Source organism: Engystomops pustulosus, chromosome 10 (assembly GCF_040894005.1).
Source record: "Engystomops pustulosus chromosome 10, aEngPut4.maternal, whole genome shotgun sequence".
NCBI lineage: Eukaryota > Metazoa > Chordata > Amphibia > Anura > Leptodactylidae > Engystomops > Engystomops pustulosus.
Window position 1 is genome coordinate 15,073,901 of NC_092420.1, and position 72,089 is coordinate 15,145,989.

At 45.2% G+C, this 72,089-nt stretch overlaps 1 protein-coding gene across 3 annotated transcripts; it reads left to right on the plus strand.

The window, feature by feature from the left end:
• The first annotated feature begins 271 nt into the window (after nt 1-271).
• On the plus strand, nt 272-26,219 carry EOGT (EGF domain specific O-linked N-acetylglucosamine transferase). Of its 3 annotated transcripts, none has more exons than XM_072127221.1 (16): nt 272-381; nt 1,692-1,895; nt 2,220-2,320; nt 4,770-4,878; nt 5,226-5,320; nt 6,770-6,874; nt 9,741-9,847; nt 10,944-11,047; nt 17,083-17,175; nt 18,151-18,222; nt 18,344-18,430; nt 19,722-19,790; nt 20,578-20,639; nt 20,751-20,870; nt 22,577-22,679; nt 24,796-26,218. In XM_072127221.1, exons 2-16 carry the CDS (start codon nt 1,701-1,703, stop codon nt 24,940-24,942), a joined length of 1,569 nt encoding a protein of 522 aa, XP_071983322.1. In that variant the 5' UTR covers nt 272-381; nt 1,692-1,700; the 3' UTR covers nt 24,943-26,218. The 3 variants fall into 3 exon arrangements, with proteins under 3 accessions (XP_071983322.1, XP_071983324.1, XP_071983323.1); XM_072127222.1 differs by lacking the exon at nt 272-381 and adding an exon at nt 666-687 and having other exon boundaries at nt 24,796-26,219; XM_072127223.1 differs by lacking the exon at nt 19,722-19,790 and having other exon boundaries at nt 24,796-26,219.
• The last annotated feature ends 45,870 nt before the right edge of the window (nt 26,220-72,089 follow it).

The window sequence follows — 72,089 nt, forward strand, 5'->3', positions numbered from 1 at the left end:
AATACCTGGCGCTGCTCCTTATAGTACCTGTGACTACACCACTGTATATCAGCCTCTGCACCACTGAATACCTGGCGCTGCTCCTTATAGTACCTGAGACTACACTACTGTATATCAGCCTCTGCAACCACTGAATACATGGGACTGCACCAGGTAAAGCACCTGAGGACATGGGATTCCACTACTGTATATCAGGCTCTCTCCTTCCTCCTTGTGAGGAGCCGGTCCCCTCCATGTGTCAGTACAATGCGGCCTCCTCCACCTCCTCATGGCTGCGGCCTCCTCCTGCTCCGCCCCGGGCTTCCGGCCCGTCCCCTCCTGCTGCACAGAGAGCCGGGGACCGAGGGCTGATGCGGCCGCACTCTGAGCAGCTGGACCCGGGTAAGAGGAGGAGGAGGGCGGCAGCCATGACACTGCATGGACCTTGCGCTGAAAAGTGTGACTGAACTACAACTCCCAGCATGCATTGCCAGCGCACAGGGATGCCGGGAGCCGTAGATTGCTCACAGCAGCACAGGTTACGCGCTGCAGAGCAACCAATCAGAGCGCGGCTCTAATGTGTCTTTGGCCCGTTACGATTTTAAAGCAGTGACCTGATTGGTTGACTGCTCCAATTTTGCAGCAGTTTTGTTAAATCCAGTTCTAAAGCTTCTCTCCCCATCCTGTGGTGACACTACAAGTCCCAGAGTGTGCATAAGGCTAGGGGCTAAAGGATCGTTTTTTAATATTCAATATTTGGAGAATTCTATATTTTGCAGAATATTCCTTTAACAATATTGAACGTATTAAAATGATAATCAGTCTTTTGCGTAGAAACTCTGCCATGTTATTAAGTACAGACGTCTGTACGCCGCAGTGATGGAATGGCGGATGTGGTTGTATCATAAGATGATGGTGCTCCTATTCATTTCAATGGTTGGAGTGTAATACTGTATTCCTCCTGTAGTGGACGCTGTAGGGAGTACATCTCAGGACACAGACCCACGACAATCACCTGATCGCCCCCCAGGACCCTTCTCTGGAAGAATTTGACGACCCCCAAAAAGGGGAATTCTAGTTTTATTGCAGAACACTATACTAATGGATTTAAAGGGGTTGTCCAGGCGACAATTTGTTCATAGTGGAGTCCATTGTACCCCAAATGAATCAAAAGAATGGGGTCCATTGTACCGCAAATGGACAGAGCAGTTGCTCACACATATACTTGCGTCTATGACACTGATGGAAGTAGCGAGGTACTGCAGTCTCCTATGTCCATCAGCGCACATGTGCAACCAGCTACTCTATTAATTTGGGGTACAATGGACCCCCATTCTTGTGAATTGTGCAGGTTGCATCACTGTGACCCCTACCAATCAGTAAATTATCTCCTATCATGTGGATAGGGGGATATGGTAACCTGTTGTGACTGGAGAAGCCCTTTAAGTGACTAGACCAGTAAGTTAAGAAAGAGTAGAGAAGTTACCCTTGCTGTGGAGGACTAGTACTATGTGATACCTTATGTTTCATGTGGGGGTGCTGCAGGGAAATTGAATACTCGCTGCCAGTTTCTTCATTCGGATCGTCGTCGATCTTTGATTGTCCCTGGGAACTTGCCCATAAATCCCTTGTGTGTTTTTTTACTTTATTTTTATTTTTTTTTAATTTTTCTTGATTTCTTTCTTTTTTTTTTCTCCTTGTTTTATCTCCAGAGCGTTGTCATGGTGTATCCAGTCCTCGGATTATTACTACACCTCGCAGCTCAAAGTCCGACCATCTATGCAGAACAGAACATCTCTTCCCCTTCTGATGACTTCCAGAAGATTAATCTTCCCCCCGAGCACTTACCCTACTACCTGCACAATCACCAGGATGTGGCCCGATCCTGCAGGCAGGACCAGCGCTGCCCCTATAGGGTAAGTGATACAAAACCTCCACTTAGGGGGTTCAAATATTGATATTATTATGGATTTTACGTTACTGCTTCCGGAAAATCATTTTGAGACCCTGTAAAAAATCTCTTTAAGTTTAAGCTTCTGTTGAAGGTTTCAATGCCTAAAAGTGGTTTTCCTGGATAGTGATATTGATGTGCTCTATGTTCTCTCTATGCAAACATACATAGAATATATAGGGGTAATGTGTAGACAAGGAGGCACCAGTAGAGCTTAGCCTGTGATTTTTCCAGTAAAGCTGGATTTTGAGTTATTTAGTGATGGTAACAACTGTTTTTGTATATATAGGAATACCTGACACAACCAGATTCCTGCTGGGGCTACGAGAAGTCATGCAGGAAGGAGCGGCGCTTCAGCTACCCCCACTGCGACAAGGTCGACCCCGGTTGGTAAGTGCTTGTTCTAAACCGTAAGACATTGTATAATAGCTTATGATTGGCCGCAATACCAGACACAGCCTGTGAGCAGTAGTGGTGTTGTTTCTGGAAGAAAGCAATCAGATTTGGAAATATATGATGGGGCACAGTAGGGATGTAGGAGGAGATATATGATGGGGAACAGTAGAGATGTAGGTGGAGATATATGATGGGGCACAGTAGAGATGTAAGAGGAGATATATGATGGGGCACAGTAGAGATGTAGGTGGAGATATATGATGGGGCACAGTAGAGATATATGATGGGGCACAGTTGAGATGTAGGTATAGATATATGATGGGGCACAGTAGAGATGTAGGAGGAGATATATGATGGGGCACAGTAGAGATGTAGGTGGAGATATATGATGGGGCACAGTAGAGATGTAGGAGGAGATATATGATGGGGCACAGTAGAGATGTAAGAGGAGATATATGATGGAGCACAGTAGAGATGTAGGAGGAGATATATGATGGGGCGCAGTAGAGATGTAGGTGGATATATATAATGGGGCACAGTAGAGATGTAGGTGGAGATATATGATGGGGCACAGTAGAGATATATGATGGAGCACAGTAGAGATGTAAGAGGAGATATATGATGGGGCGCAGTAGAGATGTAGGTGGATATATATAATGGGGCACAGTAGAGATGTAGGTGGAGATATATGATGGGGCACAGTATAGATATATGATGGGGCACAGTAGAGATGTAGGAGGAGATATATGATGGGGCACAGTAGAGATGTAGGTGGAGATATATGATGGGGCACAGTAGAGATGTAGGAGGAGATATATGATGGGGCACAGTAGAGATGTAAGAGGAGATATATGATGGAGCACAGTAGAGATGTAAGAGGAGATATATGATGGGGCGCAGTAGAGATGTAGGTGGATATATATAATGGGGCACAGTTGAGATGTAGGAGAAGATATATGATGGGGCACAGTAGAGATGCAGGTGGAGATATATGATGGGGCAAAGTAGGGATGTAGGAGGAGATATATGATGGGGCACAGTAGAGATGTAGATGGAGCTATATGATGGGGCACAGTAGAGATGTAGATGGAGATATATGATGGGGCACAGTAGAGATGTAGGAGGAGATATATGATGGGGCACAGTAGAGATGCAGGTGGAGATATATGATGGGGCAAAGTAGAGATGTAGATGGAGCTATATGATGGGGCACAGTAGAGATGTAGGTGGAGATATATGATGGGGCACAGTAGAGATGTAGGTGGAGATATATGATGGGGCACAGTAGAGATGTAGGTATAGATATATGATGGGGCACAGTAAAGATGTAGGTATAGATATATGATGGGGCACAGTAGAGATGTCGGTATAGATATATGATGGGGCACAGTAAAGATGTAGGTGGAGATATATGATGGGGCACAGTAGAGATGTAGGTGGAGATATATGATGGGGCACAGTAGAGATGTAGGAGGAGATATATAATGGGGCACAGTAGAGATGTAGGTGGAGATATATGATGGGGCACAGTAGAGATGTAGGAGGAGATGTATGATGGGGCACAGTAGAGATGTAGGAGGAGAGATATATGATGGGGCACAGTAGAGATGTAAGAGGAGATATATGATGGGGCACAGTAGAGATGTAGGTGGAGATATATGATGGGGCACAGTAGAGATGTAGGAGGAGATGTATGATGGGGCACAGTAGAGATGTAGGTGGAGATATATGATGGGGCACAGTAGAGATGTAGGAGGAGATATATGATGGGGCACAGTAGAGATGTAGGTGGAGATATATATCATGGGGCACAGTAGAGATGTAGGAGGAGATATATGATGGGGCACAGTAGAGATGTAGGAGGTGATATATGGTGGGGCACAGTAGAGATGTAGGTGGAGATATATATCATGGGGCACAGTAGAGATGTAGGTGGAGATATATGATGGGGCACAGTAGAGATGTAGGTGGAGATATATGATGGGGCACAGTAGAGATGTAGGTGGAGATATATATCATGGGGCACAGTAGAGATGTAGGTGGAGATATATGATGGGGCACAGTAGAGATGTAGGAGGAGATATATGATGGGGCACAGTAGAGCTGTAGGAGGAGATATATGATGGGGCACAGTAGAGATGTAGGAGGAGATATATGATGGGGCACAGTAGAGATGTAGGAGGAGATATATGATGGGGCACAGTAGAGATGTAGGAGGAGATATATGACGGGGCACAGTAGAGATGTAGGTGGGGATATATGATGGGGCACAGTAGAGATGTAGGTGGGGATATATGATGGGGCACAGTAGAGATGTAGGTGGAGATATATGATGGGGCACAGTAGAAATACAGATGCAGACATCTTGGCACGTTACAAATATGTAACACAAACTGATGATTCCGGCCGTTACTTCATGGTTCTTGTGATATTTTTCCCCCAGGGCAAGGAACTTGGAGGGCGCCCAAGAAGTATTTTGGAGACAGGCTGACTTTGGTTATGTGATGGAGCGGCTGGCTGAAGAACAAGTCCTCTGTCATCCACGTGAGCAGGTCTCTATTCCCATGTGCACTGCTCCCTCTCACTGTGAAAGGGATTTTCCCACAAAAGACAATTCTGTACTATCTATGGATTAGATTACAGATGTTCAGGCTCCATTCACTGCTGTGACAAGTCCCTGAGGCCCCGCGTTGGTGAATGACGTGTAGGTTGAAGATGTCCACCTGTGATTCATTTTCTATGGGAATATCAGTCCCCTGTAACCCGGGGTACTCGGTGATGAGTCTGAACCACGTATAAAAAGCCCCAGAACTTTGGTCCACACATGGGCTTTGTCTTCATCACTCACCATCATGTGTATGACCCACCACAGAGTCCTGACTTGTCTTTCTCCTTACAGGGGGATTCGCTTTTGGCCTGTTCCAGTCACCTCCAGCACTGCAGAGCCACCAATCTGTATCTGGACTTAAGAAATACTAAACGATCACAAGACAGGTCTGTATCGCTGCATAAAAACCTTGTGCTCCGGTATGTAATCCTAATAAGAAATGGTTCTACTCAATGGGGCAAATTTACTTACCCGGTCCGTTCGTGATCCAGCGGCGCGTTCTCTGCGCTGGATTCGGGTCCAGCCTGGATTCATTAAGGCAGTTCCTCCGACGTCCACCAGGTGGCGCTGCTGCGCTGAATAGCATCGGAACGCTCTCAAATACACCCGTCTATCCTGGATGAAGGTAAGTGCAAGCTCCGCGACACTTTCGGTTTTTTCCGAATCCGCCGGGTTTTCGTTTGGTCACGCCCCCGATTTCTGTCGCGTGCATGCCAGCGCTGATGCGCCAAAATCCGATCGCGTGCGCCAAAATCCCGGGGCAATACAGGGAAAATCGGCGCAAATCGGAAATATTCGGGTAACATGTCGGGAAACCGCGAATCGGGCCCTTAGTAAATGACCCCCATTATCTACTGGTGAGAACACCTCAAAAAGTTGTCTTTGGTTTTTGAGGATCTTACATTACCATAAGAATCATATTGATTTGAAATAATAAATGTGTAATGCTTCATTTACCCTCTGGGGGCACTGCAGGCAGATTGAACACTTGCTGCCAGGTTCTGTCTTTGATTACAGCTAACTGGTTAGGACAGACTTACGGTTTTTGGGGGGACATTTTACCATTAAAGACATTTGTCCATCATCTGCAAGAAAATGGATAAGTGTCAAATTTTGACAAGAATGATAATTATTAATGGACTGTGTTTATTGTCTGCTCCCTGACCTTTGCCTGTTTGTCACTTATGCTTGCTTGCTGCCTGCCCTGACCTTTGACTGTTCTGTGAATTGGGCTTATATCACCGTTCCATGAGATTTATGTTCTTTGCAGAAGCGGTGACAAAGCTTCTTAGGTCTTTTCACATACCTGCATGAGATGCTACAGGCCTGCATTGATGCCTTGAGGAGTACTGAGTTCCTTAAAGGAAATCTACCACCAGGATGAAGGCTTGGAAACCAAGCACACTGACATACTGGTGTGTGACCCCTCAGGCAGAAGATGCTCTTCTTGTAGCTTTGTTTGCCTTTGTTTTTAAGAAAAAGAGGTTTTAAAAATTATGCAGATGAGCCTTCGGGGCTCCAAGCTCCATTGACATCTATGGAGTCTGGAGCCCCGGAGGCTCATTTGCATAATTGTTTTTCTTGTAAAAACAAGGTCCTAATAAGCTAAAAGGGCACACACCAGTATGTCAATGTGCTTGGTTTACAATCCTTCATCCTGGTGGTAGATTTCCTTTAAAGGGGTTGTCCAACTTACTCATGTCCTGCTGCTTCTACAATTATCATACTACAGATGTTGTTAGCAGTTGTCCTGGCATAAAAATAAAGGAAAAATTGTCTAAATCAAGAGTAGAGCGTATCAATGTTACTAATGCAATGTTTTTACTCCTTTCCAGATTTAAAGAAGACTTTATACAGGAAGGTGAGATCGGCGGCCATTGTGATCTTGACTCAAAGTTGCTGCTTTCTCAAGGTGATCGCAAGAGCCCCCTACAGTCCTGGTATGTGTTATTATAAGCATTTCCTATACTTAGGATTGCGGACTGGCATAGTTGTGATCCAAGAGATCCCCGCCCCCCATTGATTTCAAGGAGAAGCCCTCTAAACTGCAGTAGCTGCACCGTGCCAGTAGGAGCTCTCCAAAGCACAGCGCCAACTTCATTCTAGTGGATAAATCTCAACTTGTGATGACTTATCCAAGTTTATACATTACTTGCTTATATTAAAAAAAACTCTTTAAATGGTAACTGAGCCTTTAATGGACATTCCAGAAATCCCTTGTCTATAGGGTGGATATATTCTAAGGTGTGTAGCAGTTTCCCCCACTGCAGGCTTCATCTTCACTTCTCAGTTGTCCCAGAGCTGGTGACTGGAGACTAGCTGCTATGCTGTCTCCCATGCACTGCACACTGAGATTATGTTCAGTATCGCTGCCTCTGTGGAGGACATTATAGAGACAAAATAGATTTTGATAAAATAAATCTCTTGGGGTTAGCTAGAAACCTCTTACTAGCTGCTCTATGTGCTTATCCTATTCCCTTTAGCTCCCCCTCTCCATATACTTCTGTGTACTGCCTTTTACATTGATTCCTCTGTTAGCTGCAGTCCGTCTTGGAAGACCAAGACAGATTTAGTAAGGGGATTGATGGAGAAGATGGGGGGGTCCATCTCACCGCTCCCTCGCCGCGCTGTTAGATTCATGGAGCCGCGCATGACCGTTCTGCTCCATTAATCTCTATAGAGCTGGCGGAAATTGCCGAGCGCAGCGCTCACTGATCTCCGTCAGCTCCATATAGATTAACGGTCATGTACGGCCATCTGCTCCATTAATCTGAGGGGGGCGATTCACGATCTGGTGGAACTTTCCTTAGTGGGAAAACCCCTTTAAAAAAAGATTCTTGTAATTAGAGCCCAGCAATATAAATCACAGCCGGACAGACGTAATTAATATATCCACACGTCTTATGGACAGAAATCGATGGCAGCGTTTGGCGTTTGGCTTAAGCGGGCATTGATTATTTGGATTGCCAACTGCTAAATCACCTTTTAGGCGAAAACGAATATTTAGGACAAGAATTATTTTCCCTGATACAAAGCAGGAAGTACCGGATCCCTGCGGAATCCTGCAAACCGCTTTATCCTAGGATTTCCATCAGCAGCATTGAAAATCTCATCCCTGGAGTCGTCTTGTAGGAAGTTCTTCTTGATGACACTTGGGTTTCCTATTAGTCGCCGATGCTGGTCTTGGCCGGCAGCCATGATGATTCCTAGAGGGACACATTAGCTGATTTCAAAGAGACGCATAAGAGGCCAATTTTTCTGCTTGTTTTTTCTTTGTTTATGTAATAACAAACCATAAATTGGTCATTTATACTTCAACACAGGTTACGTAGATGAATATGAAAGACTTCTATATTGGAGAAAAATTCTTCTTTCTCCACTAGTCAGGCTCTTTTCCACCTCCTCCCTCATAAACTATGAAATCCGTTCCGATTCCGTCTTGCTAAAGCAACGCAGACTGCAATCAGATTTTATAGTAGTCTACGGAGAGGAGAGGGGTTAGGAGTGAGCGGGATGTGGGTGCGATAGAACAGACAAAGATCAAGAACATTATATGATTTTTCCCATCCAACACACTTGTCCTCCCATCCTCCTCTGCTTTACTGAAGATAACCGTGATATCGGATTGCTCAGAGGTCTATGGAGAGGGCGGGGAGTTTTTTGTGTTTCTTTTGTTTTTATTTTTGGTTTTTTTCTTATGATATGCCTTGAAGGATTTTCTCAATGCTGTGTGTGAGTTTTCTGTGTTTTGTAAATGGAAAACTGGAGTTGGAGCTTTGGTGCATGCGCGGGCCGTGCCACCACGTGCACAGGGGCTACTCTTATAGCCTAATTAGGCAAAAAAACATTACGAAGTATTAAAACTCAGAGGTCAGGCTTTTGAAAAAAATAAAAAGGGATTAGGGATTAGTCACATTTAGGGAATCTACTGTTAGGATCTACTAAATTAGAGGATTCCCGATGATTTCCTTTAGGGTGCTGTCACACGTTGCGTTCTTGGGGCATTTTCAAACACAAAAAAACCTCATGTGTTTTAAAAGAACTGACCAAGAATGCACCATGTGACCACACAGAAAAGAAATTTACCATCGGGAATCTAGTTTCTGAAGTAATCCCCATGGTAGATTCCCCCTCCCAGCAGCAGCTGCATTCCATATTTTCCTAATTCTGGGATGCAGCCTTTGCAGAAATAAACTTTAATCCGTACTCTTGTGTCTATGGCAGACATTGAGCTCTGTACCGCTGCCGTCAATGAGCCTGCTGCTGCGGAGCTTTGCGCATGTACAGTAGCTCCTATTCGTCTGACGGCAGCAGAAAAGTAGCTGCTGCGCTTGCGCAGACCTCAACTGCTGTCGGAGAAGCGCCAGAAGAACGCATGCAGAGCGGGTAGGCCGGATCTGCGTTGGAGGCGGGGAGTAGCCTGCGCCCCCGGAGCTCTATGAGGCTACTCCACGCCCCCAGTAGCCTCTGAAATTAATTTACATAACCAATGATTAAAGTTTATTTCTGCAAAGGCTGCACCCCAGAATAAGGAAGTAACGGATTGCAGCTGTATGTTGGATGGATGAGGGTGCAGGTGTGAAGATTCTGGTATTATTAAAGGGAACCTGTCAGGAGAAATTGTCCTTATAAAACCGCTACCACTACCAGAAGGTGTTACTCTGCTTCACGACAATTGTTAATTAGGTCAATTTCGGATGACAGGTTCCCTTTAAGCTACTATACAATATAAGGTTCAGTTTCTGATCTACGTGATTGAACTTGCTGTGAAATATTTGGAATATCTCTGATTTCTTGTGATTCCAGGTTTGCAGAGCTGCAGGCGTACAGCTCCCTGAGGTTCAGGCCCATAGAAGATGGACAATGTGATGTAATTGTTGAGAAGCCTACGTACATCATGAAGCTGGATGCAGGTAATGTGTACATGAGTCCCATGAGAAGTTGCTCAGCTTACAGTACATCGCTGCTGCATTCAGCTCTGCCGGTCTCCGGTTTCCTCCCACACTCTAAAAAAACATACTGGTAGGCTGATTAGATTGTGAGCCCCATGGGGACCGGGGCCGATTGGCAAGCTCTGTGCAGCGCTGTGTAATCTGTGTGCGCTATATAAATAAAGAATTACAGTATTATTATTATTATCATCATCATCAAATCAAGCTTGATAAACCAGGGACTCGTAGACAATCAGGCCTCATTCCTTTTAAAATCTACTTGAAAAATTATGCTAGACATAAGGGCTCCTAGTAGTTGTTACCAGAGCCAATGGGGGTCATTTACTAAGGGCCCGATTTGCGTTTTCCCGACGTGTTACCCGAATATTTCCGATTTGCACCGATTGTACCTGAATTGCCCCGGGTTTTTGGTGCACGCGATCGGAATTTGGCGCATCGGCGCCGGTATGCACGCGACGGAAATCGGGGGGCGTGGCCGAACGAAAACCCGATGTATTCGGAAAAACCGCCGCATTTAAAAAAAAAATTGTGTCGCGAAAATTTCACTCACCTTCATCCTGGATAGGCCGGTGTATTTCGAGGCATTCCAGCGGACTTCAGCGCAGCAGCGCCACCTGGTGGACGGCGGAGGAACTGCTTTGATGAATCCCGGCTGGACCCGAATCCAGTGCAGAGAACGCGCCGCTGGATCGCGAACGGACCGGGTAAGTAAATCTGCCCCAATGTGTTCTGTAGCTTCACAGGATGTTACACTGTGCAGGAACATCCCCTCACTCCTTTCCACTGTGTGAAATTACAGCAGGCAGAGGACACAGCAGAGCGGGGAGAGGGAGAAAGTGTAACAAATGTGTAGCTTATGCAGCTACAGCACGGAGGGGCTTTGGTAACGCCCTCAGAGACCTTGTGGCTCCTTTTAAAAGTTGATTTTAGAGGGAAGGAGGTCATGGATAACAAATATAAGAAGATTACCACAGTCCCGGTGCCTGGATCTATGGGTAATGTCCCTGGTTTATCAGGATGGATTTTGATTTCTTTTCATTTCTGTTCCTTGTTGCAGGAGTGAACATGTATCACCACTTCTGCGATTTTGTTAATCTCTACATCACACAACATATGAACAACTCCTTCAGCACCGACGTCCATATCGTCATGTGGGACACAGTAAGTTCTTTCTTACATTCTGTAATGAAATCCTCTGCCTATATGGAGTTTAACCAAGGCAAGAGTTAAAAAGTTGCAGCATAAATTTACATACTGAGGATTTTAAATCACTTTGTATATACAGTGTGCAAATCCTCCCCTCGTATCCTCACCCTGAAGGGGTCCAACTGCTGGGGATAAGAAAGGGGGATTGCACATTTTTAGGGTCTGACCATCGCAATCAATATAAGAGCGATCCCATTCTCACTAACTGAATGAAGCGACAGGTCACATATGCATTTTGCCTCTCCATTCAATAATATGGGACTGTTGGATGAGTCCAGCACTCACAATCACTGGCTATAAGAATGGTGGAGATACCTCAGCGCTGTGCTTGACAATTTCCAACACTTTTATAAATAAAGCGGAAGGACTGGTGGAGCATGTGTTATGCCGCTCCATTCAATAATATTGGAGTGTTGGATAGAGCTGAGCGCAGTGCTTAGATATCTCCAGCACTCACATTCACTGTCTATAAGAATGGTGGAGATACCTCAGCGCTGTGCTCGACAATTTCCAATACTCCTATAAATACAATAGAGTGACAGGTCGAACATGTGTTATGTTGCACTGTTCAATAATATGGGAGGGTTGGGAATAACTGAGGACTGTGCACAGCTCCCTCCAGCACTTACATTCACTGTCTATGAGAATAGTGGAGATACCCCAGCACTGTGCTCAACAATTTCTCTAATTGAATAGAGGGACAGGGCAAGCATGTGTTATGTCGCTCAATTCAATACTATGGGAGTGTTGGAAATCGCCGAGCACAGCCCTCCGCCATGTCCAACATTTACATTCATTGTCTATCTGAATGGTGGAGATATTCCAACGCTCCTAAAGTAAATGAATGGAGCATGAGGTGATAACGATCACAAGCAATATCACAGGGATCCCGTTCTCACTAACTGAATGAAGCAACAGGTCGAACATGTGTTATGCTGCTCCAAGAGTGTTGGAAATTACTGAGCACAGCACTTGGGTATCTCCAGCTCTCATATTCACTCACTGTCTATGAGAATGGTGGAGATAACCCAGTGCTGTGCTTTGCAATTTCCAACGCTCCTATAGTAATGAATGGCGCAGCATAACGCTTATGTGACCTGCCTCTATCCATTAATAAGAACTGGACCCCCCGTTACAGTGGGTTTTCTTCTTGTGATTATGAGGGGGGGGGGGGCCCAGTAGTAGTGATTAGGGTGTCATGCCTTATTTTGGTGATAACAATCAAACTTGGTACAACCCTTTTTAAAACATTTTTTTAGGGAAGGAGCATTCGAAGGTTGTGAAAGACGTGTAACCGGACCCCCACGCGTCCTGGAAATATTAGTAAATAGCAGGATGTCTGGGGAGGGGGTCGTGGGTTTTGCTGGTAATTTCTCAGATACTTTTCGTGGTGTATCCTGTTACCACCTGCAGCATTCGCCCTCTCGGGGAGACTTGCTTATTCCTGGGCGTGAGAACAGGAAGCAAATACTCCGGTTAGTTACGGAGCTGCAAACACAGGCTGGTTCACTGCCAAATCTGCCCGGTGCCAGTAAGGAGCAAGATTTACTGTGCAAGGAGGAGGAAATTTTACTGAAGGCCATAAGGGGAAGCTTTTAGGATCCTGGAGACATTGTAAAGATGGCGGCTGTGTGATATCTTCTGATAACGCAATGTTTTATGGGAGGGGGGGGGATGAAGCTTTTATGTCGGGTCTCTTTTTAGTGCCTGCAGCTGCTTCGTGCCCGGATTTGCATTTTCAGCAGCTCTTATGCACTTACTTTTATGTTTCGCACTTAATGTGTAGGATAACCGTTTGCGCAAATCGCATAATACTGGGAGGAACCTGCACCAAATTACTAAGCGAGAGGTTAGGACTGTGCGTTATACAGATAAATACAACAGATTCTGAATAATGTACTTCAAGGGGTTGTCTCAAGTTTGAGTGTCATTCCCTATTTACAGTATCGGTGAGTATCCGACTGCTAGGGCCCCCCACCAAACGCGAGAAATAACCTTCAATAATCCGGAAATGGGGCTCCTGTTCTCAATAATCACTGGAGTTTCTGGTTGAGCATGTGTCCTGCCGCTCCATTCAATGCCAATGGAGTGTTGCTGAGCTCAGCGCTGGGTTATCTATGGTCAGGCTTGCAAAATTAGTGAGAACAATTGCAGTCATACCCCCACCAAACAGATTGTTGTCCTGTGGAATAAAGTTGGGGCAACCCCTTGAAAGGAAGTCTACCATCGAAATAAAGCATAATAAACCAGGGACACGTCAGACAAGGCAAAAGTGCTGACCTAAAAACTGAACCTTTACAAAATGTTCCCTATTACTTTTAAACTATGGGGGATATGTATCATGTAGCAGGATCATTGGCGTATGATAGCGCACACCCCCCCTTGTGCGTGTCCGGCTTAGGCCTCCCTATGATAGTGTCCCCCCTCATCCGGCTTAGTCCTCCCTATGATAGCTCCCCAGCCCCCTCCCCCCCCTCACGTCTGGCTTGGTCCTCCCTATGATGGCGCCCCCCTCCTGTGTCTTGCTTAGGCTTCCCTATGATAGCGCCCCCGATCGTCCGGCTTAGACCTCCCTATGATAGCGCCCCCGATCGTCCGGCTTAGACCTCCCTATGATAGTGCCCCCGATCGTCCGGCTTAGACCTCCCTATAATAGCGCCCCTGATCGCCTGGTTTACCCTCCCTATGATAGCGCCCCCGATCGCCTGGTTTACTCTCCCTATGATAGCGCCCCCGATCGTCCGGCTTAGACCTCCCTATAATAGCGCCCCTGATCGCCTGGTTTACCCTCCCTATGATAGCGCCCCCGATCGTCCGGCTTAGACCTCCCTATAATAGCGCCCCTGATCGCCTGGTTTACCCTCCCTATGATAGTGCCCCCGATCGTCTGGTTTACTCTCCTTATGATAGCGCCCCCGATCGTCTGGTTTACCCTCCCTATGATAGCGCCCCCGATCGCCTGGTTTACTCTCCCTATGATAGCGCCCCCGATCGCCTGGTTTACTCTCCCTATGATAGCGCCCCCGATCGTCCGGCTTAGACCTCCCTATAATAGCGCCCCTGATCGCCTGGTTTACCCTCCCTATGATAGCGCCCCCGATCGTCTGGGTTACTCTCCCTATGATAGCGCCCCCGATCGTCTGGTTTACTCTCCCTATGATAGCGCCCCCGATCGTCTGGTTTACTCTCCCTATGATAGCGCCCCCGATCGTCCGGCTTAGACCTCCCTATAATAGCGCCCCTGATCGCCTGGTTTACCCTCCCTATGATAGCGCCCCCGATCGTCTGGTTTACCCTCCCTATGATAGCGCCCCCGATCGTCTGGTTTACCCTCCCTATGATAGCGCCCCCGATTGTCTGGTTTACTCTCCCTATGATAGCGCCCCCGATCGTCTGGTTTACTCTCCCTATGATAGCGCCCCCGATCGTCTGGTTTACTCTCCCTATGATAGCGCCCCCGATCGTCTGGTTTACTCTCCCTATGATAGCGCCCCCGATCGTCCGGCTTAGACCTCCCTATAATAGCGCCCCTGATCGCCTGGTTTACCCTCCCTATGATAGCGCCCCCGATCGTCTGGTTTACCCTCCCTATGATAGCGCCCCCGATCGTCTGGTTTACCCTCCCTATGATAGCGCCCCCGATCGTCCGGCTTAGACCTCCCTATGATAGCGCCCCCGATCGTCTGTTTTACCCTCCCTATGATAGCGCCCCCGATCGTCTGTTTTACCCTCCCTATGATAGCGCCCCCGATCGTCTGCTTTACCCTCCCTATGATAGCGCCCCCGATCGTCCGGCTTAGACCTCCCTATGATGACGCCCCCGATCGCCTGGTTTACTCTCCCTATGATAGCGCCCCCGATGGTCCAGCTTAGGCCTCCCTATGATAGTGCCCCCGCTAGGCAGAAATACGCCAAGTTCGACCTGGTGTAGTTTTGCATGAAAAATGTACGCTGCGCCACTCTACACCCCTCCACACCCACATGGCGATTATTTCACTGGACATAGAAGCAGTGATAAATTTCCCCCTATGTGTCAGTCTTCACTGCTGATATAAGAATTCTACTTATAAGTCCTAAAACTGAAAAGATGTTGCTTAGTGTGAGACAAATGTGAAAAAGGGGTTAATATGGTAGAGGAGTAAATTTCTCTGGATCCATCATGAGGCCATGACGGCTATTATTCACCTTTATTAGGACGCCCCCTCCGCTGCTCCTCCAGATAAATGGTTAGGGGTGGAGACCACCTGTCAGGACCTGAGACCTCAACACAAAGAGGAGGATTTTTCAATCTGTGATAGAATAGAGAAGTGATTTGCTGTAACCAGAGGTCGGCGCGCCCCCTGTAGTCTCCAATGGTTGATCGGTGATTGCAGGTGGTCCCACAGGGTCCCAGCTCATTCATGGGCAGGTACCCGGCTTATCTCCGCCAGGCAGACGCTTCCAACCTGTTGTGTCCTGCACCAGACTGATTTATAATCCCTTGTAATCTCCACAACCATCGAGACCATCGAGGGTCCCTGGAGACCATCAGCATTATATCATCTCTCCCGCTGACCGCCTCCCCTCTAACACTAACCATTGACTCCAAGCCCGATAATTCTCCAGGGCAGGCAGTGCAGCGCCCCTTCCCATTCCTCAGTCATCCTTCACCGAAATCTACCGTCAAAATCCATCATGATAAACCAGGAACACTTACTCCTAGATCCAGGCACTGTAACCGTGGTAAAAATATTCTTATATGTGTTATCCATGGCCTCCTTCCTTCTAATATCAATTTTTAAAATTATGCTTATGAGGCTGAAGTGCTCTGGGGGATGCCCCTCCATTCTGTAGCTTAACTGTTACACTCCCCTCTTTTTTCACTGTACTTACTGTAAACTCACACTTCTGCACAGTGTAAGAGCCTGTGAAGCTGCAGCACAGAGGTGCTTTGCTGATACCACTCATATCCATTCTGACTCATTAGCATGATTATAAAAGTTGATTTTAGAATGGAGGCCATGAATAACAAATATAAGAAAATTACACAATTTGTGGTGCCTGGATCTATGAGTCAGTGTCCCTGGTTTATCATGAAGGATTTTGATGGTAGATTTCCTTTAAGTTCCTGAAATATAAATACCCCACTCCCCAGTTTAGGAATCCGAACTCAGTTTAGAAATCTTAAAAAATGTATTTATGACCAAAATATTGCAGATGAAAGCTGTTATGGAATATTCTTCTCGTTGCTCTAATGTCTTAAAAGTCCAACAAACCTAAAAATTGATCTTGATGACCTTTATTGTACTTCAGAGCTGCATTCACAGTTCTACTAATTGTTCATGGAAACCATCAGTAAGCTTGTTTAGGCTTTCAAGAAGTTTGACAAATCCTATTGTTGCTCTTATAAGGAATGCAGGCAGATTTTAGCCCTGAAGCTTGCAGAATTATGAATGCAGCTCTGGGTGATGACAGGCGCTTTCATTCTTGAGGAACTGATTTTAGAACAGTGGCGGATCTACCGCCGTAGCGGCTGCTATGGGGCCCGCAGTGAGATGGGCCCGGCTGAATAGAGGATGCAGAAATCATACGGTTTCGCTGGGTCTCTATGAAAGCGGCTTTGCTATTCCTTTCCTCTGCCTCCATATAGATTTCCTTTATACTTGTACACCTCAGCTATTGCGTACACTTCACTGCTACTGTATTAGGCTGAATTCACACGAACGTATGGGGAACGTATGTACCGTACATACATATCCCATAGACCGTAATGGCGATACAGTACCACACACGTCTGGCATTGTAGCGCTCCGTACACAGTGAAAATATAGGACATGTCCTATCTTTCCCCGTGTACACCGCCATGGGCCATGCATCACTATGGAGAGGGGAGGGGTCACCCCTACGCTCCTGTCTCACTCTAGTTACTAGAAACTTTTAAGAAAATTCTGAAAATTGTGCATTTTATATCGTTTTTTAGAAAACACTGAAAATGTTTGTCTTCTCTGCAGAGTTTCTACGGTTATGGCGATTTGTTTAGCGAGACGTGGAAAGCGTTCACGGACTATGAGGTTACACACTTGAAAGCGTACGATTCAAAACGGGTAAAAAAGAAAAACTACACTTCTGTTTATCATTTAAAGGAATTTTCAGTTTTACTTAATGCAACCGTGCACCCGGAAAACCAAGTTTAACTTGACATTAGACATGAATGTTCCACAAGAGGGTGTGGGCGAGGTAATCAGGACTTTTACTGTCAATCACTGTGTGTGGGCGGGGTAATCAGCACTCTGTCAATCACTGTGTGTGGGCGGAGTAATCAGGACTCTCAATGTCAATCATTGTGTGTGGGTGGGGTAATCAGGACTCTCATTGTCAATCACTGTTTGGGCGGGGTAATCAGGACTCTCACTTTGTGTGGGTGGGGTAATCAGGACTCTCGCTGTCAATCACTGTGTGTGGGCGGAGTAATCAGGACTCTCGCTTTCGATCACTGTTTGGGCGGGGTAATCAGGACTCTCACTTTTTGTGGGCAGGGTAATCGGGACTCTCTCTGTCAATCATTCTATGTGGGAGGGGTAATCAGCACTCTACCTGTCAATCCCTGTGTGTGGGCAGATTAATTAGGACTCTCACTGTCAATCACTGTGTGTGTGTGGGGTAATCAGGACTCTCACTGTCAATCACTGTTTGGGCGGGGTAATCAGGACTCTGACTTTGTGTGGGCAGGGTAATCAGGACTCACTGTCAATCATTGTGTGTGGGCGGGGTAATCAGCACTCTACCTGTCAATCACTGTGTGTGGGTGGGGTAATCAGGACTTTCACCGTCTCTCCTAAGTCCTGATTTACTTCTCTTCCATTGCATATAAATGTATATATTACACTTCTCTCCCCCATTCATCACTTTAAAGGGTCAGTGCTTAGTTTTGTGTCCGTTCTTTGTAGTTTATACTGTGATACTATGTATCTCCTCCATTTGGGAAGTTGCTCCATAAAGCAGAGTTATCCTGTCGCTGGTGATTTGTGTTTTTACGGCCTCCTCTAGTAATATCTCCTTTGCATTTACGTTCTTTTAAGGTCTGCTTTAAGGATGCTGTGTTTGCGCTCCTGCCCAGGATGAGATACGGGTTATTTTACAACACGCCGCTGGTAAGCCAGTTATCCGGAGATGTGCGGGATGACAGCAGAAGGATTGTTTGCAGACAGGAGATGTGCGCTTTATTAGTGCAGTAAATTTCGCTGTGTTTTTTTTTTTTTTCTTCTTCTTTAGATCTCAAATTGCCGCGGCACCGGATTATTCCGAGCGTTTTCACAACACGTGCTTTTCCGGCTGAATATTTCCCAAGAAACTTTAAAGGTGCGATATAAATCAGCATAAGGGTCTGTTGCTGGGTGCAGTTCATTACAGCCGTATAAACTGTATATGGGGTTTTTTTTTTTTGCTTTTTTTTTTTCGGTATGGATAAAACGTTGTGCCTTTTATTCGCTCTGTAAATTATGCATGTAGGAAATTATTCCTAGCCTGCCAATAATACATGGAGCGCTCTACCTCTGTCAGATGTGCCGGAGCAGATGACTATGGATGGAGGGCCAGAGGCTATAAAAGCCGCGCTGTCCTCCGTGCTGCGGCCAGGCCTTGTGCCCTGCATGAAATAATAATAATAGGTAAAATATAACCCGAAAGCAGTCATCCCCTCCATATACAGGCAGGCCCCGGGTTACGTACAAGATAGGTTCCATAGGTTTGTTCTTAAGTTGAATTTGTATGTAAGTCGGAACTGTATATTTTAAAATTGAAGATCCAGACAATTTTTTTTTTTTTTAAACTAAGATACCACTAGGAGACAATAGAAAAAAAATCTATCTTCCTGGTGTGTTTCAAATTTTTATTTTTTTTTGTCCCAGTGACAATTGTAGTTTCAAAATCTTTGCTGTAATGGGACCAAGGATTATCAATAAAGCTTCATTACAGACACCTTACAGCTGATGATTACAGTTTGGGACCATAGTAACATCCAGAGAGGTCACCAGAGGTCAGAGGGGTCCGTCTGTAACTATGGGTCGTCTGTAAGTCGGGGGTTCTTAAGTAGGGGACCGCCTGTATAACTTCTAAAAGGCCGGTGTGGTGGTATAATGTCTCATATTGTCCTATATGGGTGGGGGAGTTCGAAAGGCTGCCTCCAACTTTTAGATTTAGTCCGGTAATGTTGGGATAGTCCACTTTGTGTCACCAACGCAAATGAGTCAGATTTGTCCCATCCAAAGCATGATCTGGTGCACAGTTGAGACATTTGCATACATGTTATATCGCCACCTAGTGTTCAGAATGTATAGAAATATTCATGTCCACCTGACAAGCTGATTGCTGGTGGACGCACATGCTCAGTCACTCTACTCACAGCTTTATATGGTCATTCTCTAGGAGTAGTCTGCTCCCAGTAACACAAAGGGACTTGGATACAATTTTGTTTCTTTATGTTGGAAACTTTGTGACATTAATAGTTTATAGGTTGAGATTTGGCATGAAAATGATTCATGGGATATCTTTTACCTCCTCTATCATGGTGTGGGCACATAGTACAGCAATGTCATTCCTAGGGAATAGACTTAGATTGAAAAAATACACTTTACTTTAATTTTGGACCTAGGAGGAGAAAATTCGTGTCACCATTCTTACACGCAGCACAGAGTTTCGGAAGATCCTGAACCTGGATAAGGTAAGCTTTTCTTTCTTGTTTCTTTCTTCCTTAATTATTTGTGATTACTAAGAAAGTGTTGGGAGCCTGTAGAGGGCGCCAACACATGGTAGAGATTTTGGGCTAAATTTCAGGTGAGAAGTAAAAATTATTATTTTTTTCATAGCTTTTCCCGGATAATACCTTTGTTACTAAACAAGCGTCTGGTGTCCTTCCTTCCTTTAGTGATGTTTTGAAATTAGTGCTAAAAACGTAACCTTTCAGCGCAGATAACGGGATCTTTTTGTGTTTAGGAAAGCTCCAAAACAGAGATTGGCTCATTTTATGTCTCTTCTTGTTTGTGCTTTGGTCATGGGAAATAATTTTGTGGTTTCAGGTCTCCCAGGAAATGTAAAAATGTAACAATAATGTAACCACAGAGTTAAAGGACATCTACCACCAGGATGAAGGATTGTAAACCAAGCACACTGACATACTGGTGTGCGTCCCCTCTGGCAGGATCCACTTTTCTTTAAACTTCTTATGCCTTTGTTTTTAAAAATAAAAGGCTTTAAAATTATGCAAAGGTGTCTGAGGGGCTCCAGAGTCCATTAAAACCTATGAAAGCCTGCAGCACCTTAGGCTCATTTGCATAATTTTAAAATCCTTTTTTTTGTAAAAACCACGGAATAAGAAGCTAAAAGTAGAGCAGATCCTGCCAGATGGGGCGCACACCAGTATGTCAGTGTACTTGGTATACAATCCTTCATCCTGGTGGTAGTTTTCCTTTAACAACGCTAATCCTATTGTTACTGATATTCTCCCTCAGCTGGTCCATGCCCTGAAGGCGATCCCACTTTTCCAGGTCACTGTGGTGGATTACAAATATAGGTGAGGGCTAAATCGTGAATAAACAAATAAATCTGTTAACTCATTTGCATATGGGGGAGGGGCCAATATTAACTTTCAAGTCTGCAAAAACACCATGTTCCATTTCTCTAGATCTCTTGGATTTCTTGAACAGCTGCAGATCACGCATAACTCGGACATATTTATTGGGATGCACGGGGCCGGACTGACACATTTGCTCTTTTTACCCGACTGGGCCGTCATATTTGAGCTGTAAGTTATTTTCGTGTGCAATGTGATAATCCTATTTGCGTTAGGAAATTTGCACGACTAGCAATGCTAATTAGGCTCTCTACTGTAGAGTGGGCGGTCCTATGTTACAGTCAAGTACCTCCCAATTGACAATCAATAAACTATTTAGCATATTAGGTAAGAGAACAGAGGAGGCTGGAGAGAAGGTCCTTAATGTTCTGCAGTTAAAGTTACAGAAGGCAAAAAAAAATCTTCTTTAACCTCATATTTTAACAGTGACACAATTGCCGAAAAAGGTGGAAAAATGTATTTTTTGGTGCAAAAACTTGGTGCCTCTATTCTTTGCATTCTGCAGCCGCCACTAGGGGGAGCTTATTGCACAGAAACTTTTGACTGTACCTATAAGTTCAATAATAGTGTAAATCTTTATACTGTGAATATAATGGTAGTTCTGTGTCCATATATTTTGATAAGATACCGTATTTTTCGGACTATAAGGCGCACTAAAAATCCTTTGATTTTCTCATAAATCAAAGGTGCGCCTTATAGTCCAGTGCGCCTTATATATGAACCGTACTTACACAGACAACAGCTGCCTTGAACTTGGCACTGGTCTGCCACCTGCTGGTCATTCATCCTTATAATCAGGTGCGCCTTATATATGAACCGCACTTACAGACAACAGCTGCCTTGAACTGTGCACAGGTCTGCCACCTGCTGGTCATTCATCCTTATAATCAGGTGCGCCTTATACTCCGGTGCGCCTTATATGTGAACCTAGACGTTTTAGCAGGCATTTATTGATGGTGCGCCTTATACTCCGGTGTGCCTTATAGTCTGAAAAATACTGTAAGTGGTGGAAAGGAAAGTAGTGAAATTATGTGAAAAATGGAGTGAAAAAACTAAATTTTGAGTGTGGGAGCTGCTGTGCCCGTATATTGACATTGCTAGAATTCTCCTAACATGACCGGGCAGAATGGAATTTTCCCTAAATATTTATAGACTCCTAAAATAATAGCCAAGTCCTGTTCCCACGAGCGAGGTCAGCGCTGCCTAAATCTCTATATGGATGGCCAGAGACTGAGGAATCCATTAATGGCAATGTCCTGGAGCTGACCCGGTTGGTATATAATCTTATTTTATGGCCACTGGTGCCCCCAGAAGGGTAATAGCTTGTACTTCTGGCGATGTACATGTTGTTGTGCTGATATGCACAACAAAATTGTCCCTAATGATCGAAATAATAGACACTAAACAAGCCCAGAAGATCTAAATTGACTATAATGGGGTCCATTGGGCCATGACTTGAAGGGGGTGAATAGGTAAAATGTGGTGATTAATGTGAGTTATTTTTCCCATGTATCTAGCCAGCAGAGGGCGCCATCCTGTATAATACAGGCCGTACAAGATAGGTTCTGTAGGTTTGTTCTTAAGTTGAATTTGTATGTAAGTCGGGACTGTGTATTTTATAATTGTAACCCCCAGCCAAATTTTTTGGGGTCTCAATGACTATTAGATTTAACAATTGTTGGATTGTCATAAGAACCAGGATTAATAATAAATCTTAATTACAGACGCCTGTGATAACTGTTACAGCTGATTATTGTAGCCTAGGACTAAAGTACAGGAAATTACCATCATCCAGGGGTCCGTTTGTAACTAGGGGTCGGGTGTTCTTAAGTAGGGGACCGCCTGTACTTAAAACCTTTCATGCTGTATCTCCCAAGGTATAACTGCGAGGACGAGCGGTGTTACCTAGACTTGGCCAGACTTCGAGGCGTTCACTACATTACATGGGAGAAAGCAGATAAAGTTTACCCTCAGGACAAGGTGAGTGCTCCTAATGAGAAGGTTTGTATTATCTAAGGTGAGAACTACTGCTTCACTGCGCCATTCATTGTATAGTGGTTGTGTGTGATATTGCAGCTCAGCCCATTTCATTTGAAGGCTGTCAACAAGTCATGAGATAAATAGACATATAGCATTATCTGCAGCGATGCTCACTGATACATTGTACCACGTCAAGAGTCTGATCGTGGGAGACTTGTCCCCCTCCCCCACCCCTCCCGTGCTCGTGATTTATACAAATAAAAAAATATTGACTAAAATATTGAAATCTTGAAACAAGGATAACTCAGGATGGGTTAAAAACAATAAAGAAGCAATAATTTGCCAATTGATCCCCTGTAGCTGTTCTGTTATGGGGTCACTGCTAGTCCCTATCTCGGCACATGGAAATGCTAGGAAATACCTGCTCAGCCAATCACTGGCTGCCGTGGAGTTCCGCCTTCGTCATTGATTGGCCGGTCCGTTATTTTTAATATGTTGAGATGAGACCTGAAAGCTGAGTGTGGATCTAGTAAGTGTCAGAAAAGCAATAGACAGCTGGATACCGCTTTGTTTTTTTGTTTTTATACGATTTTGAGTTTATTTAAAAAAAATCCTTTCCCTTTAACATTTGGGAAAAATCCATAGAGGAAATCTACCATCAGAATCCATCCTGATAAACCAGAGACATTACTCATAGATCCAGGCACCGTGACTGTGGTAATCTTCTTATATTTGTTATTCATGGCCTCCTTCCTTCTAAAATCAACTTCTAAAATTATGCTAATGAGCCAGAAGAGCACTGCGATATTACCAGAGCCCCTCTATGCTGCAGGTTCACAGGCTGTTAAGATGTGTCGTCCTACCCCCTTCTGCCTCAACACTTCTGCCTCCCTATGTCAGTAGGATGGTAAAAGTGCTCTGGCATAGTGTAGCAGCCTGTGAAGCTTCAGCACAGAGGGTCACTGGTAACACCCCCAAGAGCCTTGCTGGTTTATTAGCATACTTTTAAAAGTTGATTTTAGACGGAAGGAAGCCATGGATAACAAATATGAGAAGATTACCACAGTCACGGTGCCTGGATCTGTGAGTAAGTCTCTGGTTTATCATGATGGATTTTGTAGATTTCCTTAAGGTATTTTCCCGAAATTATTTTTAAATGGTGTGTCCCAAGTTTGGTCCCTCAATTTAAGGGTTAATCCAATTCCTAGGTCTTGTTCCCACTAATTTACCATAGTTTTCGGACTATATGGCGCACCGGATTATAAGGCGCACCATCAATAAATGGCTGCTAAAACGTTTAGGTTCATATATAAGGCGCACCGGAGTATAAGGCGCACCGGATTGTAAGGATGAATGACCAGCAGGTGGCAGACCTGTGCACAGTTCAAGGCAGCTGTTGTCTGTAAGTACGGTTCATATATGAGGCGCACCGGATTATAAGGCGCACCATCAATAAATGCCTGGTAAAATGTCTAGGTTCATATATAAGGCGCACCGGATTATAAGGCGCACCTGATTATAAGGATGAATGACCAGCAGGTGGCAGACCTGTGCACAGTACAAGGCAGCTGTAAGTATGGTTCATGTATAAGGCGCACCTATGATTTCTGAGAAAAAGTCCGAAAAATACGATAACAAGAATGAATGCAAAGCAGATTCACTCTCATAACCTGCGGCTCCATTATTAGTTTGAACGAAACCCCCAATTCTAAGGATTGGTGGGGGTCCCAGAGGGTGGGGGATAACAATCAACCCCTTTAAGGAACTGAAATGATACAAAGTATTCTCAGAAATGACATTCTGAGTAGATGTATATTAGGAGCGGAGTATTCCTGCTGGTCTATACACTCGCTCTTGACTCTTTCCATTACATTTATCCCTTCATATTGTCCCCTCGCATTATTAGACCACTTCCATTGAGTTGTGACACATTTCAGGCTGTCGCAGGATCAGAAGTAAATTAATTGGTCATTAGTTCAGGCCGTCAATAACCCTCCCCCCGTGTCCCGCAATCAATATTTCCCGGGGGCTTGAAATGAAAGTCCAGAATTAATTAACTTGTCTTTCAATGGAGAGAATAAGGTGTCAGACAATAACGAGGCTCTATCTAATTAAGGGACATCACCCGACTTTGGGAGCACACCCGAAATTCACCAATTACGCTTTTGATGTGGAGGAATTTGTGCGGCTGGTCAGCTCAGCGTCAGAATACGTGTCTCGTCATCCGAAGTGGCCGCCACGAAGACGTCGCGACGAACTATAAAACCCGTAGAATGTTCTGTTTTTAATAATTTATTTATTTATTTCGGATAAAAAAAAATTCTAGTTGTTGCAATTTTTGAGGAATATGAAGGAAACGTGTTAGACTTTATTTAGCTTTTACTTACCCATGATTCCTTGCTAGTTTATTTTATTTATTCTATACATTTTTATTATTTTTCTCAATTTTAATTTAGTTTTTGCTCCCTTATCTTTGGACTTTTCATCCACGACGAGCAGTTACTGTACATTCCTTCTAGATGTCATGTGGTAACAAAATTGAAAATTCATCTTGCATTTGTGAAATTGATACAAATACATTCCTGAAATAGAGCCATGGCACAAGAAAGGAAGAACACTGGTATCTATATTTTATTAAAAAATGAGCTAATGTTAAAGGGGATGTTCATTTCTCTTCAAAAACCACAAAAATACTAAAAAAAAAAAATAATTATGTTTATGTTTCAAATATACCTTATTAGATAATACTAAAATAATAAAGTGCGTAAGTGGAGAAGCACTATTAAAATAAAATGTAATAATAAGCAGTGTGTAATACTTTACTTCCCCTGTGGTGGCGCTGCAGGAACATCTCAAGCTCAGGATGCAGGTGATTTCTGGGAGTCCATGCAGGAAGACGTTTTGTAATCAACATATTGGGGCATATTTACTTACCCGGGACAGTCGCGATCCCGCGGCTCGTTGTCTGACGCTGATTCGGGTCTGCGGGGATTCACTAAGGTCGTGCGCCCGATATCCACTAGGTGTCGCTACTGCGCTGAGGTCCCCCGGAGTTCACCTTCTTCTTCCTGGTGCATGTAAGTGCTTGATCTTGTGACACAAATCGTTTTTTAAAATCCTTGTTTTTCCAAATTCGTTGAATTGTCCGACGGCCACGCCCCCCCGATTTCTGTCGCGTGAAAACCGGCGCCGATGCGTCACAATCCGATCGCATGCGCCATAATCCTGGGTCAATTTGTCACAAAACGGATATATTCGGGAAACCCGACGAAAGTGCAGCGTTCAGACCCTTAGGAAATGAGCCCCATTATTCTGGAGCCTTCTCCAAAGCAGATAATCCCTTTAAAATGGGTTTCCAAAACCTAAATTTAAAATAGAAAAAAACTTTACTCCACTCCATAACAATATTTTTGTAGTTATAAAAGAAAAAATTGTTGGTTTGTATCAAAAGGGAAAAAAAAAAAAAAAAAAAAGTACACTTCAAGGAAGTGAGATTTTTGTAAGACAAGTTTTATGAATAAAGTGTGATTTAACTTTTGGTCTGTCTCTATTTCTTAATAAACTTAAAGGGGTTTTCTTCTTCTACAGAGGTTTTATTTCAAAGCATCTGTGCTCCATATGACACCATACGACACTCCTCTAGGCATAAGGACAGCTACAAATGAGAGATCATGATTTTCGATTAATAAATCTTGCAGTGCCACCTAGTGGCTAAGTAATTGCAAAATCATTACAGTTTCCTAAGGCAGATTTTTTTTTTTTTTTTTTTTTTTTTTTTTTTAGGAAAATTGTCTATTTTTGTAAGGGTTCACAGGCACCGCTTCTGGTTAACTATTGTATGCAAAAAAATTAGGGTTCGGCACATTTTTCTTTAATTAAAACCCCATGCAGAAATAATAATGTGTGTATACAATATACCGAGTGTTATAGATTTGATTACTTATAGGTCAATCAATATGAGATTGATGTGCTGTAAATGTTGTGACAGAAACAGCTCCATTTTCTGTATAGTGGCCAAGCTGGGTCACTGCAGCCCGTATATGCTATTCACGCTCCCAGATAGAACGAGATCAATAAAAAATTACTTACAATTAGTTGCCAAACGAGTTTTTATTAAATGCAAATCATTTTTTTTTTAAGGACACAGGATTTTCAGCATGGATTTTCTGCCAGCGAAATCAATGACAAAAACCATCTCCCATTGATATCCCAATGAGGCGATGTGCTCTATTTTCCGTGGAGCGTACCTTCCCCTAAAAATATAGGTCACTCGAAAACCCCCATAATTTGACACAGTTTTTCTAGTGGCGTGCCTAACTTGATGCCGAATTTCACACTAATGAACTTATTACTGATTTTTGCTGAGGTAAGCGGCTGACAGACAGATATTTCACAGCTGTGGTAATATAAAATGGCCGCCATTCAGCATGTTTGACTTTTTTGGCTCCTAGAGGCATCTCCTGAGTTGGGGGCAATCATCCATGATGTCCATATGTTCCTAAAGGGATAAGGGGTTGCAAACCAGTCAGGGGAGATGCAGGAGTATTTGTTTCAATAGCGTGAATCACCTCACGGGCGGCAATTAGGAAATGTCACTTCACCTCAGAAACATTCGCTACTAAAAGAGGTTCCCTCAGATTGTAGGCCTCAATGTAAAATCACTTGATATTATCTGTGCATCTGTGGTTAATCTGATGTATATTTTTTCTGATTCCTCTGTATATTACTGAGGTAAATATCTGTCAGGGGTAATTTAAAATGGCCGCTATTCAGAGGGTTTCCCATTGCTGTCATGTTGTGAGTGGGGAGTGGGGGGATTGCCTTCTCTGATGTCCATATTTCCTAAGAGGATAGGGGTTGCTTTTTATAAAATGTGGGATGACTGAGGATCCAGTCAGGGAAGAAGCCGGGGAATTTGTTCTGGCGGCGTGAATCTCCTGACAGGCCGCCATTAAGGGATGTCATTTCACCTCAGACATCAGAAATAGTACAATGTTCCAGTATTTCCCAGCAGGCCTCAGCGGCCATGACAGATTGTGGCAAGCTTTACAATGGTATATTTTATGCTGTTGCTCTGTTTTGTCAAGCGGGGAGACCCATCTCCTGATCAATGTTTTATCCATTGTTATGGTACATAGATCTGGAGCTCATTTCACAAAAAAACTGGTGAAATGCTTTCACTTCGGGAGCTCCTTTAACAAGGTTCATAAGTATTGGTCAAGTCAATGGTTAAAAAAAAATTGTATTAGCAATGGCAACTATTTCCATAATTCCAGTGTGGATTTTTTTTTTCCACCTTTACAGAGTTTTTGTCAATTTAAAGGGGTTGTCCAACTAATTTTCTTCCCCTACAGGTGTTAACAAATACCCAGTCACTATGGCACCCGCCAGATGTCAAATATCCGGAACGCAAAGGGAAAGGGGGGGGGGGGGGTGTCTGGCCGCAATCATACGTATGATAAATCCCTATGATTTTTCCTGAATTTATCATTGTTTGGAAATTTTTGCTGCACATAAACTAAATTACATGTGTATGTTAAATGGAAACATAAAACAGATGCCTTCCCTATGGGCACCCACGTAAATAAAATACCTTAATCCTCACTGCCGTCCCTATCCAGTACATTACATTTCAGAATTCACATATACGGAACACAAACATATACACACAAATGGTACATATGCATTACACACCTATATATACACACTGTATAACCCGCCAAGCGGAAGAACAATACCAATGCGCCATTTCCCCGGTAATATTCCATACATGTCACATGTCTGCTCTGCTCTTCTTACTAATTGTGAGTGTGTCTTAGAGACACACATACAATTTATTCTCTATCCCTCCTCTTATACGCAAAATCGCCTGCCGGACACATGTGGGCTCCCTTCATCCCCCGGCCTGGTCAATTAATGATGGTGCTTTTACCACTATGCTAGATAACTTTCTCTCTTCTGATGATATACTGGTTGTTATGCCCCTGGGCCCCATCACTTTCTAGTGTATCATATACTGTATGTACCATAATTTTCCCTTTATTTTACAAAATAATAGATATTTCATATCTATTATCTATATCTCATATCTATCTCATATCTATCTTTCTATCTCATATCTATCTGTCTATCTCCTATCTATCTATCTATCTATCTATCTATCTATCTATCTATCTATCTATCTATCTATCTATCTATATATCTCATATCTATCTCACATCTATATATCTCTATCTATCTATCTCATATCTATCTATCTATCTATCTATCTATCTATCTATCTATCTCATATCTATCTATATTTATATCTAATATCTATCTCATATCTATCTATCTCATATCTATCTATCTCATATCTATCTACCTATCTATCTATCTATCTATCTATCTATCTATCTATCTCATATCTCTCTATCGATCTCATATCTATCGATCTCATATCTATCTCATATCTATCGATCTCATATCTATCTCATATCTATCGATCTCATATCTATCTATCTATCTCATATCTATCTATCTCATATCTATCTATCTCATGTTTACCTACCTACCTACCTTTCTACCTTTCTATCTATCTATCTATCTCTCTCTCTATCTCTCATCTATCTATCTTTCCATCTATCCCTCTCTGTCATTACCATCCTATTAAGCAAGTCACACCTCACCCTGCCTCGGCGCTAAGCTTCTCTGAAAAATCCATTTGCATTTCAATGTATCCAGTCGGTGTGATCACAATTGTCCTGTCACACTTATTTATTTGGCAAATATTACTCTGCAACGCGAGATGATAAAAAAATACGATTTTGTTTTCATTTCTGCCGGTTATGAAATCTGATTACATCAGATAGCTCCGCTTTACTTTAATGTGTCTAAAGATAGAAAATATTCTCAGCGGCTATAAATACACAAATTGTTTCTGGCAGGCAATCAAAATGTTTCCAGCGCGTTTAGATGTGATGTGCGCGGATCTGACCTCGCCGTGAAATGCGCTCGGATACCTGGTCAACTTTGGGAACTTTCATTGTGACTAACGCCATTAAGACGCCAATTGTCGCCGGCTGCTCTGGTGACTGCGCCGGTGAGAGGGAGACGGTTCTACGCAGAGGCGCTGTGTTTACCATACAAAACATGTTACATTTCTGGCCCTGTTGTCCTGTAGATCCGTTTTCCATAAATTTCACCACATACACATACATATATACATAAAATAATAGGAAACAGGGAAATATTTGCTCAAGGCTTCATATATATGTCAAGGCCAGGGGGGTCTACCACCTCTACGTACCCCAACGTTGTGTCAGACGCTGCATAATCTTTCCAGACCTATTATTTTACAGAAAATATTTTTTTTTATATATTTATTACCTTCTCAGTGCACAGGGGGCGGGGCTATGCCTGCTGGTGCACATGTTTCATTTAGAGATGAGCGGACCCGATAGTAAGGTTTGGGTTCGGCATTCGTGTTCGGCCGCCTGACCCAGACATTGCCGGATAGGTGGAACAACAGTTCCTAGCAACTAACCATGGCTATGACTGGCCAGGGAGACTCAAATTGCCAATTTGGTAATATGTCTGGGTCAGGCAGCCAAACCAAAACACCGAACCCAACCGTTGGGTCCACTTATCTTTTAGTTTTAATCCTTCTTCAATGACCAGCACCCCTCAGCAAAAGCCCCTTTCATAATGATATGACATTACCCAGCAGAATGAAGGTGAAGTAAGAAGAAAATGGATGCAACAAAGTCATGGCCCCGCCCCTAGTGCACTGAAAAGTGCATTTGCATACAGATTAAACACAGAATTTATTCTAAAATAAATGAATTATTTGAAAATTGTAAAGGTATGTCTGAAAAAGCTTGATAAGCGGTCTACACAATGCTATTCCTGATTGTGGGGTGAGCTGGGCACAGTTGACTGAGCACAACTCTGTATCAGAATGTGAGTAGTACACAGGTAATACATCCATCATCAATGGGGTCCTTGTCATCTGTGATCACTCCACCTTAGGTGGTCAGAACCTTGTTGTCAGAGAAGCTAGAGAAAGAAAGAACTGGGATTGATTATAGGAGTTGATTTTTTTTTGGATGGTCCATTTGTTGTTATTGACGACTCTATGAATTTATATAAAACGAGACCCTTCTTTTAAAAACAAGCCGTCTGGGACATCTGGGTCATCTACCTCCTTATTGCATGTTTGTTCATATCTCCTAAGAACAAATATATTTCAACCCCAAGGCTTTCAGGGTACTATGATTGCTTTCAAACTGAATGAGGGCTTGGTTTTTGCCAGACTAGTTGTATTTTTATTTCAAATAAGTTGATATTCCCAAAGAGCAAATATATTTCAACCCCAAGGCTTTCAGGGTACTGTGATTGCTTTCAAACTGAATGAGGGCTTGGTTTTTGTCAGACTAGTTGTATTTTTATTTTGTTTCTAGTTAGTTGATATTTCCAAAGGACAACTATATTTCAACCCCATGGCTCTCAGGGTACTATGATTGCTTTCAAACTGAATGAGGGCTTGGTTTTTGTCAGGCTAGTTGTATTTTCATTGGCACCATCTTACAAATAATGTAATTTCCGACACCTTAGAAGTCAACGTCAATCAGTATTTGTTGGTACCAAACGCTCTAGAACTAATTAAGTTTAGTTTCCTTCTACTTGGAGATCCCTTTTCTGTCTATAATGTGTTTAGAGATTTCCTTCTTTAGAGTCCTGGATCATGTTGTGACACTTTTCGGCACTACCTCAGCACTCTCCAGGCCCTGGTGTATAGAGTGCTAGTTACACATCCTTCAGTTTCCCTGTAGGTTAGACATGAGGAGGAGGACAGGTCTGTCCAGATATGTGCCAGAGAAGGAGGATATACTGTGATTACAGATCAAAATGGAGTTGGCCTTGTCACATCTAGATGTCAATCATGCTGTAGCTCCGCCCACAATAAGCTGCTTAGTGCTTTAAACCATCGGAGCAATCTAAACTTTTCATAACATGTATAGGTCAAATTTTTATAAATCCATAATTCACCAAAATTGGACCAATTAAGTACTAAAAATGTTAAAAGTTGTTGCTTTCCCTACCAACTACAATCTATGTTCACTATTGTACTAGTCTTTTCTGGTTGCAAACTTCAATGTTATAGATCTCGCGGGAGATTATCCACTTCAATGCTAATAATATACTTAAAGAACTCTTACACTGGAAGAACAGAGAGTGCTGAACACAAGAGGAATTATATACCCAAGCAGGAAACAAACTAATCTCTACAAGATGTTCACTACCAGAGAAAAGGGGCTTGATTATAGTGGGGGTTCACATACTTTGGGAAATAAGAGATCTGAATGTACAGCAATTTGTTTACATACGTTTAGTAATGTTAGTGGTAGACTAGTATGAGCTCAGGAGCCTATGAAGGATCCACGGGGGCACCAGCCATGAGGATAGTTGAGCCTTTTGCCTCAGGAAGCAGTAAGATGGGGGCAGCATCAGGGGTGCAGTCACCTGCTACAAAGCAGGATCTGCCACTTAAAAATATTGGGGCACATTTACTTACCCGGTCCTGCGGAGTCCGACGATCATGCACTGTGCCACGATTCACTAAGATCGTGCGCCTGATATCCTGCACGTGTCGTTTCCCCGCTCAGGTCCACCGGAGTTCACCTTCTTCTTCCCGGTGCATGTAAGTGCATTGTCTTGTGACACAATGGGGGTCATTTACTAAGGGCCCGATTCGTGGTTTCCCGACGTGTTACCCGAATATTTCCGATTTGCGCCGATTTTCCCTGTATTGCCCCGGGATTTTGGCGCACGCGATCGGATTGTGGCGCATCGGCGCTGGCATGCACGCGACGGAAACCGGGGGGCGTGGCCGAACAAAAACACGACGGATTCGGGAAAACCGCCACATTTTTTTAAAAAAAGGTCGCGGAGCTTGCACTTACCTTCACTAGGAATAGGCCGGTGAACTTGAGTGCATTCCGGGGAACTTCAGCGCAGCAGCGCCACCTGGTGGAAGTCGGAGGAACTACCTTAATGAATCCCGGCCGAACCCGAATCCACCGCACAGAACGCGCCGCTGGATCGCGAATGGACCGGGTAAGCAAGTGTGCCCCAATCTGATAGGTAAATCCCGCGCTCAGTCCGAATCAGTCGGATTGTCAGACGACCTGCCCCCGATTTCTGTCGCATTAAAGCTGCGCCACAATCCGATTGGGTGCGACACAATCCCAGCGCAAACCCCTGTTAAATACCTGTCAAAGATGCTCAAATCCCGAAAACCGTGAACAGTCCAACGAAAGTGCGATCTGTGACCCTTAGTAAATAAGCCCCATGTCTCTTCACACCTCATGTAAACATAGGTTTGAACACTTACTAAAATTATAAGAGGGCACTATTCTATAGTCCTGGAAGGCCCATAAGGTGTATCAAGATATTTGTACTATATACAATACATTACAGCCGGAGTCCTGATGGCCGATGCTGACAGAAAGACAGATTTCAACCTTCTTGACCGTTGTGTTCTCAGCAGAGATCAACTCCTACCAGAGACATAGTGGCAGCTTCTTTCCTAAGAAGAACACATGCCCCCTTGGCCGGAAGAGCATGCATGTGTATGGGAGGTCTTAGGGAATGGTTATCAACCAGTGGAGCATATTCCTAACCACTATACAATGTGTAGGGTCAGCTTAACGCTCCTGCTGTAAGATGTATTATAAATTATAAAATGAGCTCAATATAGTTGACTTGTTTTTAAAGCAACAAAATTGTGAATTCAGCTCAGCATTACAAATACCGGCTGTAAAACTGATGCACGAGAGACTGCACGGTGGAAAGCCTTGCCCCGATGTACTATGGAGCTGAAGGTAGCTGGTCCGACTACACACGCGGTTTGTTTGTAGTCTGTAACCAGGTAAAGACAAAACATATTTTGAATAAATACTAATTGCAACATTGTTTTTCTTTTACATGGTGAATAACAGCCGACATTGCATTTAGGAGTATCCACAACATTTCATCAATGTATAATACTAAGGCTACTTTCACATCTCCCTATGCTCTCCACTGTAAGGATATGTCCGGCAGATTCCCTTACATTGGAGGGGTCATATAGAGGCAGATGTGCCCCCCCCCCCCCCCGGAAAGCAGGTGGAGGAGTGAACACTGTGGATTGATTGGCTGAATTGGGTTCCCTGAGTGATATAACTGTTCTTACATGTACAGTTACACCACTGGGTACCTCCCTGAGTGTATATTCAGCGGAGGCCAGGGATGGATGCAGCATGGTTGCACTTGTCCCCATAGGTTATTATGGCGTTAGCTGAGCGTATATATGTCATTCTCCAGTACGTAGCAGGATTGTATAATGCAGCCTTCTACATTTTTCATCTAGTGTACTTCCCATATGCTACATTTTCTGTGCAGACAGAGGCAAAAAGGATGCCTTCACCTGCCAGACTGCTATGTCTATGGATATATTCAATGTATACACTGGTAGCTTAATCGGCTTATACACTAAGTGACCATTGGGTCTCTATCGACAGTGAACCTCTGTCCCCAGAAGATTTGGTATATTTGGGGGCTCCCAGAACTATTTACCCGTTCCCCAATTTATATTGGCATCTTGATGATATCAGTATGGGTCCCCCGTGAGGTCTGGGAGGCTTGAAATGAGTGGGCCCGGTGTCCCCCTGGCTAATAACGGCCATGGCTAGTAGCTAGTTGTATTAATTTTCCGGATTGGCTGCTTGGTCGCCAATCCAGCAATATGTCCGGGTTGCGCTGGATGTAGCCTAACCCCGAACCCAAATGGAAAATTCAGGTCTGCTCAATTCTATCTGGGACCCCAAGCAATTACATGATCTGCATTACAGTCAGTCCCCGGGTTACGTATAGGATAGATTCTGTAGGTTTGTTCTTAATTGAATTTGTATGTAAGTCGGAACTGTATATTTTATAATTATAACCCCAGCCAAAAAAATTTTTAGTCTCTGTGACAATTGGATATTAAAAATGTTGGGTCGTCATAAGAACCAGGAGTAACACTAAAGCTTCATTACAGACACCTGTGATAACTGTTACAGCTGATTATTGTAGCCTAGGACTAAAGTACAATAAATTATCAACATCCAGAGGTCCTTCTGTAACAAGGGATCGTCTGTAAGTCGGGTGCTCTTAAGTAGGGGACCGCCTGTATTGGTAAATCCTGCCTGATATGTACATTCCAGATTACAACCACTCACCTAGACACTTGCAGTTCATCCCTGTGATTTTTACACATTCTCACGTGCCCCAAAGTGCCCCAAATACGTACAGCGCTGCATCATTTATAACTTGTCACAGCGAGTTCTGTAAAGCCCACATGAATATTTCACAAAATGCATGTTATTTCCGTGACATCTTCATCCTACGCGTGTTTTTTCTTATTTTCCGTACATTTACAAGCTTTGCATTGTCTGTGATCTTTTCCCCCCTGGCACCATCAATCTTAGTCCGCGCATCCGCAGCCTCTCCCATGTAGAGCCAATGGTGGCACAATTTTACTTCGGACCCATAAAAGAATATGACATCTCTCATACAACCACATTTAAAAAATAAATAGCTTCCAATAACATCCGCTGTCGCCGAGCCCCCGGTTATATATCTCTCTCTCCGGTGGAGTCGTAACCGGCGCCGAGTCATATTATTTGTATTACAGCGGACGCCCGTTAAAAAATTTATTATTTCGCCCAAAAATGCTGACTCGTGCCGCCGTCCGGAATGAGATATCTGGGCGTAATGGATTAAGATGCTGTGATGAATGCCGATCCGATTGTTTTCTTCGCCGCTTCTGCTATGAACCGATGAAAAACAATTATTATAATGAGAAAATCAGAGAGCCCATAACTGTTCCATAACAGCTCCCGAAAAAATGCTTAATAACCGCAATCCTATTTGGTAACGGTTTCAGTTGTCTAGTTCGGCTAATAAGACTTTTAGGCAAAATGCAATTAATAGCTTTGGAGTAGGCAGCGGTCCGGCCCAGCCCCGCGTCTCGCGCGCACAATCTATGCCGCGGTGTTGTTAAGAATGCTGACTACGTATGTCTGCGCTGATTACTTTCTGCACTTTGCATCTTCCAATTATGTTTCCAAATTTAGTATGGACTTTGGAAACCTCTAGGACAAATACATTCGGTCTATCAAATTACATTTGAAGGTCAACACTCGCGAAAAAGTTTCTCGCCCTCCGACTGGAGAGTAGCAGACGGGGGGGCGGCGGGGGAAACATTTCGATTATTAGTGTACAGCTATTAAGATGATGAACAGATACAAATTATAAATCCAGTCGGCCAGATAGATTCTCCTTTGTTTTTTTTTCCGCCTGTGGTTGTGTCATTGTGGTGGTTGGACACTAGGTGGCAGTGCTGGCTTTCGAATGATTTAGGAAAGTTTTTGGATTTTCGAGGTAGTCTGATGGACGGTGTCTCAGATCATGCGGAGCTAAGCTGCGGAACACTACAGGATAAAGTGAACTTGGTGGAAAATGTGCCGATTTTAGATGATTAGATATGTGATAAATTAAAATTTATAAGAAAAAAGGGCTAAATAGAGGACATTTTGCATACAATTAAAATACAGAATAAATGGAAAAGGGTAATGGAAAAAGGAACAATAGAGCAAACTTTGAAGGAAATCCAAATAAAACCAAAAACACCAGAAGCTATACAATACCCAAAGACAATAGTAATCCCTGGAAGATTCCTTTAAATAATATTGTCATGTAGCGCCCAAATAAATTACCTCTATGGGGGTCATTTACTTACCCGGTCCTGTCGCAATCCAGTGGCACCTTCTCCAGCGAGGATTCGGGTCTTCCGGCGATTCACTAAGGTCGTGCGCCCGATGTCCACCAGGAGTCACTGCTGCGCCGAGCTCCGCTGGAGTTCACCTACTTCTTATACTTATAATTTTTGGGATCATTTTGGGTATGTGATGACCCCTTTTTGGTATTTTCTGGGTCCGGTGATGATATGAAAGTCACAGTGATGATCGCTATGTTGCGCCCAGCACTGCTACATCTGTAGGTGCATTTCGCACACACAGTCCTGTATAGTCCTATACGTATGACGCCCCTATACGCTGTGTAATATAAGCGCCTCACGTTCTAGGCTCTCCTATTTACTGACACATAACGCGGGGCTAATTCTCTCGGCTACGGTATCGGGTTTATATTTTTCGACAATGGGTGTGAAATGAAGTCCAGTGTAGTGAAATTATTTCCGCGTACTGTATGGATCTGGCGCAGAATTTGTTAAATTCGCAGCTGTTCATTTTTTAATGAAATCCTGTCATGATTTTCACAAGGGCTGACATTGTATTGGACATTTCCCTAAAATAACACGGGGCGAGAACGAAATTACATGTAAACGAGGCTGTGATTTCCGAATGCGTTAACCCTTCAGACGCCTCCAGCCTCCAACACTGCGCTAGTCAGAGCTAGAAGCCCGAATGACCATTGCATCAGAGTTTTGGATGCCAGGCAAGACTTAAAGGGACGTGTTCCCATTTTAGGTATTCACGACAGCGTCAGAATCACGAATGTAACCAACAGAGATTCTGGCAAGTCTATAGACAATGAATAGAGATACAAGACCCCCGTTTTTGTGAGCTGCCAGACCCCCCACTAGTCAGATTGTTATCCCCTATTCTGTGTAAAGGGGATAACAATGAATCTTGAGACAACCCCTTTAAGCCATACGCATGAGACATACAGCAAAGCTACTCTTTATCCAGATTTTAGGTATCGGTCTATTCTTTTGAGACCACCCCCTATAAGACCACCTGTGCAGTGTGATTTAGTATTTTCATCATCCACTTGAAAACCAATATGGCTTCCAATATGGCCATTGTCTGAGATTCCAAAATCCATTGGCTACAAACAGCGTACTGAAAGTTGAACACCTCAAAATAGCCGCAAAGAAGCCCCTGAAGCCAGGAGAAGTATCTATAAGTATTTAAAGCACAAAGGCAATTTTTTTTTTTTTTTTTGGGGGGGGAGGGGGGATCTCAATGCACCACAGTGGGCAAAGTAAAAGAGGGCTGCATTGTAAAGGAGCGGCCAAAAACATAGTTGGTATTATAAGGAGAGGGGGCCACAGAATCGGGGGCCATAGAGGTGGTCATTCTGTATAAGTAGAGGGGGGTCTCATTTAATGAAGGGGCATTTCAAGTAGAGGCTTCTACTTAGAATACAAAGCATTCTAGGAATAAGGGCTACAGAATGAGCGGTATTATAAAAATAGGGGCTATGACTATGTATTGATCCAATGAAGGGGCCATTGCTAACTTTATGCAGTTAAACTAACATTTCTGTGACGCTGAGCCATTTTCTGTCCTATACTGCCCCATACGCTCCTGATTGGGTATACTGCATACAATATATTTAAAAATTCATATTCATATATTCTAAGTACCGTATTTTTCGGACTATAAGGCACACTGGAGTATAAGGCGCACCATCAATAAATGCCTGCTAAAATGTCTAGGTTCATATATAAGGCGCACTGGATTATAAGGCGCACCTGATTATAAGGATGAATGACCAGCAGGTGGCAGACCTGTGCACAGTTCAAGGCAGCTGTTGTCTGTAAGTACGGTTCATATATAAGGCGCACCGGATTATAAGAATGAATGACCAGCAGATGGCAGACCTGTGCACAGTTCAAGACAGCTGTTGTCTGTAAGTACGGTTCATATATAAGGCGCACCTGATTATAAGGATGAATGAACAGCAGGTGGCAGACCTGTGCACAGTTCAAGGCAGCTGTTGTCTGTAAGTACGGTTCATATGTAAGGCACACTGGACTATAATGCGCACCTTTGATTTCTGAGAAAATCAAAGGATCTTTTGTGCGCCTTATAGTCTGAAAAATACGGTATATTTACTGTTCAAATCGCCTGGTGTTATTGGCTATTGGCTAGCTCCCTGGAACTTTCCAGAGGCTGAGACCTAGAATCAATGGGACAGATTTATCTTGGGTCCCTTTCACAACGTTCTGGGAATGGGACGGATATACGTCCCCATAGACGCCTATGGCGCCGATCACAGTACGGTCACCACACACGTGTGTCACAGCATCGAACCATTCCCGTGAAAAAGATAGAACATGCTTTATATTTTCCCATACGTACTGCTGGGCACCATTCCCAGCGCTCATCTCTCTGCCTCTCCATCTGAACTCGTGCTGGGACCCGGAAGTAGCACATGTTCTTGTGAAAGTAGCCTTTATCTGATGCATATTTTTTGGTTGTAATTTGGTGACTTTTTGGATGCATTGGGGTAGTTTTTTACAACTTTTTCCTTTAGTGCACTGGAGTTCCCCATGTAGCAATAATCCTCATTTGAGCCTAATTTGTCTTTGTATTTCAAAACACATCTGCTTCCAGATGTTTATGCGTGAAAAACAGGGCACAAAAAAACCACTCTAGTCCCAACTATGGGGGTCATTTACTAAGGGCCCAATTCGCGTTTTCCCGACGTGTTACCCGAATATTTCCGATTTGCGCCGATTGTACCTGAATTGCCCAGGGATTGTGGCGCACGCGATCGGATTGTGGCGCATCGGCGCCGGCATGCGCGCGACGGAAATCGGGGGGGGCGTGGCCGAACGAAAACCCGACGTATTCGGAAAAACCGCCGCATTTAAAAACCGAAAAAGTGTCGCTTGGGGAGCGCTTACCTTCACCTGGTCCGAGGTGGTGCATTCCGGCGTTATGAGATGACTTTCAGCGCAGCAGCGCCACCTGGTGGACGGCGGAAGAACTACCTTCATAAATCCCGGCCGGACCAGAATCCAGAGCAGAGAACGCGCCACTGGATCACGACTGGACCGGGTAAGTAAATGTGCCCCTATGAGTAGGAAAGCCAATGGTGACTAGTGCAAAAATGTGCACCTTTATTTGCACCTAAAAAGTCTCAGGGAAGGGGAAAAAGATAAATGATCCCCCCCCCCAATAAAAGGATAGGTTCAGCCCTGGGTTCCGAGTCTTTGGGGCTCATTTACTAAGGGTTGCGGATCGCACTTTTGTTGGACTTTCCATCTTTTTCGGGATTTGCGTGCCTTTGACAGGTATTTAACAGGTGTCTACGCTGGGATTGTGTCGCACCCTTGGATTTTGGCGCAGCTGTGCTGCTTTCATGCGACAGAAATCGGGGGGCGATCCGACTGATTGGGACTGAGCGCAGGACTTAACTTTCAAATTGTGTTGCAATCCAATGCACTTACATGCACCGCTAAAAAGGTGAACTCCGGTGGACCTGAGCGGGGAAGGGACACATGCAGGATATCGGACGCACGATCTTAGTGAATCGCGGCACAGTGCATGATACACGGACAATGCACTTTCCATGAACTCCGTCTGACAGGTAAGTAAATGAGCCCCTTTGTGTTGAGATTGTCCTAGAGAACAGACTCCTGATCTTAGGAGCTGATACAGCATTGAGTGGAGATCCAGCCAGCCTCGCAGACCACTGCTTCAGGGCTCAGGTACTAGTTCCTACCCCCTGCAACAAGAGAAGATTTACTACACTCCAGCAAGCCGACTGAACTCCTACATAGCATCTGAGTGGTACATTGCACACCCTGTTGACCTGTTTGCCAGATCTCCCCCAAAAAATGACTGTACGTTTTTGCGTCATCTTGGTTTCTTCATGTAAGTCCCGGACTAAAGCCGCTGCAACCAAGTTATACACTTACCCCCTGGTTTAAATCTGCCCCCATACACTGTTAGGGCCCCGATGAGGAGTGAGGGGTCACTATAAGTAGAGGGGGGCACAGAATGAGGGGAGCACCATAAGTAGAAGTCATCATAATTGGATGGGTGAGGGGCTAACAAACGAGAGGGGGAATCATCAATCGGAGGAAGGGGCAGATTTATCAGTGAGTGAGTGCTGTTATTTTAGTAAATGGGAGACAATTAGAGGTGCATTATACCAAAAATGGTCAAGCACAAGGGGGCATTAAATATTGCGGGGTGGGAGCCTACAGATGAGGCCACAGAAAGTTGGCGCCATATTCTGTGGACAGGGTGCCATTAATACAGAGGTCACACTATGGGGTAGGTTTAGGGGGTAAGGGGATTATGGTGGGAATATTTTCCACTGCGCTCTACACATGCAATAAATTCAATCCCCCTTGAAGTTGGGAGGTGACACCACCAGTGGAGGCTTCACCGGCGGCCATATTGGTTCTCTGTTAGGACCAGATACAGGAGATTATGAGCGGTAACACTGTGATAATCTGGATTATTACCAGTACAGAAGTATGTTCCACATCCCTCCTCAAGTTATTTAAGGGGCAGCGCTCACCAGTTAATTGCATCTCTAATTTACTTAATTAGCGCTGATGATTTTATAATCGATGCACAAAACTTGTTACCCATGAGCCCCTACCAGGAGTCTTCAAAAGAAGCCGAAGCAAAGGAGCTCCACAAATATCACAGGGAGAACAAGGCCCCGCGCCGAGCACTGGAGGAGGCTGCAAGGGAACGTTTAAAAGGCAATTTGAGGATCAGTCGTCTCATTTACTAAACCCCAGCACAATACATCTTATATATAACATTTTGATGATCCTTTTCTCTTTTCCAGCAAAAAAAATAATTAGTGAATAACTTAAAGGGAATGTTTCACTTTTATGTATGTAAGATTACATTGTGCATCAGTAGATGAAGATCTGCACCTCATATCTATCTATCTATCTATCTATCTATCTATCTATCTATCTATCTATCTATCTATCTATCTCATATCTATCTATCTATCTATCTCATATCTATCTATCTATCTATCTATCTATCTCATATCTATCTATCTATCTATCTCATATCTATCTATCTCATATCTATCTATCTATCTATCTATCTCATATCTATCTATCTATCTATCTATCTATCTATCTATCTATCTCCTATCTATCTATCTATCTATCTATCTATCTATCTATCTATCTATCTATCTCCTATCTATCTATCTATCTCATATCTATCTATCTCCTATCTATCTATCTATCTATCTATCTATCTATCTATCTATCTATCTCCTATCTATCTATCTATCTATCTATCTATCTCATATCTATCTATCTCCTATCTATCTATCTCATATCTATCTATCTATCTCCTATCTATCTACCTATCAATCAATCAATCAATCAATCATTTATCTATCTATCTATCATTTATCTATCTTATCTATAAAACAAAAGATATTTATCTGTTCTATTTTAAGAATTAAATGATGCATGGGTAGCTAAAGATCTGAACCTTTACCTATCATCAGTATTTTCGCTTCAAGGTGTTCAATACTCAAATGGACAGAGAATTGTTACCAGGGCGACACTATAATGTATTCCCAGTCCTAAATCTGTCCCCTGTTTTGAGCCAGTGCAGCCATTTCAGATCATGAACTTATTACTATACTAGATAGCTTAGAGATCATGGATAGATAGATAGATAAATAGATAATGGATAGATGGATATGAGATAGATAGATATATAGATAGATAGATAGATAGATAGATAGATAGATATGAGATAGATAGATAGATATGATATAAGAAAAATAGAAAAAATGAACGGCACTCGAATAGTAGTGGAATAACTCAAGTGGTGTTTATTCCCAAGCTGTTACGTTTCTGTCTATCTCATATCTATCTATCTATCTATCTATCTCATATCTATTTTCTATCTATCTATCTCATGTCTATCTATCTCATATACACTCACCGGCCACTTTATTAGGTCCACCATGCTAGTAACGGGTTGGACCCCCTTTTGCCTTCAGAACTGCCTCAATTCTTCGTGGCATAGATACAACAAGGTGCTGGAAGCTCCTCAGAGATTTTGGTCCATATTGACATGATGGCATCACACAGTTGCCGCAGATTTGTCGGCTGCACATCCATGATGCGAATCTCCCGTTCCACCACATCCCAAAGATGCTCTATTGGATTGAGATCAGGGGCCACATTTATCACTTTTGTGCGCCTAAGTGTAGTAGTTGCGCCTAAATTCGGGCGCACTGTTTTGCTAGAATTATCACAAGCTACAACCATCTGTGATAAGTATATTTTCTGCCTCTTATTAATCACTTCAGTTTAGGCGCAGTTTAGGCGCAGTTTAGGCGCAATGTTAGATTCGGGCACTTACATGTGATCCTGCTACAAGCTCCTCTCTGCTTCTCCCACAGCCCAGAATGAAGATAACACTCACAGCAGCACCCAGGTGTGTGACACCCAGCACCCAGTGACCTCCTCAGCAGTGGCTTCTCCTGGAGGGGATCCCCCAGTGCTGGTCTCCTGCTGCACCCCTGTAATTCTGCACAATATCCCCCTCAGACACTGTGCAGAATTACATGGGGGACACTTGTTTGTAGTATCTGCAAGCTTCTGCAAACTTGTGCAAACTTCTCTTGCTCTTGCTGTGAGCTCAGGTTTTGCAGAATATTTTGTAAATAGAAAGTGATGAACTGTAAATAGTCTGCAGCTCCTGTCTGTAATGTATCCAATTGTATCTATTACATGTTCTAGTGTCTGGCTGAGCTCTGCTGCTAGAAATGAGCTCTTCTACAAAGGGGCTCAGTGCTTTCTTCTCAGATAACGCCACCTTCGAGCTGGAGTGTTTTTGCGCCCGTTTTTGCGCCTAAATGCAAAAGTCGCCCGTGATGAATATCATTAGGCGCAGCAAAACATCTGGAATTGAACGATAGATGAGGGAAAGGTGGTTATTTTAGCTGCGCGGCTAATTTGACGTTTAATCGCAAAACGGGCGCAAAAACGGTGCACCTAAACGAAAAGGCGCAAAAACAACAGAAAAAACAAGTGATAAATGTGGCCCCTGGTGACTGTGGAGGCCATTTGTGTCCAGTGACCTCATTGTCATGTTCCAGAAACCAGTCTGAGATGATTCCAGCTTTATGACATGGCGCATTATCCTGCTGAAAGTAGCCATCAGATGTTACAGGGTACATTGTGCTCATAAAGGGATGGACATGGTCAGCAACAATACTCAGGTAGGCTGTGGCGTTGTACCAAGGGGCCCAAAGAGTGCCAAGAAAATATTCCCCACACCATGACACCACCACCACCAGCCTGAGCCGCTGATACAAGGTAGGATGGATCCACGCTTTCATGTTGTTGACGCCAAATTCTGACCCTACCATCCGAATGTCGCAGCAGAAATCGAGACTCATCAGACCAGGCAACGTTTTTCCAATCCTCTACTGTCCAATTTCGATGAGCTTGTGCAAATTGTAGCCTCAGTTTCCTGTTCTTAGCTGAAAGGAGTGGCACCCGGTGTGGTCTTCTGCTGCTGTAGCCCATCTGCCTCAAAGTTGGACGTACTGTGCGTTCAGAGATGCTCTTCTGCCTACCTTGGTTGTAACGGGTGGCGATTTGAGTCACTGTTGCCTTTCTATCAGCTCGAACCAGTCTGCCCATTCTCCTATATCTATCTATCTATCTCATATCTATTTTCTATCTATCTATCTATCTCATATCTATCTATCTATCTCATATCTATTTTCTATCTATCTATCTCATATCTATCTATCTCATATCTATCTATCTAATATCTATATTATATCTATCTATCCATCTCATGTCTGTCTATCAATCCCCTTTTCTCCATCTTCCCCCTTCTCTGCCTGTATTTGGTCATTTGCTGAGTTATAAATGTCTTATCCGTTGTGCGGATCATTCATATATCCTTCATATTAAACTGATCAGGAGACGGACGAGCAGAAAATGACCGCACATCTCGCAAAGCTGAGAACATTTATGCATTTATTGTTTTTTTCCCCCCCTCTCTCTCCTTCCTATTATTTCCTTCTGATTCCCCTTAATGCTACAATTTAGGAAGCTATGAATTTTAAAACTAGAGGATGATTTCGGCAGCCGCAGGAAACTCGTTGTAATGCGCCGGTTTCTTCCCTCGCCGGCTGCAGGCAGAATAGAAATTGACAGTGTATATTTACAGGAAGCGCCTAATCGCCGCTCATCTCTACACACAATGTCATGGCGAAAAAAAAATTTGGAAATCGGGAAAATATTGGAAATCGGGAAATATATCTTATTCAAGGGTCAAGGATACGAAATCCTGAAACTTCAATGGCCGGAATATCTAGACGTTGTGTCTTTAAGAGAAAGGGAAGAGGCCGAGAACCCACATCCCTTTATATAGTCAATTTTACGGTAAATTTTTCTGATGTTGACAGCGAAATAGGGTCGTGTACCTTATTACCTGCGGGAAATAAAACAGCGCTATACCTCCTCCGACCAAATCTCCACTCCGAGGTTACACAGAACCATTTGTTTTCTAGAATTAGGGCTGAATTCAGATTTAAACAATATATACAATACCATCTGTAACCTCTCCAGGGAAGGATCTGTAAAAGTCAATATGCTATTATATGTCATCTGCAGCTTTTGCTGCTTTTCTCCGAATGTGTCGGCGGAAAAAAAAAAAACGCCTGAAATATTCTCGTTAGCATGAGAATTGGGTATTAAAGTCCTTTTATCTGTATGATAATTTTTTTTTGTAGACTTTTATTGATACGAAGGAAGGATAAGACAAGAGGCTACAAGGCGGAATACAGATATTACGGGCATATTCTAGTTTTGCACATATAATAAAATATACAATTTCGACTTACATACAAATTCAACATAAGAACAAACCTATGGAACCTATTTTGTACGTAATCCGGGGACTGCTTGTATAGATCCTAGGGGTCAGTCCTTAGGGATGGCTGAGACAATTACGTATCGCACGATCATAACCATGAGGTAACCAGAAGTTTGTCTGTTCTAGCCTTGTGTTACAAAACCTAGAGAACAATTTGTTATTTTCTGGGACCCCAAGCAAAGTTCTGTTTATAGACTCCCCTAATGCACAGATATTGGGGCTCATTTACTTACCCATCCGCTGGAGTGTATAATGCACTGTGCAGCGATTCACTAAGATGGTGCGCCCGATATCCTGCATGTGTTGCTTCCCCGCTCAGGTCCCCGGAGTTCACCTTCTTCTTCCTGGTGCATGTAAGTGCATTGTCTTGCGATACAATTTGAAAGTTAAATCCTGCGCTCAGTCCGAATCAGTCGGATCATCCGACGACTCGCCCCACCGAGTTGTGTCACATGAAAGCAGCGCAGCTGCGCCAAAAACCAATTGCATAAGACACAATCCCAGCGCAGAGACCTGTTAAATATCTGTCTAATGTGATTAGCAGCATATAACAGTTACTTACCTCTTAATTCCTACGGAAGCAGTAAAGGGGTACATCATTTTTTCACACACTGCTTCTACATTTTGATACAGTATTATTTATCATGCATTGTTATTCCTCTAAAGTTTCATTCACCGAATGTAAGACCTTCCACAGAATAGATGTCTTACTCTGCAGGGGGCAAGAGAGAACTCCTAAACTTATGGCATGTTGCAATATGGATAGGGGAAAAGGTATATGTATCCTGTGCTGCTGATATTCTGTAGGTTTCACAGATAAAATGTATACCAATAAACTGCATATAAATACACACTGCTAATCTTCTTATATTGGTTATCCACCAATTGTGCTAATGAGCCAGAAGGCCTCCTAGGGGTGTTACCAGAGCTCCTCCATGCTGTAGCTTTACAGGCTGTTAGACTTTCTCATCCTCATACTGCTGCATACTGTAATCTCATTGCAGCAGAAGAGGTTTCAGCACAGCATGAGAGGGGGATGTGCTGCTGCACAGTGTAACAGCCTGTGAATCTGCAGCATAGAAAGGCTCTTTTAACACCCCCAGGAGCCCTTCTGGCTCATTAGCATAATATTACAAGTTGATTTTTAGAAGGAAGGAGGCCATGGATAACACATATAAGAAGATTACCACAGTCCCGGTGCCTGGATCTATGAGTAAGTGTCCCTGGTTTATCATACTTTATTTTGATGGTTGATTTAGACCTAATTTATCAGGATTATGTATGTCCTGTTTATTTAGTGAGTAATAGTGCTCACTGATATTAATATTGAGAATACGGCTGTATGTTTTTTTGCTGCGATGTCGTTCCTCTTGCTTTGACCATCTATGAAAATGTGAAATGATATAATATTTGATTGGGGGGGGGGGGGCTGTCACAGACATCAGTCAGTGTAAAGGATCTTCATGCTCCCGGCATTGATCAGCCGGCCTTAGCAGCGCCAGAACCTGATAGAATAATGAATTTTACACCGCGTGACTCGTTCTGTCTTCATCAATTCTCCTGGATGTGTCTCTTTGTCTCCTTAGCCGGGTAATATAAAATGTAAAGTAAACAAGGTCCTTGCCAAGTGAAGAGCGCGGCGCCTGGAGAGCGGGGCGCATTAATGTGTGTTGACAAAAGCGAAGGTATGTTTTGTGAGCAAATACGGCGATGTTCATACCGAGCTCCATCAACAGAGCAACAGGAAGGACAATATGTACAGAGCCAAGGAGATGGAGTAAAGGGTCTGACGTGGGAGCATAAGAAGTGCATGATAACTCGTGGGAAATCCTGGAACAGCATGGAAAGGAAGGAAGAGAACTCTGCACCGCAACGCAAGAAAAATCCGATCCGGATTCGAAACGTGTTTTGCAATTACTGTATATGTTTTTATATATTTTACAATGTTAAACGTCCACGGTTCTGTGGATGAGTATTTAACCCCATAATAAACCCCTATCGAGATTCTATTAGTCATTCTGATGTGACGCCTTTCTATGGTGGTAGAAGATTTCGGGACATCGGGTACCGAAAGTGGCGGTGTCAGGCTGAGACATCACAGCCCAGACCCGACACGAACACCCGGGATCGGAAAATCTCCGTTCCTGGGTGTTAAACCCATTACACGCAACGGGAGGTGTAAGTGTGTCCCCCGTGGATCGGACCCCCCCTGGTGTGCTTACAGGGGGATCCGATCCATTATGCCGCAGCCTCGAGGCTGCTGTCTCCTCTTTGCGCCAGGTTCCGCCTCCTGGCAGGACCCGGCTCTCAGTAACTGAGCATTTTCTTTGAAAATGAAGATTTTTTTCTGAAGTTTTCCAAATTTTGATTTTTTTTTCAAGAATGAAACGCCAAAACTTATCACTTTAATTTTACCACTATCATGAAGTACAATGTGTCTCGAGAAAACAGTCTCAAAATCATCTGGATATGTTAAAGCGTTCCGATGTTAATCGAGTCTGGTCATTGAGCTGAAAACAAGCGTCGGTGATAAGGGGTTAAACACAATAAATGAGTGTTTACTAACATGTGGTATCGTGCCTAATCCTTGAGGATCTGCGGGAGATATAACCAGGACGCCATTACCGGACGACCATCTTTTGTGTATTCACTAGAACAGCAGTATCACAGTCTGGTGACGATTCACTGGAGGGGTAGAGTGTGGCGCGACTTTCGGAAACACAGGAGTCTTAGTGGCCCATAAGACATTGCTTTCCCAAACAAAGTGACCAGAACTATACAGAGGGCCCCAGTATTAGTTAATTCCATTTATTTTGTATTTGATGTCTAGAACCTCTGTAACAGTTCCTCACCTTGGAGAAGAGATGACTCGACTTCTTAAATTTAAGGTTTACCTATCCTCTCAACAAGCTGAGTTGTAAATTGTGTACACATGATGGTTAACACTATGGAGCACAGTTACTTACCCGGTCCTGTCGCGATCACTGAGGAGCGTTGTCCGACGAGGATAAAGTCCGGGGCGATTCACTAAGATCGTGCGCCCGATTTCCTGCATGTGTCGCTTCTCTGATAGGGTCCGCCGGAGTTCACCTTCTTCTTACCGGTGTGAGTGATTGCATTGTCTTGCGACACAATTTGAATTTTAAATCTGTCCGAATCAGTCGGCCACGCCCCCGATTTGTGTCGCATGAAAGTTGGCGCCAAAATCCACTGTTAAATGCGGTGCAAATCGGAAATAGTCGGGAAACCCAACGGGAAATGCGGTGTGCAGACCCTTAGTAAATGTGCCCCTAAATATGGCCATTATATGACTTGTATTCTGCATTGTTCAGTTTTCCCCTCTGCCAGCTTCAATTCCTGGAGACGAGCTGCTATGATGTCTCCAATACACTGAACACAGAAAGTAGATGACTCCCTCTTTCTCATATAAAGCCTAATGGGGCACATTTACTGAGAAAAGTGCAGTGTGTACTGGGTGCAGTTTGTCTGTGTAGTGTGCAGGGGGCGCCAGATTCAGGATGTCCGCCTTTAGTGCACCTTTAACATGGGGCATGTGATACAATTCTGTCAGACCCTCCATGATAAATGTGGTGCATGGTCCGACTGTGCACCAGAGCGCCCCCTTCAGTGCAGAAGTGAAGAATAGTGCAGATGCACCACAAAAGGGTCACGTGCGCACCATATGTAGCGCAGACACTTCTTAAATACCTGTGCAAGCAGTTTGCACCTAAAAGAACTTGCAAAATTCGACAGAAAACTGGCGCACGGCCCTTAGTAAACGTGCCCCAATGTAAGACTTTGCCAGCGACATTTAGAGAGTTAATGCCCGTGACCAGTGGCAGCACAGTTCCAGCAAGTTCCAGTTCCAGCAAGTTCTAATGACTTCTGGGGTGAGGTCTGGGGGACCTTTAAAGTTCGGTACAAACCCAAGTGGTTTGAGTCAGCTCAACTCTAGCTCTGACATGAGCCCCAAATACAAAAGTGGCGGCAGCAGTAGACAACCACAGCGGGAGATCACATGGGTTTATTTGAATTGGTTTTCCAAATATTCTGGAACACCAGTAGGGGCCGGGGCAAGTATAGTTACCCTGCTGTGTTTCAGATTGCCAGTCATGGGAGCCATTGCAGCCATTGGGTCCCCTATGGGCCTGGGGACCACCCCACTGCTGCAGCAGGGAGCAAAGTAAGTGCACTTCATATTTTTCAGCTTATAGCTACCCTGGCCCTGGTAGGGTTTTCCAAATTTCTCAATAAACCCATTAGGATTATATGCACTTGATCCTTATAGATGGGTGGTGGGCCCCAGGACCTCTGTGGGGTCCACACTGAATACAAGAGTCCAATATTTCCAGTTTCAGCTTTGCAATGGATGTGATGACATTGCGGTGGCTGCGCCTAAATTGTTGGTTGCCTTTCAAGTACTTTACAGATTCAATGTCCACCTGGTGTTTCCTTTCAGAAGTTGATTTTGTCTCTCGTCTCCGAGTCATAAATAAAAACATAGTTTTCCTTTTCCAGATGTTTTTTTAATCTTTCTGTCGGATATTGCTCGACATACAGAATACATTCAGCAGAAATCTATAATGCATGCTCACACTCTTGACCTCACTCTGAAAAACATGTACATGGATATTCGGGGATTCATTCACGCCCAAAAGGAGCCACCAAGTAGATTCCTGTATTTTACAAGAAAACTCAATATATAGATATTATACATAGGAGAGTGCAAGGTACCATAAACGCACAATACCAGGATTGCAAATAATTATATCGGATTTTTTAAAATGTTATAATTTACAAAAATTAAAGGGGACATTCCATCACTTCCGCCATCTCTGACTCTTCTCCTTTAATAGGTGTTGACTCGTTGATTCTGGTGCAGTTGGAATTTTTTCTCTAGTCCCCACCATTCCCAGGCAATCAGTGATTAATTTAATGACTCTACTGTCAAGTGGGTGTTCCTGACCACTCCCCCCTGACAATATAGAGTCTGATTAGCATATTGGGGGCTGAAACTTGTGGCACTGATTGCTCGGGAATGGTAGGGGCTAGAGAAATAATTCCAACTTCTCCAGAATCGGTGGAATGACCCCTTTTTAAAGGATTCAATTGTTGAGGTAGTGGAGCTAGTGAAAGTTCCTCTTTAATTTAACATATCCATAGATGTAAGTGAAAGAGCACGCCTAGTAAGCATCTATTTTTCTAGGTTCTGAATGATTCATCTAATCTTCTCTGGTAAAGCTTTATATATATATTTTCCGGAGGTAATGACAGTGACTGTAGACATGTCTATACTGTGTAGGTTAGATTGATAGGGATTAGTGATAGACTCTGCTCTCCCGTGTATCAGCACGGCTTAGGGAGGGATTTTCAATGCGTAGATCAAGTGAGTAATTAATTTGCAACCAGTCATCTTAAAGGGAATTACCTGGAAGAAGACAGGGATAGAGGCACAGCAAGGACTTACAGGTGGAAGGTCAGATGTAGAAGAATCACAGTATTGTGACATTGTAAAGCAATGCTCTACAACAGCTGTGTCTGAGGTTACCCAAAGAGGTTTTTTTAAGAAAATGCTACATTTTTAATTTTAATGTAGTATCCTGTACAGACAGTCCCCTACTTAAGAACACCTGACTTACAGATGACCCCTAGTTACAAACGGACCCCTGGATATTGGTAATTTACTATACTTTAGTCCTAGGCTACAATAATCAGCGGTAACAGTTATGAAATGTGCCTGTAATTAAGATTTATTGTTAATCCTGATTCTGACAATCCAGAATTTTTAAAATCCAATTGTCACAGAGACCAGAAAATTTTTGACTGGGATTACAATAATAAAGTATATGGTTCTGATTTACATACAAACTCAACTTAAGAACAAACCTACAAAACCAATTGTATGTAACCCGGGGACTGCCTGTATTACAACTTAGGTACTTTTCACCAAACAAGACTTGGTTGCTGTAAGATCCCTAGTCCTTGGGATGCTGTTGATCAGACACTGTTTGCTGTGCATGTCATTTTATTGCTGTGTGTGAACATGGTTTTAGATGCCTTGCTGACACCTGGAACATCCACTTATCAACAGATTGTAGCAATCCTGCATAGAGAGAAGCCCCCCATACATGTAATATATCAGATACAGCGTGCTGCCATGAAGTACAAAATACATACAGCGTGCTGCCATGTAGTATAAAATGCCAGGAGCGGAGTATGCAGGGAGGGGGGGAACCCAGAGGGGACAGGTGGGGCTGTACTTTGGGCCTGGGGTGGGCAGGTGGTTTGCCGGCCAGCAGATGTGCCAGCCGGCGGGAGGGTGGATGTGGCGGCTGGTGGGAGGGTGCATGTGCCAGCGGGCGGGTGAATGTGCCGGTCGTCCAGTGGAGGAATGTGCCGCCCCCTCGTCCAGCTGGAGGAGCGCCGCCTGAGGCGAGATTCTCAACTTGCCTCATGTTAGTTGCCCCCCTGGTTCTCACTAATAACTCAGTGTGTTATTAGGTTGATTTCCAAGGATAAAGGCCACTGCTTCGAATTGAGCAGTAGCCATGAGGTAGAGAAACAGTGTTATCCAGCTTATCTAGACCAAGAAAATTACCAAACTGAATCATATGTGTGCCAATGAAAAGTGGAAGAATACGAAATGAGGTTGATCCATCCCCAAGCCAAGGGATAAACGTCCAGGCAAAATATTGGAGTCAACATGTTGGCTCATCGCAAGAAGTTTCGGCTCGAGAGTATGAAAAGTGGACAGTAGAAGAATGGAAACGGGTGATTGTAGTAATGAGATGAAAATTCAATCGGCTGCGCTCTGATGGGTGCAAATTGGTCTGGAAGAATCAAGTTAAAGCGGGTAAACAGTGAAAAAATTAAGAAACCTAATGATATGGGGATGTGTCACAGTCGGAGACACAGGATTGATGGTGTCTCAATCCTACAAGAGGAGTTACTCCAAGCAATTGTGTACTATGGGTATAAAAAGGCCGAGAATTCCAGCAGGACAATGACCCAGAGCAGACATCGAGATTGGGGAAGAAATGGTCCTTTGACACTAAAGTAGAGTTGCTGGATTAGCCCCCGGTGTCCCTAGACCTCAACTGAATGGAATGCTTGTGGCTAGAGGTGACGAGGTCTACTAGTAACCAACACCAACATTGGGAATGTGTAGAAGAGACTTAGGATCAGATATGGGTCAAGACATGCGTGAACCAGCCAGAGACCATGGGGCAGATTTACTTACCCGGTCCATTCGCGATCCAGCGGCAGGTTCTCCGACGCTGATTCGGGTCTTCCGGCGATTCACTAAGGCAGTGTGCTCGATGTCCACCAGGTGTCGCTGCTGCGCTGAAGTCCGTCAAAGTTCACTGAAGTTCACCAAGCCAGGCCGGGTGCAGGTAAGTGCGTGTCATGCGACACATTTTTTTAAAAAAATACGGGTTTTCCCGATGGCCACTCCCACCGATTTCCGTCGCAAGCATGCCGGCGCCGATTCGACACAATCCGATCGCGTGCGTCAAAAACCCAGGGCAATTCAGGGAAAATCGGCACAAAACGGTAAAATTCGGGTAACCCGACGTTAAAACGCAATTCGGGCCCTTAGTAAATGACCCCCATGACTCAATTGATCCGGCCAGTGTTAAAAGCCAAAGGTGGATTTACAAAACATTAACAAAATGATAAAAATCCAAATGTATTTTTTGATTTTTTTGTAAAATGATGTTGGTCTCCTGTTCAAAGCTGTAGAGGATGAGGAGATTTGGTGCCTGAAAGTCAAAAAGTTCAAAACATTGTTACCCTTTGCTCGTCGGAGTATATTGGGAATCTTATATAAAATCTATGATGATATTCTGTCTCCTGTCCCTCCACGCCATTTCGATCCCCCGAAACGATCCCTCTCCATGAACATACATTATGTGTTATTGTGATATTTGCTGAAACCTATTGATTTGTATCGGAAAACACAGTCCTTGAATTCATCACTGTGAGACTAAAAAAATGGAGCACTTCTCCCTGGGAGCCAAAAAACTTGTATTCTGAAAGCTTTATACGTCATCAGGAACGCTTACAATAATATTGGATTATTGCTCTAATTCCACTGACTCAGCACCAGGCCAGACTTTATGACTTTTGGTTTATTCTGGTTCCATTTTTACAAAGAATGATGAATTATTGTTACATTTCCATGGCCGTGGCACGTGATGATTGTCAATATAAGGGGAGATTAATCAAAAATGGAGAAAAGGAGAAGTCAAGTAGTTGCTCATTACAACCAATCTGATTGCAGCTTTTACTCAGATATAGATCTTTGAAAAGTGGGAGCTGCAATTTGATCAGTTGGGCTTACATCACAAATTATCTTGCATCATTGTCCACTGTCCTGCTGAGTCACATGTATCTAAAAGGACTGACTCTAGTCCAACACACAAGTCAGTAAGCAGGACCCCCATAACAGAGACAGTCAGAGACAAGGGCTAGGCAGCAGGATACTGACAGGACCCCCATAACAGAGACAGTCAGAGACAAGGGCTAGGCAGCAGGATACTGACAGGACCCCATAACAGAGACAGTCAGAGACAAGGGCTAGGCAGCAGGATACTGACAGGACCCCATAACAGAGACAGTCAGAGACAAGGGCTAGGCAGCAGGATACTGACAGGACCCCATAACAGAGACAGTCAGAGACAAGGGCTAGGCAGCAGGATAATGACAGGACCCCCATAACAGAGACAGTCAGAGACAAGGGCTAGGCAGCAGGATACTGACAGGACCCCATAACAGAGACAGTCAGAGACAAGGGCTAGGCAGCAGGATACTGACAGGACCCCATAACAGAGACAGTCAGAGACAAGGGCTAGGCAGCAGGATACTGACAGGACCCCCATAACAGAGACAGTCAGAGACAAGGGCTAGGCAGCAGGATACTGACAGGACCCCATAACAGAGACAGTCAGAGACAAGGGCTAGGCAGCAGGATACTGACAGGACCCCATAACAGAGACAGTCAGAGACAAGGGCTAGGCAGCAGGATACTGACAGGACCCCATAACAGAGACAGTCAGAGACAAGGGCTAGACAGCAGGATACTGACAGGACCCCATAACAGAGACAGTCAGAGACAAGGGCTAAGCAGCAGGATACTAACAGAACCCCAATAACAGAGACAGTCAGAGACAAGGGCTAGGCAGCAGGATACTGACAGGACCCCATAACAGAGACAGTCAGAGACAAGGGCTAAGCAGCAGGATACTAACAGAACCCCAATAACAGAGACAGTCAGAGACAAGGGCCAGGCAGCAGGATACTGACAGGACCTCATAACAGAGACAGTCAGAGACAAGGGCTAGAGAGCAGGATACTGACAGGACCCCATAACAGAGACAGTCAGAGACAAGGGCTAGGCAGCAGGATACTGACGGGACCTCATAACAGAGACAGTCAGAGACAAGGATTAGGCAGCAGGATACTGACGGGACCTCATAACAGAGACAATCAGAGACAAGGGCTAGGCAGCAGGATACTAACAGAACCCCCATAACAGAGACAGTCAGAGACAAGGGCTAGGCAGCAGGATACTGACAGGACCCCCATAACAGAGACAGTCAGAGACAAGGGCTAGGCAGCAGGATACTGACAGGACCCCATAACAGAGACAGTCAGAGACAAGGGCTAGACAGCAGGATACTGACAGGACCCCCATAACAGAGACAGTCAGAGACAAGGGCTAGGCAGCAGGATACTGACAGGACCCCATAACAGAGACAGTAAGAGACAAGGGCTAGGCAGCAGGATACTGACAGGACCCCATAACAGAGACAGTCAGAGACAAGGGCTAGGCAGCAGGATAATGACAGGACCCCCATAACAGAGACAGTCAGAGACAAGGGCTAGGCAGCAGGATACTGACAGGACCCCATAACAGAGACAGTCAGAGACAAGGGCTAGGCAGCAGGATACTGACAGGACCCCATAACAGAGACAGTCAGAGACAAGGGCTAGGCAGCAGGATACTGACAGGACCCCCATAACAGAGACAGTCAGAGACAAGGGCTAGGCAGCAGGATACTGACAGGACCCCATAACAGAGACAGTCAGAGACAAGGGCTAGGCAGCAGGATACTGACAGGACCTCATAACAGAGACAATCAGAGACAAGGGCTAGGCAGCAGGATACTAACAGAACCCCCATAACAGAGACAGTCAGAGACAAGGGCTAGGCAGCAGGATACTGACAGGACCCCCATAACAGAGACAGTCAGAGACAAGGGCTAGGCAGCAGGATACTGACAGGACCCCATAACAGAGACAGTCAGAGACAAGGGCTAGACAGCAGGATACTGACAGGACCCCCATAACAGAGACAGTCAGAGACAAGGGCTAGGCAGCAGGATACTGACAGGACCCCATAACAGAGACAGTAAGAGACAAGGGCTAGGCAGCAGGATACTGACAGGACCCCATAACAGAGACAGTCAGAGACAAGGGCTAGGCAGCAGGATAATGACAGGACCCCCATAACAGAGACAGTCAGAGACAAGGGCTAGGCAGCAGGATACTGACAGGACCCCATAACAGAGACAGTCAGAGACAAGGGCTAGGCAGCAGGATACTGACAGGACCCCATAACAGAGACAGTCAGAGACAAGGGCTAGGCAGCAGGATACTGACAGGACCCCCATAACAGAGACAGTCAGAGACAAGGGCTAGGCAGCAGGATACTGACAGGACCCCATAACAGAGACAGTCAGAGACAAGGGCTAGGCAGCAGGATACTGACAGGACCCCATAACAGAGACAGTCAGAGACAAGGGCTAGGCAGCAGGATACTGACAGGACCCCATAACAGAGACAGTCAGAGACAAGGGCTAGGCAGCAGGATAATGACAGGACCCCATAACAGAGACAGTCAGAGACAAGGGCTAGGCAGCAGGATACTGACAGGACCCCATAACAGAGACAGTCAGAGACAAGGGCTAAGCAGCAGGATACTAACAGAACCCCCATAACAGAGACAGTCAGAGACAAGGGCCAGGCAGCAGGATACTGACAGGACCTCATAACAGAGACAGTCAGAGACAAGGGCTAGAGAGCAGGATACTGACAGGACCCCATAACAGAGACAGTCAGAGACAAGGGCTAGGCAGCAGGATACTGACGGGACCTCATAACAGAGACAGTCAGAGACATGGATTAGGCAGCAGGATACTGACGGGACCTCATAACAGAGACAATCAGAGACAAGGGCTAGGCAGCAGGATACTAACAGAACCCCCATAACAGAGACAGTCAGAGACAAGGACTAGGCAGCAGGATACTGACAGGACCCCATAACAGAGACAGTCAGAGACAAGGGCTAGAGAGCAGGATACTGAAAGAACCCCCATAACAGAGGCAGTCAGAGACAAGGGCTAGGCAGCAGGATACTGACAGGACCCCATAACAGAGACAGTCAGAGACAAGGGCTAGGCAGCAGGATACTGACAGGACCCCATAACAGAGACAGTCAGAGACAAGGACTATGCAGCAGGATACTGACAGAACCCCCATAAGAGAGGCAGTCAGAGACAAGGACTAGGCAGCAGGATACTGACAGGACCCCATAACAGATACAGTCAGAGACAAGGGCTAGAGAGCAGGATACTGACAGGACCCCCATAACAGAGACAGTCAGAGACAAGGGCTAGACAGCAGGATACTGACAGGACCCCATAACAGAGACAGTCAGAGACAAGGGCTAGGCAGCAGGATACTGACAGGACCCCATAACAGATACAGTCAGAGACAAGGGCTAGAGAGCAGGATACTGACAGGACCCCCATAACAGAGACAGTCAGAGACAAGGGCTAGACAGCAGGATACTGAAAGGACATAACAAAGACTGTCAGAGACAATGACTAGGCAGCAGGATACTGACAGGACCCCATAATAGAGACAGTCAGAGACAAGGACTAGGCAGCAGGATACTGACAGGACCCCATAACAGAGACAGTCAGAGACAAGGACTATGCAGCAGGATACTGACAGAACCCCCATAAGAGAGGCAGTCAGAGACAAGGACTAGGCAGCAGGATACTGACAGGACCCCATAACAGATACAGTCAGAGACAAGGGCTAGAGAGCAGGATACTGACAGGACCCCCATAACAGAGACAGTCAGAGACAAGGGCTAGACAGCAGGATACTGACAGGACCCCATAACAGAGACAGTCAGAGACAAGGGCTAGGCAGCAGGATACTGACAGGACCCCATAACAGATACAGTCAGAGACAAGGGCTAGAGAGCAGGATACTGACAGGACCCCCATAACAGAGACAGTCAGAGACAAGGGCTAGACAGCAGGATACTGAAAGGACATAACAAAGACTGTCAGAGACAATGACTAGGCAGCAGGATACTGACAGGACCCCATAATAGAGACAGTCAGAGACAAGGACTAGGCAGCAGGATACTGACAGGACCCCATAACAGAGACAGTCAGAGACAAGGACTATGCAGCAGGATACTGACAGAACCCCCATAAGAGAGGCAGTCAGAGACAAGGACTAGGCAGCAGGATACTGACAGGACCCCATAACAGATACAGTCAGAGACAAGGGCTAGAGAGCAGGATACTGACAGGACCCCCATAACAGAGACAGTCAGAGACAAGGGCTAGACAGCAGGATACTGACAGGACCCCATAACAGAGACAGTCAGAGACAAGGGCTAGGCAGCAGGATACTGACAGGACCCCATAACAGATACAGTCAGAGACAAGGGCTAGAGAGCAGGATACTGACAGGACCCCCATAACAGAGACAGTCAGAGACAAGGGCTAGACAGCAGGATACTGAAAGGACATAACAAAGACTGTCAGAGACAATGACTAGGCAGCAGGATACTGACAGGACCCCATAATAGAGACAGTCAGAGACAAGGACTAGGCAGCAGGATACTGACAGGACCCCATAACAGAGACAGTCAGAGACAAGGGCTAGGCAGCAGGATACTGACAGAACCCCCATAACAGAGACAGTCAGAGACAAGGATTAGGCAGCAGGATACTGACAGGACCCTATAATAGAGACAGTCAGAGACAAGGACTAGGCAGCAGGATACTGACAGGACCTCCATAACAGAGACAGTCAGAGACAAGGGCTAGGCAGCAGGATACTGACAGGACCCCATAACAGAGACAGTCAGAGACAAGGACTAGGCAGCAGGATACTGACAGGACCCCATAACAGAGACAGTCAGAGACAAGGACTAGACAGCAGGATACTGACAGGACCCCCATAACAGAGACAGTCAGAGACAAGGACTAGAGAGCAGGATACTGACAGGACCCCATAACAGAGACAGTCAGAGACAAGGACTAGGCAGCAGGATACTGACAGGACCCCATAACAGAGACAGTCAGAGACAAGGACTAGGCAGCAGGATATTGACAGGACTCCATAACAGAGACAGTCAGAGACAAGGACTAGGCAGTAGGATACTGACAGGACCCCCATGACAGAGACAGTCAGAGACAAGGACTAGGCAGCAGGATACTGACAGGACCCCATAACAGAGACAGTCAGAGACAAGGCCATGGCAGGAGGATACTGACAGGACTCCATAACAGAGACAGTCAGAGACAAGGACTAGGCAGTAGGATACTGACAGGACCCCCATAACAGAGACAGTCAGAGACAAGGACTAGGCAGCAGGATACTGACAGGACCTCCATAACAGAGACAGTCAGAGACAAGGGCTAGGCAGCAGGATACTGACAGGACCCTCATAACAGAGACAGTCAGAGACAAGGACTAGACAGCAGGATACTGACAGGACCCCATAACAGAGAAAGTCAGAGACAAGGGCTAGACAGCAGGACACTGACAGGACAACCATAACAGAGACAGTCAGAGACAAGGACTAGACAGCAGGATACTGACAGGACCCCCATAACAGAGACAGTCAGAGACAAGGCCATGGCAGGAGGATACTGACAGGACCCCATAACAGAGACAGTCAGAGACAAGGGCTAGACAGCAGGACACTGACAGGACAACCATAACAGAGACAGTCAGAGACAAGGACTAGACAGCAGGATACTGACAGGACCCCATAACAGAGACAGTCAGAGACAAGGGCTAGACAGCAGGACACTGACAGGACCCCATAACAGAGACAGTCAGAGACAAGGACTAGACAGCAGGATACTGACAGGACCCCATAACAGAGACAGTCAGAGACAAGGGCTAGACAGCAGGATATTGACAGGACTCCATAACAGAGACAGTCAGAGACAAGGACTAGGCAGTAGGATACTGACAGGACCCCCATGACAGAGACAGTCAGAGACAAGGACTAGGCAGCAGGATACTGACAGGACCCCATAACAGAGACAGTCAGAGACAAGGCCATGGCAGGAGGATACTGACAGGACTCCATAACAGAGACAGTCAGAGACAAGGACTAGGCAGTAGGATACTGACAGGACCCCCATAACAGAGACAGTCAGAGACAAGGACTAGGCAGCAGGATACTGACAGGACCTCCATAACAGAGACAGTCAGAGACAAGGGAAAGGCAGCAGGATACTGACAGGACCCCCATAACAGAGACAGTCAGAGACAAGGCCATGGCAGGAGGATACTGACAGGACTCCATAACAGAGACAGTCAGAGACAAGGGCTAGGCAGCAGGATACTGACAGGACCCCCATAACAGAGACAGTCAGAGACAAGGGCTAGGCAGCAGGATACTGACAGGACCCCCATAACAGAGACAGTCAGAGACAAGGGCTAGACAGCAGGACACTGACAGGACAACCATAACAGAGACAGTCAGAGACAAGGACTAGACAGCAGGATACTGACAGGACCCCATAACAGAGACAGTCAGAGACAAGGGCTAGGCAGCAGGATACTGACAGGACCCCATAACAGAGACAGTCAGAGACAAGGCCATGGCAGGAGGATACTGACAGGACTCCATAACAGAGACAGTCAGAGACAAGGGCTAGGCAGCAGGATACTGACAGGACCCCCATAACAGAGACAGTCAGAGACAAGGGCTAGGCAGCAGGATACTGACAGGACCCCCATAACAGAGACAGTCAGAGACAAGGGCTAGGCAGCAGGATACTGACAGGACCCTCATAACAGAGACAGTCAGAGACAAGGACTAGACAGCAGGATACTGACAGGACCCCATAACAGAGACAGTCAGAGACAAGGGCTAGACAGCAGGACACTGACAGGACAACCATAACAGAGACAGTCAGAGACAAGGACTAGACAGCAGGATACTGACAGGACCCCCATAACAGAGACAGTCAGAGACAAGGCCATGGCAGGAGGATACTGACAGGACAACCATAACAGAGACAGTCAGAGACAAGGGCTAGACAGCAGGACACTGACAGGACAACCATAACAGAGACAGTCAGAGACAAGGACTAGACAGCAGGATACTGACAGGACCCCATAACAGAGACAGTCAGAGACAAGGGCTAGACAGCAGGACACTGACAGGACAACCATAACAGAGACAGTCAGAGACAAGGGCTAGGCAGCAGGATACTGACAGGACCCTCATAACAGAGACAGTCAGAGACAAGGACTAGACAGCAGGATACTGACAGGACCCCATAACAGAGACAGTCAGAGACAAGGGCTAGACAGCAGGACACTGACAGGACAACCATAACAGAGACAGTCAGAGACAAGGACTAGACAGCAGGATACTGACAGGACCCCCATAACAGAGACAGTCAGAGACAAGGCCATGGCAGGAGGATACTGACAGGACCCCATAACAGAGACAGTCAGAGACAAGGGCTAGACAGCAGGACACTGACAGGACAACCATAACAGAGACAGTCAGAGACAAGGACTAGACAGCAGGATACTGACAGGACCCCATAACAGAGACAGTCAGAGACAAGGGCTAGACAGCAGGACACTGACAGGACAACCATAACAGAGACAGTCAGAGACAAGGACTAGACAGCAGGATACTGACAGGACCCCATAACAGAGACAGTCAGAGACAAGGGCTAGACAGCAGGACACTGACAGGACAACCATAACAGAGACAGTCAGAGACAAGGACTAGACAGCAGGATACTGACAGGACCCCATAACAGAGACAGTCAGAGACAAGGGCTAGACAGCAGGACACTGACAGGACAACCATAACAGAGACAGTCAGAGACAAGGACTAGACAGCAGGATACTGACAGAACCTCCATAACAGAGACAGTCAGAGACAAAGGATATGCAGTGCAGACTACACTGTCCTCCGCAGGCTCATCCTCTGGACCACAGAGCTGCAGCCATTCCTATAATAGGAGACATTTCCGTCTTTGGTAAATAATTGATCCCTTCTTTCATTGCCCTCATGTAGATCCTCTCCGGTGTAATATGTTCTTCGACCGTTTCATCTGTCCTGATGAAATACAAAACATTAGTCACTTTCGGCTGATTTAATTATCTCCTTTTTTGCGTTTATAACGGCGACACGATAAATGTCATTCCTGCAAATTATGATAAATGACAGAAAATTAGACAATTGCATCTTATCAGAGGAACAGGTCACAGTGTTAAGGTGTTAAGGGAATTTAGATTTATATTGCATTTATATTTTTTTAAAAATTAGAAAAATTCCCCAAATTAAAAAAAAAAATAAAATCTTGTTAACCCTTTCCGGATCGGGCAGTAACATCTGCCGTGCGTCTGATTGTTAGCCGAGCGCATTGCGTTTGATGCGTCCCGTGTTTACAATGCATAAGCTGGTGCACGACTAATTAATTTTGATCGGATTGATTTTGGCATCAATCTCTCGGAGCGCGCACAGATGGGCACTTTGGTAAACAATACACACTCAGGTTTAATGTGGCATTAAGTTGTGTCATTTCAGATTTGTCATTTGATGACTTAAAGGGGCACCAGCGGCCGACCTATTAAAGGTGCACCCTAATAATGACGCAGCAGAGGTGATGATATAATGCAGAAGGCGGAAAAAAACTAGAGGAAAACATGCAGGATGGATTAATTACTGCAATTTCCTGTGTCACTATTGTATACAACGCACTACTGGGTCCATTATAATATAACAATTTAGGGCCTATATGTGGCCTACATATTTTGCTTGTAAAAGAGGTGCAACATATAGGGGCTCATTTACTAAAGGTCCGCTGGACGCATTTTCGTCGGGTTTCCCGACACTTTCCGTTTTGCACTGAATTGCCCGGGGATTTTGGCGCAGGCGAACAGATTGTGGTGCATGGCCGCCGGCTTGCACGCGTCAGAAATCGGTGGCGGGCCGTGGGACAACCCGACGGATTCGGACGAACCACGGAATTTAAAAAAGGATGTGTGTCGCAAGATCAAGCCCTCACATGCACCAGGAAGAAGAAGGTGAACTCCGGCGGATCTCAGTGCAGGAACTCGGGCGCATGATCTTAGTGAATCGCGGCAGCTCCGAATCCTCGCCAGACAACGCACCGCGGGATCGCGACAGGACTGGGTAAGTAAATGTGCCCAATAGTGTATATTCTATATTCAGTGGATTCCAAGTACTGCACTTTTTCAGGGGATATTGTATATATCACAATATATTCAAGAGTGCGGATTAATTTTTATTCATGTAGTGGCACAGTGTTTGTTTTATATGCGGGAGCACAGTGTGGTCAGGTGTGTTGTGGGGGTTTTATATTATTCAGGAGCACAGTGTGGTCAGGTGTGTTGTGGGGGTTTTATATTTTATTCAGGAGCACAGTGTGGTCAGTTGTGTTGTGGGGGTTTTATATTATTGGGGAGCACAGTGTGGTCACGTCTGTTGTGGGGGTTTTATATTATTGGGGAGCACAGTGTGGTCAGTTGTGCTGTGGGGGTTTTATATTATTCAGGAGCACAGTGTGGAACCTAGCTGTAATCCAGGGGGCACTATATTCTGTTTTTTTAGGAGCTCAGTGTGGAGAGCCAAAAGACATTTGTGTGGCAAATTCTGTGATGATGAGTCATAACTCGGAGAAGTTGTCATGATGATCTGGACCTGATTGAACAGAGTTGTCAGCTGTGAGTTGCAAGATTTTTACTTTTAACTGCTTCTTATCAGCGCTGCGTAACCTTATAGTTTGCGATACTCTCAGTATGGACAGTGCCAGTGAACAATGTCTGTCTTCTGATTGTGGCACCAGTTATTTTCATTGTTGTTAAGATTTTTTGTTGAGGTTTTCCTGGTAATATTAGTGGATCAGGGGGGAGACCACAGCAAAAGCTTTACCTTTGAACCAGTCCTGTTCATGCCTTCATCTGGTCCTTAATATTGACCTCATCCTCACATGTGACAGAATGCACAAAAGACTGACAAAAAACACCACAACAGAATTTGTCCACAATGATAATTCGTGAATTTTGATCATTTTGCCCTTTTATATTGTCTGACCACCGTTACACACGTCCACATCACGTGAATCATGACAACTACGGCTTATCTTACTTTCATCGCGCTTTGCTCCGAGGAAAGGTCATGTATCTTGGCAACCTTACATTAATGTCAATGGATCCATCCTGTACCCTGATAACAATACTGTGTCTGCATCTACTACAGTTAATAGACTCGCTATCTTCACCTGGAAATAACACCGCGCCAACTAAGTGCAGGAGGAAAATCCGTGACTGAGATGACATCGAGCTGCTGTCAAACATTTCCAGTTCACCACCTGACCGAGATCAACGGCGGCGATAAAAATACATAAATCCTGAACTAATACCATATACATACAATATCCATGTATAACATCAACCACGAAAAACCAATGACTCTAAGGAACTGTAAAATCACAACTTGCATGGACAACACGGTAATGGGAAAACATGGCGTCCAATATATAGGAATGACCATCACATATCTTCATGTCCAGTGAATATTAAATATTTCTGCTACTATACGGTTTACTATAAGATTATGCTGGACTTTTATGGATCAAAATTACTGACTGACTAGTGGAGAAACATTCATTTGAATGATGGGTCAACTGTTTAGGGTGATTCCAAGAGACATCGGACCCATAGGCTTCAGAGGCATCTCCATTGTCATGTGTAGAACTTTCTGTATGGGGACTTATTTACATTTAATAAATGTCAACCTGATACCTCCCCCCCCCTGTCCAAAACAACCAGTCTTCTACTGACCAATAACAAGAAACTTGAGAAATAGTGGTAATTGGAGTTGGGACAATTCAATGGTGGCTTCTGTGTATCACTTTGTGCATTGTTCGGAGTGGTGGTCACTCTTGCTTTAGCTCCAATACTCCACGATTACCCTACTGGTTTTCAATCTTGACCTTGGCCAAGTTTTGGGCTATTGCCTCTTCAATTGGATTGTTCACCTAGTACCTTGTATTCTTCCTTGGCCTAATTCCTGACTGTCTTTTAGTTTTGTGCTTTGGCTGGTCATATCATCACCACTTTCCTAACATTTCTAAAATTATTCTGTAGGTCCACCTTTAATCAACCCTCAAGAAATAGACTCAAGTCTCCTCCAAACTGGATTGTCATCTTCTGGATCTTTGTTTGATTGAGAACCCATTGGAGAATCTTTAGATCTTTTAGTGGACCAGTCAGCACTTGGTATCGACACTACTACCACCAACCTTTGGCTACGACTAGAGATGAGCGAACATACTCGTCCGAGCTTGATGCTCGATCGAGCATTAGCGTACTCGTAACTGCTCGTTGCTCGGACGAGTATTTCGCCCGCTCGAGAAAATGGCAGCTCCCGCCGTTTTGCTTTTTGGCGGCCAGAAACAGAGCCAATCACAAGCCAGGAGACTCTGCACTCCACCCAGCATGACGTGGTACCCTTACACGTAGATAGCAGTGGTTGGCTGGCCAGATCAGGTGACCCTGGGATAGACTAGCCGCTGCCCGCGCTGCTCGGATCATTCTCTGTCTGGATGCCGCTAGGGAGAGAGCTGCTGCTGGTCAGGGAAAGTGTTAGGGTGTTCTATTAGCTTACTGTTAGGCAGGAGTGATTCTCCAAGAACCCAACAGCCCTTCTTAGGGCTACAATAACGTTATAATTTTTTTTTTTTTTTATTTGCAGCTAGTACCATTTTGTGAGGAATTAGCAGGGGGACTTGCTACCGTTGTGTTTAGCTCTTAGTGGCACACATATCCACCTCAAACACCAAAGTGGGAAAATTTATTAGGGGTTTGAGTAGAATTAGGCACAGTCTGCCAGTTTCTTTTTATTTTACGTTTATTTTTTTCATAACTCAGCGTCATCTCATCTGGCATAGTAGTGTGCTGTAATACTTGGCTAGAAAATAGCCATAGGAGAATACAAACGTCTTAATTACGCCTACAGTAGCGTTATATATATTTGATTTCTGGTTGATCTGCTGGTGGCTGTACTTGCTGCAGTGCATCTACTATCAAATTGGGAGCAATTTGGAGTCAGACTTGCGACCACTGTGTTTTAGTGACGCACATATCCATCGCAAAGACCGAAGTGGGAAAATTTATTAGGGCCCGGGGTTGTATTTCAACTAGGCACAGTCTGCCATTTCCTTTTTTATTTTACGTTTATTTTTTTCATAACTCAGCGTCATCTCATCTGGCATAGTAGTGTGCTGTAATACTTGGCTAGAAAATAGCCATAGCAATAGGATAGCATCGTTTGGTTTTAAAAACTAAAAAACACAAAAAAAAAAAAAACCCACAAAACAACAAAAAAAAGTTAAAAAAAAATTAAAGTTATAACTTTCATTTTCAAAATGTTTAACCCGAGGGCTAGGGGTAGAGGACGAGGGCGGGGACGTGGGCGTCCAACTACTGCAGGGGTCAGAGGCCGTGGTCCTGGGCGGGGTGAGACACCACCTGCTGATGAGGGAGCAGGGGAACGCCGCAGAGCTACACTCCCTAGGTTCATGTCTGAAGTTACTGGGACTCGTGGTAGAGCACTGTTGAGGCCAGAACAGTGCGAACAGGTGATGTCGTGGATTGCCGACAATGCTTCGAGCAATTTGTCCACCAGTCAGTCTTCCACGCAGTCCACCCATGTCACCGAAATCGGCACTCCTCCAGCTCCTGCACCTCAGCCTCCTCCCCCCCAGTCTGCCCCCTCCCAGCAAAATTTGCCATTTGAACCGGCATACTCTGAGGAACTGTTTTCTGGACCCTTCCCACAGTCACAAACCACTTGTCCGGTTGCTGATGAGCAATTTTCTGATGCCCAGGTTTTCCACCAGTCGCAGTCTGTGGGTGATGATGACCTTGTTGACGTAGTGGAAGAAGTGTGTAAAGAGGTGTCCGACGATGAGGAGACACGGTTGTCAGACAGTGGGGAAGTTGTTGTCAGGGCAGGAAGTCCGAGGGGGGAGCAGACTGAGGGATCGGAGGATGATGAGGTGACAGACCCAAGCTGGGTTGAGAGGCCGGGTGAACACAGTGCTTCTGAGACGGAGGAGAGTCCTCGACCAGAACAGGTTGGAAGAGGCAGTGGTGGGGCCAGACGGAGAGGCAGGGCCAGAGCTGGTGCATCAGCGCCAAATGTGTCAACTAGTGAAGCTCCCGTGGCGAGGGCTCCTGCGGCGAGGGCTAGATTTTCAGAAGTCTGGAGGTTCTTTAAGGAAACACCGGATGACCGACGGACTGTGGTGTGCCACATTTGCCAAACCAGGATCAGCAGGGGTTCCACCACTACTAGCTTAACTACCACCAGTATGCGCAGGCATATGAATGCTAAACACCCCACTCAGTGGCAACAAGCGCGTTCACCTCCGGCCGTGCACACCACTGCTCCTTCCCCTGTGTCAGCTGATAGTCAGCCCCCTGCCCAGGACCCTGCCACAAAAACCCCATCGTCACCTCCACGATCCTCCACAGCATCCACCAGCGTTCAGCTCTCCATACCCCAGACGCTGGAGCGGAAACGCAAATATAGTGCAACCCACCCGCACGCCCAAGCCCTTAATGTGCACATTTCCAGATTGCTAAGCCTGGAGATGCTGCCCTATAGGCTAGTAGAGACCGAGGCCTTTCGCAGCCTCATGGCGGCGGCCGCCCCTCGGTATTCGGTCCCCAGCCGCCACTACTTTTCCCGATGTGCCGTCCCAGCCCTGCACCAGCACGTGTCAGACAACATAATCCGTGCCCTGACCAACGCCGTTTCTGACAAGGTCCACCTGACCACGGACACGTGGACGAGTGCTGCCGGGCAGGGCCACTATATATCTCTGACGGCACATTGGGTTAACTTGGTGGAGGCTGGGACCGAGTGTGACCCTGCGGCTGGTCATATACTGCCGACGCCGAGGATTGCGGGGCCTACCTCGGTCCAGGTGTTTGAGGCCTACTATGCCTCCTCCTCCTCCCACCCCTCCTCCACCTCCTCCTCCGAACGACCATCCGTGGGCATGGCGCCATCAGTCGGTAGCTCTAGGCACAGCAGCAGTGCCGTCGCTAAGCGACAGCAGGCGGTGCTCAAACTGCTGAGCCTAGGCGATAAAAGGCACACCGCCCAAGAACTATTACAGGGCATCACGGCGCAGACTGATCTGTGGCTGGCACCGCTGAACCTGAAGCCAGGCATGGTTGTGTGTGACAACGGCCGTAACCTGGTGGCGGCTCTGCAACTCGGCAGACTGACACATGTGCCATGCCTGGCCCATGTGTTAAATCTGATAGTTCAGCGTTTCCTCAAGACATACCCCAATCTGTCTGATTTGCTCACGAAGGTGCGCCGCATCTGTGCGCATTTCAGGAAGTCCAGCACAGATGCTGCCACTCTCAGGGCAGCGCAGCGCCGCCTCCAACTGCCCGCTCACCGACTGTTGTGCGACGTGCCCACGAGGTGGAATTCAACACTGACCATGTTATCCAGAGTTTACCAGCAGCGCCGAGCGATTGTAGACTGCCAGATGTCAACTTCCACCAGAACTGGTAGTCAGGTCAGTCAGCTTCCTCAAGTCTACAATGAGGAGTGGACGTGGATGTCTGATATCTGTCAGGTGCTGAGTAACTTTGAGGAGTCAACACAGATGGTCAGTGGCGATGCCGCCATCATCAGCCTCACCATCCCGCTGCTTGGCCTGTTGAAAAACTCTCTGGTCAGCATGAAGTCGGAAGCTTTGCGCTCGTCACAAGAGACGGGGGAAGAATATTCCCTTGTTGATAGCCAAAGCACCCTGAGGTCTGTTTCTCAGCGCATATCGGAGGAGGTGGAGGTGGAGGAGGATGAGGAGGAAGAGGAGGAGAATGTTGGCGAGACACAAGAGGGGACCATTGTTGAGTCCTACACTGTTGAGCGTGTATGGGCAGAAGAAGAGGAGTTGGAGGAGTTGGAGGAGGAGGAAATGGACAGTCAGGCCAGTGAGGGGAGTGAATTCTTACGCGTTGGTACTCTGGCGCATATGGCAGATTTCATGCTAGGCTGCCTATCCCGTGACCCTCGCGTTCAAAGAATTTATTCCAGCACCGATTACTGGGTGTTCACTCTCCTGGACCCACGGTACAAGCAAAATCTTTCCACTCTCATCCCTGGAGAGGAAAGGAGTGTGAGAATGCATGAATACCAGCAGGCCCTGGTGCACAAGCTGAAACAGTATTTCCCTTCTGACAGCGCTAGCGGCAGAGTGCGTAGTTCTGCGGGACAAGTAGCGAGGGAGAGTAGGCGAGCAGGCAGCTTGTCCAGCACTGGCAAGGGTACGCTTTACAAGGCTTTTGCCAGCTTTATGTCACCCCAGCAAGACACTGTCACCTGTCCCCAGTCTCGGCAGAGTAGGGCTGATCTTTACAGAAAGATGGTGAGGGAGTACGTAGCTGACCATACCATCGTCCTAAATGATCACACAGCTCCCTACAACTACTGGGTTTCAAAGCTGGACATGTGGCACGAACTGGCGCTCTACGCCTTGGAGGTTCTTGCCTGCCCTGCCGCTAGCGTCTTGTCAGAGCGGGTTTTCAGTGCAGCTGGTGGCATCATCACCGATAAGCGTACACGCCTGTCGACTGACAGCGCTGACAGGCTGACGCTTATCAAGATGAATAAAGCATGGATTTCTCCTAATTTCAAATCTCCAGCAGGTGAAGGAAGCTCAACCTGAATAATTTATCCACTCCTCCTCCTCCTCATTTTCCTCCTTCTCCTCCTCTTTCTACAGTAAAGCAGAGGAAACTGGCTGTTTTTTGACAGGGCCCACTGGCTCTAGGTATAGTACTTTATGCATTTAATTTTTCTGGAGGGCCACCGACACGGTCCTCTGTTTTAAACAATTTTTGGGAGTGCCACATACAGGCACTCAATCTATTCAATTTTTCTGGAGGGCCACCTTTCCGGTCCTCTGTTTTAAACAATTTTTTGGGACTGCCACATACAGGCACTCAATCTATTCCATTTTTCTGGAGGGCCACCTACCTGCTCCTCTGGTTTAAAAACTTTTTTGGACTGCCACATACAGGCACTCAATCTATTCCATTTTTCTGGAGGGCCACCTACCTGCTCCTCTGGTTTAAAAACTTTTTTGGACTTCCACATACAGGCACTCAATGTATTCCATTTTTCTGGAGGGCCACCTACCTGCTCCTCTGGTTTGAAAACTTTTTTGGACTGCCACATACAGGCACTCAATCTATTCCATTTTTCTGGAGGGCCACCTACCTGCTCCTCTGGTTTGAAACATTTTTTGGACTGCCACATACAGGCACTCAATCTATTCCATTTTTCTGGAGGGCCACCTACCTGCTCCTCTGGTTTGAAAAATTTTTTGGACTGCCACATACAGGCACTATCCAAATTGAATTGTCTCCATAGCAGCCTCCACACGTTGTCTCCATTGCTACCTCCAAAAGTCGTCCATATAGCTGCCTCCATACATCGTCCCTTTATCAAACGAGGTTTGTCAGGCCGAAATTTGGGTTGTTTTCATGGATTCCACATCAAAGTTGTTAACTTTGTCGCCACCCTGCTGTGTTATCCACAAAATACACTGGCAAACTTTTACCATTTACGGATATTATTTCAGCGCTTCTTGCGCATCTGTTTACATTCCCCTCACCCGCCATATCCTAAACTTATAAGAACGCTACTACACTTGATCTTATACAAAAGGTTCTTAGAAGTGCTGTTTGGGGAGTAGCCTAGAGACAGGGGCTTGGATTGGCGAAAGCTCGCCTAGCAGCGGAGCGCCAGCTCCATGCGCATCATGCGCTTCTTGCGCATCTGTTTACATTCCCCTCACCCGCCATATCCCAAACTTATAAGAACGCTACTACACTTGATCTTATACAAAAGGTTCTTAGAAGTGCTGTTTGGGGAGTAGCCTAGAGACAGGGGCTTGGATTGGCGAAAGCTCGCCTAGCAGCGGAGCGCCAGCTCCATGCGCATCATGCGCTTCTTGCGCATCTGTTTACATTCCCCTCACCCGCCATATTCCAAACTTATAAGAACGCTACTACACTTAACTTGGTGCAGGCTGGGACCGAGTCTGACCCTGGGGCTGGTCATATACTGCCGACGCAGAGGATTGCGGGGCCTACCTCGGTCCAGGTCTCAAAGGCCTACTATACCTCCAAATCCTCCCACCCCTCCTCCACCTCCTCCTCCTCCGAATTACCATCCGTGGGCATGGCGCCATCAGTCGGTAGCTCTAGGCACAGCAGCAGTGCCGTTGCTAAGCGACAGCAGGCGGTGCTCAAACTGCTGAGCCTAGGTGATAAAAGGCACACCGCCCAAGAGCTATTGCAGGGCATTCCACATCAAACTTGTTAACTTTGTCGCCACCCTGCTGTGTAATCCACAAAATATACTGGAAAACTTTTTTCATTTACGGATATTATTTCAGCGCTTCTTGCGCAGATGTTTACATTCCCCTCACCCGCCATATCCCAAACTTATAAGAACGCTACTACACTTGATCTTATCCGAAAGGTTCTTAGAAGTGCTGTTTGGGGAGTAGCCTAGAGACAGGGGCTTGGATTGGCGAAAGCTCGCCTGGCAGCGGAGCGCCAGCTCCATGCCAAGAACCAACTAACATAGTTTTAACTGCAGTACCTTTAATCTACTACTAGTTCACTGCCTCCATACATCGTCCCCTTATCAAACGAGCTGTGTCAGGCAGAATTTTGGGTTGTTTTCATGGCTTCCATGTTAACTTTGTCGCCACCCTGCTGTGTAATCCACAAAATATACTGGCAAACTTTTATCATGTACCAATATTATTTGAGCGCTTCTTGCTCACCTTCTTTGGTTCCTCTCTGCCACCCATTGGTTTGAAGCCTGAGTCCATTTAGGGTATGTCGCCATGCCACTCTCTAGCCTGCCGCTGCTGCCGCTGCCTCTGCATAGTCCCCTATAGTGTCAGGGTCAATTATTGGATGTTTTAGATGCTATCTAGCTTCATTCTGTCACTCTGTCATGGCCATGCTGTTGCCCATAATTTTGGCATAATGGTGCGATTAGGCAGCCTCAGAGGCATCCATGCATGCTGCCCCTGCTGTTTCCTGTCCATTTCCGTGGTGTTTCCATCCTTTTCTGAGGTTCCCAGGTGTTTGGCCAAGCTTCCCTGTGCAGAGCCTTGGTCCCCTTGAAAAATGCTCGAGTCTCCCATTGACTTCAATGGGGCTCGTTACTCGAAACGAGCACTCGAGCATCGGGAAAAGTTCGTCTCGAATAACGAGTACCCGAGCATTTTAGTGCTCGCTCATCTCTAGC

Excerpts from the sequence above, each read along its gene's own strand:
- EOGT (XM_072127221.1), top strand. The coding sequence starts at position 1,701 with ATGGTGTATCCAGTCCTCGGATTATTACTACACCTCGCAGCTCAAAGT. Across the intron at positions 9,848-10,943 it reads CATCATGAAGCTGGATGCAG|GAGTGAACATGTATCACCAC; the intron begins GTAATGTGTACA and ends TCCTTGTTGCAG. Across the intron at positions 22,680-24,795 it reads AAGTTTACCCTCAGGACAAG|GGACATCACCCGACTTTGGG; the intron begins GTGAGTGCTCCT and ends TATCTAATTAAG.